Source organism: Phragmites australis, chromosome 23, assembly GCF_958298935.1.
Source record: "Phragmites australis chromosome 23, lpPhrAust1.1, whole genome shotgun sequence".
Lineage (NCBI taxonomy): Eukaryota > Viridiplantae > Streptophyta > Magnoliopsida > Poales > Poaceae > Phragmites > Phragmites australis.
In genome coordinates, this window is record NC_084943.1 from 10,971,683 (window position 1) to 11,042,976 (window position 71,294).

The following is a 71,294-nucleotide window of genomic DNA, read 5'->3' on the forward strand; positions in this document are numbered from 1 at the left end:
CGCCTCTTAAAGGAATCTGGCCCTCAAGATTCGGAAAGAGCAGAGAAGAGACAAGGGAACTTGGTCTTAAAAAATTTCTTCTCGCTTTCCAAATTGCTTTTTCTTCTGGATGGTGACCCAATTGTGCTGACATGCTCTGATCACTTTTGCTGGCATTCTCATCCGTTAGATGACCTTGGCGGACCTTGTTATTCTTGGAGATTTACATGAGGCCTACTTTAATTCTGAGGAAAAGGGTACTTGTTCTTGATGGTCACTTCTGGGATCGAAGTGTAGCTTCTGAGTATTGTCCTACCTTATTACTCCATTAAACTTGCCGGCTAGCCATTTTCAATGTCTGTTTTTGGGTTCCAGAACCAAGAGATTGGCTAGAAAGTCTACCCCCTTAAAAAGAGCGGACTTCTTTGACATGCATTTCCAGTTCTTGAGATATAAACAAACTAGAGATGGAGCAAAGAAACATTAACTTTTCTTGAGCAGAACAAGGGGAAACAAAACTTCTATTCAAGTCTTAAACATATTGTACTTAAGCAACATGGTTTGATGATGCGAAGAGATGACATCAGATCCACATAATCACAAGGCTCCACTCTCAACTTTTTGGTTCCTACTGAGCTTCTTTGGGCTTGACATTATCTTGTTGAGTTTGACTATCTTGAGTTGCTTGTGGGTAAGGCTGGTGTAGGTGTAACCCATAAAAACCAAAAACTCCAAAATGACCTACACAACACTACTGATCGAACTCTTCTAACTTAATTGGTGATTCCTATTAGGTACAAATGGTGGGGTTGCAGGTTCTCCGTCTGAGTCACTGTTCTGGTAGTTGGATCCTGAATCTGAAAGAGGCTCAGAGCGAGATCTCTTGCTTGTGGGTAAGGCTGGTGTAGGTGTAGCACCATCACGTAGGCAACGGTGAAGTCCCATGTTCTCTTCTTCAGCATCTTCCAAGCGTTGGCGAATGGCCTTCAACTCATAGAGTCTATCGAAGGCAACGATGAGCTAAACTTGCAACTGGAGTGTGGTGATTTCTTCATTGTAGTAGCATTGAGCGGCTGTCTCCGGGCTTGAGGGGCGACCCATGGGTATGTAGTGACACAACGAGTCCTGGATGATTGATCCATAGTCCAGGCACACACGATAGAGAGCTTGGTGTGCAGTGTCCTGTATGCCTTCTTCAAAGCTAGCCCTTCTTGTCTCCATTGAGTAGGTGTGAGCGACTCTGAATTCTCCCTTGTGAGCGTGGCTTCCATAGACGAAGATGGTGACGCTCCACTCCGTACTGCTTGGTTGCCTTGTCCCATCATATATTGGCTTCTTTTGGTGTCCCATATCCGAGAGAACAGACCAAAGCATCCTTGGTAAAATCCCATAGCGCAATCTGTTGGAGTGGCGCACTTTATTGAGATCCGAGGCCATCTATAGGTTTAAGCATAGGGAGGGATAAGTAACCGTAAAAAAAAGAGGAAGATGAGAAGTCTTTGAGAATAGCTTTTAGGTTTTCAAGTTTTACCTTTTTAGGGCTGACCATGCTATCTAAGGTTGTGTTATAGGTTAATATGGCTTGACACCACCTCTATCAAGTCTAGTCTAAGAAAAAGACCAATCTCATCTATGTGTTGAATCCAGGAATCAATCCCAACATATAGTGACTTCATAGATGAATATTATTACAATATCACACTTAATTGTCATTAAATGTCTTACAAAAGTGACCTTCAAGGGCCAAAATCCAAATTAAACTACTACGAAACTACATAGACTCTAATCCTTCATGACAACTCCACAGGCTAAACCGACATAGAAAGCATCTTAGAACGATTCGTCCTCAGTGAACTCCTCAATAGCTTCTCCAACGGAGTGTTTGGTGATAGCAAGAGTGAGCACATGTCGTACTCAGTAAGTTGTGAGGAAATAATATGCATATGAAGGCTTGACAACAATACTGCAATATGGCTCTTTTGAAGAAAACAACATTTGTGTAAACAACATTTGAAAATGCAAGTAAATATTAAGCGAATAATAGTAAATAACCAACCACCTCAAGATTCCAACCATATTGACTTAACCAACCTTCCAACAACTCAATAAAGGTTCCCACCACCAAGGTTGAACAACATCTTGATCATATTTCCCGCCACCATGATTAACCCAAGCCATCAAGTTCTAATCATGTGACATTTTTCTTGCCACTCATAACCGTGAGTACGGTTGATTAACCAGTTTTACACTCCGCAGAGGTTGTCCACTTTACCCACAAGTCATGATTACTTGTTATGATCATGTTCTTGTAACACTTACATACTTTCGAGGTGTACAGCTAGGAAGTTACTATAAGCCTTTACAATGCCCCTCTCAACACGTGCATACCCACTAAGATTTCACCGCCTCATGAATACACCTCATCAACGGAAGCCTTGCGCCAATGGAACCTTTTGTTCCACACAAACGAATGGTCTACACAATGCTGAGAGTATGCAAATTAATTGGCTAAACCCATCTCATTCCAGGCTCGTGGTTGTATTGTTCACTCGGAAAGATCGCTCCACGAACCGGTCCTTAGATTTGAGCAAGACTACCATAACCCAACTGTAGAACCTGTACCGGTCTCATCAAATCACTTGCTCAAATCACTATACCATGTTGCTACAAAAATTATACCCTCATATTTTATCATTGTTGCATAGGATCATTATCATATTCATTTGAGCTATTATCATGATCACCATCCCAAAGCAAGGTTAAGCATCATCTACCCTTGCATAACTAAAACCATAACCATGGTGATATGGATGATAAGAGAAAACTAGGGTAAAACCTAACTCTTAGGATTCCTAACAACATCCTTAGCATGTATATTTCTAAAATAAAATATTTTAAAAACTAGGATAAATATGTTCATTAACACAACTTGCCTTCACTATACATAGTTGAATCTTCAAAATCTTGGTCCTGGAGTCCTTCTAGCTCCTCCAAAATGTTGGCGTCTACTTACGAACATAAGCAAAAGAGGCACACATAAACACCAAGATCCAAAATCACAAAACAAACATCATTACACACAAGATCACACTTTTCTGGATTTTCTGGCAAAAGAACGGGTCAAATCGAAGCTACAACTGACAAGATATGGATTCTGAAAGATTAAAAAAGGACAAAAAGATTAACTATAGCTGGAATTATGTGATTAGGAATTTTTCTAGAATTTTTCAAAATCATCTATGATTTTTGATTTTTTAGGATGTTTCTAAACTTTTCTAGCATTTTATTTGAATTATAAAACTACATAAACATTAAAATGAATTAAATAACATTATTAAAACATTATTAAAATTATTTTCCAATTTTACTCTATTTTTCCTATTACATTTATACTGGAAAATTAAATTATTGCGCATTATACACTTCATCATAACATTAAAGAATGCTGAATGGACATGCCACGCAAGCACTGGCGCTGATATGGGACAACTTGTGCTGAGGTCACTTGCACACGTGGTCATCTGATGTGGACTGACAGCGTTCGTTAGCTCTTAACGGTCAGCATTAAGTCACATTGAATCTACGTTGTCGATCGGTGATCGGATGATCTCAATCCATCTAACCAAACTGGTATGCCTTATCTAATCCTAGCCACATACGAGAGATTCCACGGTGGATGGCTCACATTACTGTGATCCGACGCAATGGATGGCAGTGCAACACTATCCCGCAGCGGTGCGCAGCGGGGAGCTCATCGGAATCACGCTGTCGTGGACGGATTTCTCCGGTGAGCGTCAGAAAGTGATCGTCATCTCCTTGTGATTCCGTTTAAGGTAGAAGTTAGTGTCGCTGACTTGCGTAGAGGGCTAACGACGGTGGCGAGTGACGGAGGCTATCGATGCTCGATGCTAGAGGGTTTCGACCTGTGGCTCAAAAGGTGGGGAAAATGATCAAGATATCTCAACCAAGGTCGGGGTCCCTCCAATTTATACCTAGGACCACCTAGAGTCCATATTCGAGATGATTTAGGGTTATGATCAAATACGGCGGTGAAAACCCTAATTCGAGCTCTATCTCCTCAATTCAAATGCCAACTAGCTATAGATAGAAGGGGATTCCGAGGAGACGTCCTTGATCCATCTGAGTCAAGCTTCTAAAAGCCCCATCCTTTCGTGATTGTCTCAGATTCGAGCGTTTTCTTGTTGCCATGCCGGACTGTGTACATGGGAGAGGTGACAGGAGGAAGCCGAAGGCGGCACAATGTCTCATGCGGGAGTGGGCTGAAAGGAGAAGACGGCGCGTGGCCCAGAGAGAAAGGGAAGGAGAGGAGGGAGAGGGTGGCCGGGCTGGGCTGGGCTGTCGGGCCAGAAGGGAAAAAGAGAGAAGGGGAAGGTGAGGGTGGGTCGCTGGTCAGATTTTGGCCCGAGGTGGTTTTCTCATTTCTATTTGTATTTCCCTCTTCTTTTTCCTTCTTTTCTCTCTTTAATCCTACACTTGTGTATATATACACACAACATATATACTCTTAACATATATGAGCACACATGAGCAGTCAAACCATCAACATTTATTATAGACATTTATATAACTTTATAAAAAATAGCCCTTTCATATATATATATATATATATATATATATATATATATATATATATATATATATATATATATATATAGAGAGAGAGAGAGAGAGAGAGAGAGAGAGAGAGAGAGATGTACATATATACACTCTCTCTTGTATATGCATATGTATGTATGTATATATTTAGGTTTTCGGTTCTAATTTTGCCAAAGTTTTATTTTTCTTATAAAATAATTTATTTCTTTTTGCTTCAAGATTTTGGGCTGTTACATGTTTGGATGTCGAAGTAATTACAGACCACGGTATCTGAAAACTACGGTTTCTAAAATATCATTTGCGAAATACTATAGTATATGAATACCATAGTTTATCACAGTATCAGTAGAACCTACGGCTCGTTTAGCAGTTGTAGTATTTTGTTTGGAGAAGTAGGCTAATCATTATATATTGCGCATTTTTTATGAAAGACATGAATCCATATTATAGTACTCAATCATGTTATGTTATCTTACATGAATAATGCTAAATGATAATGTTAAATGATAAATATGCTAGACGTGCATGTACCTATATATATTTCAGCGAAAAAGTTTCATGTGGTTTAAGTACATAGGGTCCTCCAATAAAAGTAACAACAATAAACCATGAGCAGTACCATAGAAAGAAAGTAATGAAAAGAGTGTACAAAAGAAATTGGTACGGTATAACATGAGTATACGTGTCTGTAGAATGATGCATACAAGTATGCATATTAGGGGAACATCAGACACAAGCATGCTTGTGCAATGGATACGCTGGGTGTGAGTGGATTTTTAAAAACTCTAAAAATACCACAGTATTTGATGTACTACAGTTTACAAAACACCGGGTTTTGTTGCACCCAAACACCTGAGTTTTCAGTACTATGGTATTTTTCAAAAACCATGGTATTCCTCCAAAACTCGAATAATACTTTGCATCCAAATAGGGCCTTAGTTTTTCCCTCGTACTTATATTCTTAACACAACCAGACACCAACCCAACCAACAAGGTTTGCTTTATCGCCAAACTCTTATAAGACCATGGTGAGCAGAATTATCTCCCATGTCATGGTATGCATGTCATGGTATGCTCTCAATTATTATTCTCTAATCATACCATTAACAATTTCATAAAAATGAAACGATCCAATAGCACACCAGCACAAAGGGCGACACGCGACACTAAACAGAGCAATTATGTGCTAACTCCAGTTAAACAAAATTCAGACACCACGATTCATGCCACAGCAATCGGGTTTCAGGAGCGTCAATGTTTCCCAACAGGAAAAAAGATTTGCACCAATCTCGCAATTTAATCCTTGTACTTCATGTCAGACACCCTGAAGCCAGGCATCTCAAATGAAGTGGCAAACTTCTCAACCTCCACCTTCAGGTTTCCAATGTCCTTGTTGTTCACTAAGCCCTTATCGAAGTTCTTGAGAAGCTTGCCATGTTTGTCCTGGACGTTCAGGCAGATGGTCACCGCGTGATGAAGGTACTCGGCGACCTGCACAAAGTCCTCCTCGACCAAACCCCTCGAGGTCATTGCAGGTGTACCTGGAACCAACGTTTTGAAAAAAATAATGAACTAGTTGGTAAGATATTGGTACATTGACAAATATCAGTTCAGACTCCACAATTAGAAGAACCTTTCCTACCGAATTATCATGAGTTGGAACATACATTTCTCTGACTATTGTATCCCAGATCTTTTCTACCAAAAGCTTTCGTAATGCAAATGCATGCACTAAGCCTGGCTCTCAGGATGCAAATGCATGCACTAAGCCTGGCTCTGGAAATATGTAAAGTTTGGGCGTTTTTGCAGAGCTAGGCTCGTTGGATGCAGCTTGGTGCCCAGCTAATGATGTTATTAGTATGTGATTAGTGCATATTAAGTGATATTAATGTATTTCAAAAAATATTAAAGCTTAATAAGATAAACTAAGGACTATAATAATACGATGATATAAAATAAATATCATGGTAACACTTGTTTGTGTATTTTTATCTCATGCAATATGTCTTTGTGTGAGCAACCAATCACCATCTTTTCTCAACCAGACTGAATAGATACAAGCAACCAAACAAATTGCTACTGCATGCACTCAGCCTGGCTGAAGTGAGCCCAGCTCACAGATACGGACCAGGCTCAAGCATGCGAGCAACCAAACACATCCTTAGTGTATTCAATTTTTTTTTTCTTCAGCTCGATTATGCTGACCCTTAAGAAATATTCTGACCCTTTAGGAACTGGCAGTGTTCTAGATGTTAAACATGCAAGAGATATTCTGACCCTTAAGAAATCATTATAAATATAAACATATCAACAATGGAATGCAAACCCAACCCGCAAGTTCGATACATACTACTAAAGCAAATTCACAAATCATCGCAATCACATGTCACTGTTTTATTGTGCAGAGATAAACTAGTAACAAACTTTAAGCCATCTCTGGGAGAAATATTAGAGAATGATAATGGCCATCCAAGTGCAATGTAAGTTCTTTTACCGTTAATATTATTACTGCTGAGAATTATATGTAGAACAAAAAATGGGGGTAGTTTTAATTGTCAACCATCACAAGTACCAGTTTATTCAAATTAACAAGTACCAGTGTTGTAGACCTATTCAAATTAATAAAAAATAAGAATGAAAGAGCTGCGTAGTGAACTGGAAGATTAGTAATGGTTCATCAGTCTAGCGGAAAGAGCAGTAATGACTCAACTTGTTCTGTTTGGACCAAGTGTCAATAACTAGAATGTGACCCAAATTAGACTTAAAGAAGGCCCTTTCTTGGATGATAAGAGGAATCGTCATTATAAGGGAGCAGAAGCAAAACCCTGCAAGAAAATTTTCTGCAATAGGTCTACAACACTCTTTTATGTGTTGGCCCATCTCAGACTCACATGGGTTAAATTGACTGACTCATGACCTATTTCCTGTGCAGTGACCATTAACAACCTCGAAAGCATGAGGTCAAAAAGAGCAGAATCCTATTTGTTCAGGCCCAACTATGTATCACATGACAAACATTGTTATGTTGTAAATCTATTAAAGCTGGAGAGAGATACTGACCAATGCGGACACCACCAGGTGACAACGCACTGCTGTCACCGAAGACAGCATTTTTGTTCAGTGTGATGCTGCATAGGTCACAGAGCTTTTCAACTTTGTTACCTACAATATCAATAAACAAACTTTAGATCATGTTCATACAGCCTGCTACGAAAAAAGCAAAAGATGCCAATGAAACCAGCTGTGCATACCAGTCAAGCCAAGAGGACGGAGATCCCAGAGAACAAGGTGGTTCTCTGTTCCATCAGTAACCAGCTTGTAGCCCTTACTCATCAAATGGTTTCCAAGGGCAACAGCGTTTGCCTTGACCTGCTGGATATAGGCCTTGAATCCAGGTGACATGGCCTGCTTCAGGGCTACGGCCAGCGCAGCAATCTGGTGATTGTGAGGCCCCCCCTGGAGTGATGGGAACACTGCAAAGTTGATCTTATCCTCATAGTCATACAGAGCACCCTCAGGCTGGCCTTTTTTAGGAGGCTTCAGGCCCTTCCTGTAGAAGATCATACCAGACCTTGGCCCTCGAAGACTCTTGTGGGTGGTAGTGGTAACCACATCAGAGTACTCAAAAGGATTTGAAGCCTCCTGCAGAAGAGTGAAGGAATAATATGTATATCACCATGGATGGATGAAAAGAAAAAGAATAGGCTCCGTATGGAATATGAGAGTTCCATTGGAATCCTACGGAAATTACAAGGTTTTCTGTCAAATTCCTGGAAAAGTCCTTTGAAAATTCTGCATTCCAAAACACCACATTGTTGCAAAAACATGCATTTGCTACTCCATTTGTATGTTCATAGGTTAATGATTAATTACAAATGGAATAAACTCGATAAATTACTGTACTTCAATACTTGTGAGGGACCAGAGATCATAGGATCTCAGGATGATACATGAGAAATATATAGTTTCTAACATGTGAAACATACAGTCAGTAGTGAGCAGACTCAGGGCAGAACATATAAGGATGCTAACCATACCATTCAAAACACATAATCATACCCAACCATAAGATATACCGAAAACAATTGAAGCAAAACAAATGAAATTGTAACAGCTGACCCATCAATGAACAGACCCATACAACAGGAAGCATCCTTTGTTGCAACTTGCATAAATGGGTCAGGTCCACACCAATAAAGGCATGTCACATTCAAATAGTGTTAGTATCTATGTACAAGTCAAGCCCATATGAGGATGCAAGAATGTACACACAAGGGGGCATATATTTAACTCTGGACAAGATGCAGAACAGGGGAGGAACAAGGAACCATTAAGCGGGGGCCTCACACAATTTCACAGAAACGAAATAGTGACTAAGCACACAAAAATATCTTTTGGATGGCTGAAAAGTAAGTTCTGGCAGCCAAAGGCGCAAGCCTGGTTCGGTCCTGGCTTAGAACCAACCATCGTTCATATGTCTGGACGGCAACAAATCAAGTGAACCGCCATACTCAGAAAAGATCCAACCTTCATATCAATTACTCAGGTAATCTCAACAAAACTAGCATTTTGATCCGGGGCGGGCACATGTAGGGACATGGGTGTACAGATGTACACCCAAATTTTTTTGCAAAAACATTTCTACATGTATTCTCTAGGTATCAGGTATTCAAGCATGTCTAGTGGCTCGTGATACGTCCAAGCCCAAGCCAACGCAGCCACGACCAACATTGATGCGGCCCAAGCCCACGCCCAAGCCCACACCATGGTGTTGATTAGACCGCGTGAGTAACGAGTGACGACCCAGAACCCACGACCTTACAACCTAAGTCACCCGAATAGGCGCGTGAGATGGAAGGGGCGGCGGCAGCAGCGCGGGCGCGAGCCAGACAGAGGCGGGGCACGGCGCCAACGCGAGCGTGAGACACGCAGTCGACGGCAGCTGCGGCACGGGTGTGAGCCAAGTGGAGGCGAGGCGCAGCACCGGCGCGAGCCAAACCCAGGCAGGGTGCAGCGGCGGCGGCTGCACCGCGGGCACGAGCGAGGCGATGGCCGCAGGGCACGACCATGGTGGCGCTGGCGCGAGAGCTGCGACAGAAAGAGCGTGGCTACAGGCTGCAGTGACACGAGCCCGGCTGGGCAGGGTAAATCACTGATTCACTGTTGTTCAATGTTCTGAACTTCTGATTCAAAATTGTCTATGTGCAATAGAGCATACATGATACTTCTGAGTTCTGAATTCTGACTCAAAAGTTGCTCAATGCAAGGATGGTCGTATGATTTGGCTGTTATTAATTTATAACTAAACATTTCTGAAATGAGCATGGACAAGTCAATAGTTTCCTCCTTGTTTTGAAGGATGGAAGGAAATGGCAAGTTTTTGTGAACCATTTACTTACCATGTTATGCACAAACATCAACACATCCCTTAACAGGAAGTAGCTCACAGTCACACCAGTAAGTTTCATACCAGCCATTGGATAGCCCAACTAGAACCTCCAACTCATGGTTGAGTGATCAAATGATTGAAATAACTGAAATTGAAATGAAGCTTAGAAAATTCCAGGAAGGTAACTACTTCGCTTGTGGATTTGAAGTTTTGAACCCCACATCACTAATCTAAAGGCGTGTAAACAGTGTGCCCTGAATATCATCAGTATTTATTCATATGTTTAATATTACCTAATTACCATCATAGCTACGTTTTAAAAGATGAAGAACCGTAAAGTTGTATTGTAATTTCATTTTTTTTTTTTGGTAGTTCCTTTATAATACCTGCGATGTTGTCATTATTATGAATAATTTTTAATTTGGATCTTGTCATTGTTTAATATTTATGGTTATCGAAAAAAAATTAACTATATATAATGTAGTATGTACACCCAAATTCAAAAACCTGGGCCCGCCACTGATTTTGATAAATAAATCATGAATGTAAGCAGAGTAGCAAATGCAATCGATAATTTAAATGCCCAGGAACACAGAGAAGTCCATACCTGTGCAGCGACGAGACCACTTATATGAGCCATGTCGCAGAGCAACATGGCACCACACTTGTCCGCGATGGCCCTGAGCCTGGCGTAATCCCAATCCCGCGGGTACGCACTTCCGCCGCAGATGATGAGCTTGGGGCGGAAATCCATTGCCTTCTCCTCCAGCCTGCCGTAGTCGACGTACCCGGTGTCGGAGCTCACCTTGTACGGCAGGCTCTCGAAGTAGATGGACGTGGCGGAGATCTTCTTGCCGCCCGCCGTGTAGTACCCGTGGGTGAGGTGTCCCCCGGACGGCAGGTCGAGCCCCATGATCCTGTCGTGGGGCTCGAGCAGGCCGGTGTAGGCCGCAAAGTTCGCCGGCGAGCCCGAGTACGGCTGCACGTTGACGCCCCATGCCGCGGGGTCGAGGTGGAACGCGGCGAGAGCGCGCCCGCGGCAGACGTCCTCGACCTCGTCGATGACCTCGTTGCCGCCGTAGTAGCGCGCCCCCGGCATGCCCTCCGAGTACTTGTTGGTGAGCGGGGAGCCGAGCGCCTCCATGACGGCGAGCGAGGTGAAGTTCTCGGAGGCGATGAGCTCGATGCCCGCGCGCTGCCGCCGCTTTTCGCGCTCGATGAGGTCGTACACCTCCGGGTCCGCCTCGGACAGGGGAGTGAGCCCCCACTCCGCCACGGCGTCCATCGCGGCGGCGGCGGCGGTGGTGGGGATGGCCGTGGAAATCGCAGCGGCAGCGGAGAGGCGGACGGGCCGGGTTGCTGCAGCTGCGGCGGAGCGGAGGAGTGGAAAGCGGAGAGGGGAGGAGGTGGTGGACGGATGCTTAGTGAGAGCCCTGGTGGCAGCGGTGGGGTGGGAGCAAAGGGCGGCGCGCGCCGGTGGCTGGGAAAGGCGGTGCGGGGCCATGGCGGCCATGCGCGCCAGGTGCTCGGTGGAATGCCGTTTGCCGAGGATGGCGGCTGCGGCAGGGGTGGGGAAAGAGCGAAGAGTGGGTACTTGGGTTGGGGCTGGGCTGGGCCGCGGGGGCTTATATAGCGCTCCGTTTCTAAGGGTTGGTGTCGCAGTTACTCGTGCACCGCTCGCTTTTTTCAGCCCGTTGATTCCGCGGCTGTGTGTGGACGTATCGAAAGCTTCTTGTTGTTTTTTTCTTCTCTCAAAGAGAAAGAAAAAAGAAGATTTTGTTTCTCTTTTAGGTTTTTCTTTCTTTTTGAATTGAAAAGGTTTCATGTATTTATCTCTAGCTGACGATTGTACTATCTCATGTTAGTAGAGACGTATAGAAGAAACCTTATCTTTTTTATGTTTTATCTCTAACAGATCCCTCCTTTCTGTTTCGTTTCCTTGCGGGCTTCTGTTGTACCCACGGTCTTTGATGAATGACGATATGTCTACCGAGCGTGGGCAGTTGCAAAGTCCCACCGATAAGAGCATTAGACGGTGTCCCTCTCCCTTTTCTCTATTTTATTTTTTTTATTTTATTTTCTTTTGTTCGATCCAAACCTGGCAGCGTTACTTTTTTAGCAATACATGACATTATATGTTTTGTTTCCGCAATCAATTGTTACTGCAGTATCATTTGCCAGTAAAGAAACAAGATACCTGTTGGCGATGATATTTATCTAATTTCATTCAACTAGTATGTGTGCACACGTAACACGTGAAATCATCAATGTTGATGACTGAAGTTGAAAATTTATATTAAGCTCAATATATAACAATTGAATGCCCATTGAGCCAAAAAGGAAAATAATTTCTATCACATTTTTTTTATTGACAATTGGTTTATCTATAACTTCCGTTTATATTTTTTGATCATTTTCATTCCCAATTCCCATTAAAAAGAGGTAAATAAGAGAGGTTCCATGTGATAGGTGACTGACTAGTTTTCTTCTTTTTTTTACAATCAACCATCCTTTTTTTCGTTCCCTATTCCCACGACTGGATGAGATCCAACGTCCCACCGATCAGCTCCCACCTTTGCCCATCTCTTCCTTGCGGCTCTCTTTCTTCTTTCTCGCACAAACGCAACACAATTCCCTGACCTACCAGCCTCCACTGAATCCGTGTCCACTGCTCCTGTCGCACTAAGGCCGTCTGCAGCATGTTCGATTTCTATTGCTACAGTACCTCACAAAGTACTGTAGATCTCGAATTTGGGTACGCAAAGTACTGTTCATAAAGGTTGACCGTGAGTCCAGAGAGAGAAGAAAAGTAATAAAAAGTTGAAAATAGGATAGCTGCTGGAGATAGAAAAAATAAAGAGTATTGTAATAATGTAAAAAAATACTATAATATTATTATAGAAGGTGAATTTTTAAAGTATCTGCTGGAGATGACCTAAACTGACATCATCATCGCACCAGCCCCAAGCTTTCCAAAGAGGTTCCTCCACTGCCTGCGGCCGACAGGCTCCCGACTGCCTCACCGCCTGCATCCATGAAAACCGCCAGGCTACCTTACTGTCCCGAGCATCCTATATAGCAAATGTGAATAAAAAAGGTTTTCAAAATAAAGTTGGAATTGCTTCTAAAGATAATATTGCAAGACATGAAAAAAAAGCCCATTTAAAATTACAAAAAGCAACTGGCTAATATATTTGTCCATGTCTATGCATATGTCTTCCATGAATTTTCATAAAGTAATACATAGCCAAAACTTGAAATTTTGCTTGTGTGCATTCTAGAACACCATACATTTCTTACTGCTGGTAGTAGTAGTAGCAGCAGCTCCCGCTCTTCTACGGGCACTTATTCTAAGTGAGTGACGAAACCACATTGACAAGTGCCATTGCATTAACAAAGGTAAACCATTGAATTTGATAGCTGTAATGATGGATGATGGAACAAAATTAACCCTGAGATAGGGGACATCAATACATGCATGATGGATAAAAAAAATTGAAAACCAAAAGCACAGGAGTATGGCCAAGCAAAGTAGCAGAAATTGACAATCTGTGGGATTATAAAACAAGTCAAAAATAAAGGTCATTAACAAATAACGATCAGTCTTAAATTGCAGGACAATTAACTAATTTGCATGATAGTGATAAAAACATATAAATTATCTAAAAGCATAACTAACTAAAGAAAATCAGTCTAACAAATTACCAGGCTGCAACAAATCGTCCATCCAAAGAATCTTAGAGGAAACAAATTAAAGAAAAATTATGTGACAGTAAAAATATGAGTAAATAAGGGGAATTTGCATTTTCAGTGTAACATGAAATTTGCATGGTCGATATACAGGCAGTGATAAACTGAATGATTATAGCAGGTTCGTGCATTTCATTTTTGGAATAAGCTGCAAATGAACTCCATATATATAGAAATAACACCAGATAGTAAGCATGCAAGTGGTGCTATGCATGTGAAGCAAACAAATTTGTGTTTCATGACATTACTTTTTGATGTCTTATATAATTTTTGATTGGTCCGAAGGAATTTCTTTCCTGCAATTGCTTGAAAGGAATAAATTATAGTACTTCCATTACTATAGCCTCTCCCCATGAAGATATATGTTTACAGATTTTTGTCGTGAAGAGGTCATTTGCATCCAAATTGATTGCTGCTAGGCTGCTACCTAATGAACCACCCATAAACTCAAGCAAACGAAAGCATCCACATAACGTACAGAACTGAAGAAATTAGCAGTTGTACATGTTTGCAAGTCCTCTTGTCCACGCAAAGATTGAGGCAATTCTTACATTAATGATTTCACCTCCTTTCTGGTGAACACGATAAGGACTGGTAACAGTACCATGGGTAGCTTCAGCTTCGATTGTCTTTCCATCAGGGCATACCTGGGACATGGTTACTTTGAATTACAAAAGTTATAGTGTTCTTCTCAAACCATAAATACGTGCTTAATCAAGCAGCATCCAGGTAAAATGGACTTATTTTGTTCGTATTTGACCAAATCAGAAACAGCATGGCTGATTAGACATTTATCATGACTAAGTAGTGAAACAAACTTAGTCACGTACCAATACTGATATCATCAAACTCAATGATCCAAAACCTGCAATTCAAAAAATCAAACAATTAACACAACACCTGTTAACCAAGAGCAAGCAAGTAGCAAACATTACTCATAACTTGAGTACAGATTCTAAAAGCTAGCATCAGGCAGATTAAAACCTTGCGCTAAGAAATCACTTTCCACCAAACCCAATGATCCAAAACCTGCAATTCAAAAAATCAAACAATTAACACAACACCTGTTAACCAAGAGCAAGCAAGTAGCAAACATTACTCATAACTTGAGTACAGATTGTAAAAGCTAGCATCAGGCAGATTATAACCTTGAGCTAAGAAATCACTTTCCATGTCTCCATCATAATTGTTGCAAGCCCATAGATACCATCCTTCACTCTTAAGTGTGTACGCTACCATGTCATCAATAAGGCAGTGCTCATCCGAATAGGGCTCAAGACAAAAATATACACTGATGAGAAAAAAGGCCACAGGGCTCAAGACCATGTTAATCGCGTACGCTACCATGTCATCAGTGTTGTACATGGACAGGGCGAGACCTCCAGCACCAGTGAAGTTGAACACCTCCAGCTCAACTTGTTCTTCTTTTCCCTCTATCAGTACCCAAAGACAATGAACAAAGGAGAAGAGGTCAACTTCTTCATGTGAAATGCTCAACAGAATACAAAAAAAGGTGACATAGGAACACCACAAACACCACAAATAACTGCTTTAGTAATCCTAGTTCTATGCGTGTTTAGGCCATTTATCCCTCACAAACACCACAAAGAACTGCTGTAATAATCCTCATCATTATGATCTCTTGCTTGATCTCATCCTTCATGTTTTATTGAAGAGCACATTGGATCATCCTATTTGCTATCCTAATTAATGACAGCACCAGAAATGATTAGAATAACCTGGGATAGGCATTTCATGTTGTGTATTTTGGAAATTTCAATGTGTGTTCAAGCCGTGGGCCGACGCAGAGATGCTAGACCGGGCTGTTTCCTTTGCTTTCGGCCCAGGCCCGTGAAGGGTTGCTTATAGTTGGCTGCTAGGGTTGGATGAGGCGGAGTTTTCGGTGCTGGGGATTTCATTCTCCTCCTGGGTGCTGGCGGCGGCTCAACGGCTGAGGCCGCATCCTCCGCACCTCGTGGGCGGATTGAGCTCCTGGTAGCCTTGGCCGGCTGCTTCGGTTCTTGGAGCCGTCGGATGGAAGGTGGCTGCGGGAGATTCGGAGGTATGGCTTAGGCCAAGTGCCTGCCATGGGGCCGAACTCACATCTTTATATTCTCTCCTCTCCCTCACATGGTTTTAGATGAGTTTTGATTCCTTTTGCTTGTCTCCCCTGTGATTTCCTCTCTGGTGCATTGGTGAGATTGAGTCCTAGTTCAACTAGTGCTTGTGGGCCGGTGCTCAGTTCTGAGGAAGCTCGGTTGGTGCCCCGGAGCTGCACTGTCGAGGCTCGCCCGTACTGCAGTGGCCGTGCGGTTGAGGTCTTGTATCTCTGTCATCCCTCACACCGGCAGAAAAGGCAGGTTGTTGGATTTCTGGGTCAGCGGCATTTGAGCCGTGCCTTACCTCGATTATCAGTTCTCTTCAACAAGTTGCACTGTGAGCCTTCCTTTTTCCCTTTCTGTTCTGACTGTTTGGATCCCTGATATATATGCTATGTGATGATCAATTGTATTGAAATTGAACTAGAATAGTGAGTACAATAGAATCGATCTTGGTGCTCTGATTATTAACTATAGGCAGTGCTCTGTTTTTGTGTTCTGTTGAGTGGATTTCAGTGTGCTATTTAGCTGAGGCTGAATCCATCTTTTCAGTCACTGCCAATTATATGCAATACCTGGACATGAGACTTGATTATTGATCTCAGTACATTCAGTTATCTTGGTTTGATATTCTGTCAGCCTTACTTGAGGTTCAGTTGTTCTGTTGTTCTCTATGCAGAGGACTCTAGCTGTACTGAGTCTCTTTTCAGTATAATTTTAATCTATAGCTCTGTCCAGGTATTTATAGTCTTCAGAGCATTGTATATCAAGATCTTTTTCTAGGTGTGATCTCATATTCTAGTTTAATTAGTGATATGTCTAAATGATCAGTTTGAGAGCAAATCTTCATAGATTTGGGGCCAACTGTTGTGAATGATCTGAGAGCCATTTTCTTGTATCATCCTGGTCAGTACTGTTTCAGATACTTGTTAAATAATTTCTGTGGTTATTTTCCGGCAGCCACCTAAATTATGATCATGTTTTTAATATATGTTTCATGCTGCTTTTGTTATGTTGGGATATGTATATATATGCTCATATTATCGCACATACTACAACATTTCATCCTTCACTTCTTGCCTTGAGTTTTAGGCCTATCTTTGGCTCAAGACGTTGCATGATGGAGGTTGACTTGAGCTTTGCTGAACAGGCAGACACCACCACCACGATCTAAACCCTTCGCATATATTCTCCACGAAACAAAAGCTTTTTTTGGGCCCAAAACACACCTAACACACAAAAGACACTCCGAGCCACACACCGAGAAGACACTTAGCAGCACTTTTATCATAACAAAGGTTGTAGGGACAGCTCCAAGCTTAGCACCAACATGTAGAGCTCACGAGGTTATCTACAGGAACAACCACGACATACGCATAATATCCACACAAAAACTAAAAGCTCAATTCACCCCTAGAAATCATCTCATAACAGTTACAGATCCAGATCAGTGTACCAATTTGGGCAAAGCAAACGAAACGACACAGATCGAACGAGATTTCAACAGAAATTACATGGGAAATGCACGGCGTGTTGCAGAGGAGAGATCGAAGAGCACTCACCTTGCCGGTGACCTCGTAGTAGTCGTTGAGCGCCCACTGGTACTTGGCTTGATCCAAGCCAAACCATTTCGCCACGTACTCGTCCAGGCTTGCGTGAGTTGCGACCAAATAGAGAAATCCCCAAGCATCAGAACCCCCAAATCCTAGAGAGCAAAACAAAGCCCCCGAAACCACGAAATGTGGCTAACTCACCTTCCTGCACCCGAGCGACGGCGTCCCAGAAGAACCCGAACGCTGATCCGTCATGCTTGCCCCCCGAGGACGCCTTCTCGTACTGTGGCCGAGGCATCTGCACCGGCGGCGGCGTGGCCTTCACTGGCGGCGGGGCCGGAGTCAACACCACCGGCGTCGCGGGTTGGCTCGCGAGCTTCTTCGGCGAGGGCAAAGCCACCGACCGAGGCGCCCTAATTGGGGGGGGGGGGGGGGGGTCGGGGTCCAGAAATCCGACCCCGGGGACTCGGCGGTGGTGAGAAGGACCCTATCGCGGCGGGTGCGGCGCGGGAGCTGGAGCACTAGGGTTGGGAACGGCGATATCTACCGCCCCGCCCTCATGCTGTCTGGCTCCGCGGCTGTCGCATTCTCCCCCTCCGCCCTTCGACGGCAAGTAGCGGCTGGTGCCCGCACCGCAGTATGAACTATGGAAGTGGCCGAGCGGCAGAACGGCACCGAGGGACCACCGGCCAACGGCCAGGCTCAGCCCTCCGTAGCGGCGCAGTCCGCCCCTCCACAGCTGGCGGGCTCCCTGCGGACCCCTCTTGCTCGAGTCACGTGTCGCCGATCGCCGTATCCGCCGGCCGCACGCGTTGCTCCACTTGGATGTCGTGCGTAATTGGGGAGGGGAAAGATGAGCGAGAGGGTCACAGAGAGAAGGAAGGCAGCGTGATTGGGAGGGGCGACGGGACGGGACCGGGTCAACTTTGATTGACCGAAAACCGGCCGTCAGCTGTTATCAGAAAATCGTAGCCTCACCTACTTAAAAAATGAATAATCTATATATTATCAGTGTTTTTCTGTCTCCGTTCAGCTCTTCATCCGCCCGTTTGTCCGCCCATCGCGCTTCAGCTCTTTGTCTGCCCGCTTGTCCGCCTGTCGCGCCTCCAGGATCCCTCGTCGCCATCACTTCGCTCTTCGTCCGCCCGCTCATTCGTCCGTCGCACCCCTAAGATCCCTCGCCACCGCCACTCCGCGCACACCCTCCCGTGCCCATCCCTCGCCACCACCACTACGCGCACGGCATCACCCGTCCAACAGACGAGGTCTCGAACAGATCCCGCCCGGCACTCACACGCTGCCCTTCCCTATCACGCCCGTCGCGCACACCCTCCCTTGCCCGTCCCTCACTGCCGCCACTCTTCTCCCCGCTCTCGTTCCGTTCGCACGCGACGGTGGCTTTCATGACCTCCCCGACCACGCGTCTGCAGCTTCCCCAGCCTACCGGGCCACGCGGCGATGGTTTTTGTGACCTCATGAAGCCTCCTTGACACCACCGCCAACCACAGTTTCTCGATCCGCCTCCCCCGCACGATGCCCATTCTTCGGCGCCGCGTGACCGGGGTTACGACAGGATCGCGTCTTGATCGATGAGTCCCAGCCAACCTCTCTCTCCTCTCCTGAACCTCTAATCTCTTCCTGATCGTTGCCACTCCATATGTTGGTCCTGGTCTCTGGGATCGTGGAGAAGGGGGTCTCATTGGTTGGGGCAGAGCGTGGTGTTAGGATGTAAATGGTGCGGGATCTATGATGGTTTCGTGTGCTGTGGTTTTCGGATCAAGGGTTTCGGCGCGGTCGTGGTGTGTGACTTGGAGATCTGTTGTTCAATTTACGGGCTGTTTTGTGCTTTCTTGAGGAGGACGGAAGAACGAATTTGTTTGGTGTCTTAACTTTTCCTTGATTTGAATCACTGTTTGTTAAATTCGATGGTTGGGCTGGCTGATTGATTTCGCTTCACAGACGGATCGTCCTAAAAAAAATGGTTAGACTACAAGCAACAACAGGATTTTATTCGGAGTAAAGGCACTTCTGTTGTGCCTTTTTATAGAATTTTCGTATGGTATATGATCTCTCCTAAGTTGAACAGTTATAAAATTACCTGGCTGGCAGAATTATTATTGGAGGCGGCCGATATACTTTTTGTCTTAGCATTTTTTTAATTACTGTCTTGGCAAATTAATAGCGCAAGTGGTATGCACTGAAAATTATAATAATGTAGCCAAGAGAATTGCTCAGTAGTTGGGACTTGGGATGCTCTCCTTAGTCCAAGAAGGAATCAGGAACTTGTATTTTGATTGGGTTGGCTATCTTTTACACCAATCTCTGAATAAAATTCAGGCCAGGCCTGAAAAAAGATATTTGAATTGTGACAGTGAATTGAGTTCACAAAGGTTGTGCCTCAAACAAAATACAGCTGAACAGTGTTTATGTGTGCTTATATCTGATTTAAACATTCCAATTGTTAGCCCGCCCTATGTTCTAAACGTTCTAACAAATGGTCAGAGTGGACTACTGGCAGGTGTTCCTCATAGAATCATAATATAGCTTATAAAGTTCAATATTCTCATACTGTTACTTCTGCTAAATACAAGATCATGGTGTTGTATATGTGTTGCAGTGTTCTTAGGATCATACTTGATTTCAATCTCAGACTTTGTAGCTGGCTGCTTGCAGCAGTGGGTTGCCGAAGCTAAACATGATGCTATTTGGCTTGGCTGGAGTTTGCTGGGAGCTTTGGGTTGTTAGGAACAAGATACATAGAGTGATACTAATCTCAAGCTCACTGGATGCCATTATTAACTTTCGGTAAGGAGTTTGTGATGTATAATTATTTAAAACTTCAGGAAGATAGACATGCTATACTCATACTTCTAATTTTGTCAAAGGAACTAAGCAAGATTAAAATAGTTTTGAACCCACCTTGGTTCTGGTACTGTGGTCGAAATGAAGCAGACAGGCTCTCCCAGTCCTCAGCCCTCTCCCTCTGCACTGATTTATTACCACCATCTGGTTCCTGTTTCCTTGCACCAGCAGGATGGAAAGTTCCATAAACAAAGCCACTCTTGTTACCCTGCCCAAGCCGACTCTGCACAGCTAATTTGCAGTTTTTCAAGACGTCACCACCACTCTGTGCCAGTTTTGCTTTCTTCTGGATTGTTGAATCCAGGTTGCTTCTGTGCATGTCAATGTTTGTTAGTTCAGTCCCAAATGTTCTTTTGTTCGATACAGCCTTCCCTGGTGGGTGTCCATCAACTGTGACACCATTTCCTGCTTTTGGTTTCCCTTGCTTGCCCAACCAACGGAAAGCAGGCTTTCTTGTGTCCGCTTGATGTATCTGGAAGCCATAATTCAAGAGTGGGTGTTAAAAAACAGCCCCTATCATTGGATTTCGATTTAATCGTCAGTGAGGATCGAAAGCCTACCTTCTCAATTTGATTCAAAGAAGACAGCACATTGGCAATATCTCCGAACGTTAGCTGCATTATCAATAAGATATCAAGATTATTATGTTAAAAAAATTACTTTGGATCATCCATTTGCCACAAACACCTCTTACTATTCGGTTTCCCTTTACAAAATTATACTATCCAATTGCAGGGGCTCTTCATGTCCATATTTAGCGTTTATTTAGCGTTTTCCTCGCAGATGACGTCTTAGAAACGAACCGGGGGTTGCACTCCATTCGGAGATCTGTCCAACACCACCAACACAGGTAAATCTTGGGAACTTCTATCCTAAGGTCTCATTTCATACTCCACGACTAAATACATGTTGTACTTTTCCAGATGGGGTCAGCAATCTCGACGTTGGTGTACCCATGACATCCGCTACACAGCCACCCCTCGCAAATCTTAAAGAACGTAAGAGGCAAAGGGTAAGGGATCGGTATGCGCAAATGTCTGGCCAAGAAAAAGATGAATTTTTGAAAAAGAAATGTGAAGCATATCATCGAATAAAGCTGAAGCCACCCTTGTAATTGCCGAACAACATCAAACATCCACACCCCTCCCAACTACATCCATTAAGGAGTACATGGCTCCGTACGATAGTAGTGATTGGTTGCGCAGAAGTGATACGTACCAGAGGCAAAACGTTCCTTTACCATATCGGGTACAAGAGAGAATTATGACCAGTACTGAAACAACAAAGACCCCTATTCAATTGCCAGGTACTATGAATAATTATCAGATGATGCCATTTAGATTTCAAGATTTCAATATGACATCTGTTTCAATATAACTGATTTTATATTAAAAAAGTGGATTGCATTGTAGGTGACTGCACACCTACGTATGAAGACATTGTTGAAAACGGAAGCATCATTGACGTCACTAATACCCCACGTTGCCCTATTCCAGGTACTTTGAACAGTTATTTGATGTTGCTACTATCTCAGTAATTTGAACAGTTATTTGATGCTGCTACTATCTCAGTAATTTGAACAGTTATTTGATGCTATTATATTGAAATTATTGGGTCCGGTGTAAGCGTATTTAGAGAAACTTGAACCTATCCGTTGTAAGCATGATACAAATTTGACACACTTACCATATAACTGAACGTTATTACCTGTATTGGGACACATTAGCTTACATGTTATTACATTTCTAATGATGGCATGTGATTCCATTTTAGGAAAGAAGTGTGCTTGCGATTCTTCGCATCGTACTATCATGTTAGATGACCAAAGGCAATCACGATGTACCCCTGATTCAATCGAGACTATAACCAATGATGATTGTGCTACCCCTACTTCCCCGGCTAAGAACCCACGTAAGCAAAAGTTAAGAAATGAGCAAATTGAAGCTAAGCACATGAGGAATAGGGCACGTCATGCAAATTTGACACCCGAGCAAAGGCAAGCGAGACGCGATCGTCAAAATGTGCAAAACGTATTACGACGCAACACCCTAAGTCAGGAGCACATTGAAGCAAGGCGTGAACGTCAAAGGGTGCATAATATGACACCTGAGGAGAAGCAGTCAAAGAGAGATCAAGACAAAGCACGTTATGTGGCACGATTCCGAGCCAAGATTCCATTGCCATGGAGAACCCTATGTATATCCCATCGGATATGCCCCTTACTGTGGATGCATCTAGTCCGGTTAGATCCATAGTCACTGGTGATTGGGTCATTCCTTCAGTCAAAGGTACACCTATTTACATCTAGTCAGCTTCGGAGAAGATGTCGGATAGGGAGATCCATGAGATAAATGTTAGTTAAAGATCATGTAAACAACGTGTAACACCCAGAGAAAGGCAAGCATTGCTAGCCCATCGTAACGAAAGCTTTGCAACTAGACAGGACAAGAAAGCTTCTACCTCGTCAGAAGAAAACCCAACTGTAAGTTCACAAGACATCAATGGTTTAGAGCCTCTAACACAATCAGTTGTCATTAACAACGGTAATGTTCTCACCTGTATTCAGGTTCCCCAATTTCCAATTCAAAATAGACCCTGATGTAATGTGCTCGTGTTGTATTGGCCGAAAATATCGCTCTAACACCTCAAACTGCGAACGTGCAGCGCCTCCAACACTAACACCAATTATCAATAACTAATTTTCTTGATTGTATTCATTTTATATATTGCAAAAAATACATCCAGGACCATCATATACTTATACAAATCTATATGAGGTAACAGGTGATGACGATGTCATATTCGAAGAGGACTCCGAAGAGGAGGAGGGCTACATGTTTGCTGGTCAAGTTACTTTTGACATGTTTTCTCCCTCCTGTCCATATCTTATAGAGTCTTATCTAATTCCTTGATGCTACAAATCACTACAGACGGGGACACTGATGAGGATGTCAAATTCGATGAAACTGACGACGCCTCTGCTACTATCTCTAGCATACCTGATCTGTACGACCACATGTATAGCAATATACCCTCAACCACGCACATGCTGAAGTAGTATAGATTGTCAATATTAGTAAGTTCAGGATATGCAAGCTGGTGGATAGGGGAAGATGATTTGTACCGAAGTTTAAGTTATGATACTAGACGCTGAAATCTTTAGTCATTCTTTTTTATTGAGAAAGCATATGGAACTTCGTGTCAATGAACAGAAATCTTTTCTACTACTGGATCATATATATATTAAGTTTTAAATAGTCTTGCTGCTTAAGAAATTCTTTATTTGTATCTTGTAGCATTTCAACCTTTGTACCATTAATATTTCGTAAAGAAAATATTCTTCCTCCCACTTATATTTTGGAGAATATTCACTGCAACAATATTTAATGGCAGCATTTTGAGTACCTTCACTATCTATGCCTATTTATATTTTACACCTGCACATCCTTAACTTACAAATACTCATGTAGGAACAAACTACGGTGATGATCAGAGTCAAGATTTTGTCAACAGCACCGGTAATCCTTACCATCAATTTGTCGTGATAGACTAAATATGATTCCAGTGAAGTATTGGTCCATACTTCTATGTTCCGGGAGCCTAGAATGATATGGAATTTTTAGGTAACACTTTCCTAACGAAATGCCTTGTACATGTTCTGTATGTTAATGTTAATTTCAAATTAATTTGGCAGCACTTTTGCACCTATGGCGTTCCAAATAATTCCGAATACTTGCTAATAATAATCATTATTCAGTATTGCAACTTTATATCGAGATCTCATGTTACGATCTCTCTGTTGGGATGCTGAATTGGGGAATTTCAGGGCAAGATCTCATGTTGGTAGGGAATGTAACTGTGGAAGTGTTCGGTAGAATATTTGTATTCCCATCAGTCTACATGTGAGTACCATGTACATCTCTTTGGCACCTTGATGTTGTTTTCAGTCCGACAATACCTCAATGTTTTTTTATCAGGGTTGTGTCACGCTTAATATGATGTCACGTCACTTTTGTTTAACAAATTTTTGACGCCCGTTGCAACGCACGAGTAGAAAACTAGTTATTGTAAAAACTGGATAAAATTTGACGAGAATTTAGACAAATTTATTTGATTAAATTTGTAAATTTAACGAGAGTTCGGACCGAATCAACGAACGCAATTGACGATTTATCAGCTGAGTCGACAGACCGATGTTACCGAACTGACATAAATTTGAACGAATTGATCGAAAATCGATCGCGTTACAGCGGTAACCGGCTGCATTATTCGAATTTCGACAAAGTTGAAGGAAAACCAAAAAAATCATAAAAACTCACAAAAAAATTTAGAAAAAATAGGAAAAACAATATGGCATGAGATTTGCTATTTTTGTTTATTCTGAAAATTTTTGGCATGACCTTTGCTATATTTGGATATTTCCAACGAAACAAATAGATACTAATATCAATACGAGCATGACCATATAATTGTTTCATCGAATATATATACACATTACATAAGTAGAACCTTAAATTAATAAATATGTCAAATTATTCAAACAAAAGCTAGAAACACAATCACATACATCTATTAATACTTACCAAAGTGATGATCAATACTTAAAATGTAGTTTGAATAGTATCCATGCCACTAGCAACCTACGAGATGCAAAAATTAGTACAAACTATAGTATGCAAATAAAGTAGTTGCAGAAAGTAAATTATCATCACCTTCAGTACCACCACCTTTTAACGGGGAGTGATTAAAGTATTGTACTCCTCGGTGGATATGAGTATTATCCGTCATGTAGATAGCAACTCTACCTTAAACTCTACCCAAGTTTGCCCCGTCCATGCAGAAGTGATTGATCATTGTCCTTGCAATATGGCATAAAACTCAGGGTCTTGCCACTCATAGACCCATTGAATAGGCAGCTCTGACTGAGCATCAGGGACAGGATAGTAATACAGATATGATCAAAAACTACTCTCTATGCTATAGTTGCTGGAATAGCTCCCACTATCTTATGATTCATCATGGCTCCCCTGTATGACATGCCTTTGTGAGGATGGAACACCATGGTCCTGGTCATGTGTGGTATACGAAAACTGACTCTCACCAGTGAATTGCCCGGGAGCAACGACAGAGGATGGGCATGAAGGAGCACCGCCTCCCTGATCGTCATCGTCATCGCTATATGTCTTTGAGCTGCTATCATTAGACTATTGGTAAGTTAGTCTCTTTGAGATACTGTTTGTGCTTTCATCGCTTTGCACTTCTCTTTTGCTTGTACCCTTAATCTTCTTGCTCTTCTTTGGATGCGCAATTTGCTTCTTCCATTTTCCCATGTGGGTGTCACCTACCACTTTAGCAGCCCACTGTGACAATGTATGTTCCCCGATCTGTCGTTGCAAATCTTGTGGGTTCACTATGTCTGTCACTAGGTGAGTTGGCAGGGGTATGTCACTATCTGTGTCCTCCTCATCAAGCTCTAGGGCAGCATTTGATCTATCGGTCTCCATCCAGTTCTAGAACGGATTGTTCTCCTCATTCAATGTGAGCTTTATAAGCCACTGAAATGGATCATCATCAACAATCAACCTAATGTCTGCATCTAAATTATTCTGTATTCTCAGGTTGTAGTTTGCATATACCAACTTATGGAGCTTCTTATAGGTTAATTGGTTGCGAACTTTTGTGTGGATAAATGCAAATGTACTTCAGTTCCTCTCACACTTACTAGATGAAGCGCACTAAGATACTAGGCGCCTGGTAAGCATCGTTAGTGTAGGTGTAGACGAACCGAACATAGACCACCATTACGCTGCAAGTAGGTAAAGTGATATAACGTGTAGAAAAGTAACAATTAGATTTATCAACGCAATTCGTACTAGGTGAAGTCCTATCGTCACAAGCCATCCGTGAAGCGAGCAGACCAGTGAATGATCGAGACTTTATCCGATATATTTCAACCTCATTAAATGGCTCTGCAGCATTACTACGATCAGTCATCCTCTCGAATGCCTTCTGGAGATCTTCGAACAAGTTTGGACATGTACCATATGCGTAGTGTATGTGGGGATTCAATGCGGCCGCTGCAAGTTGATGATCAAAGCTTTAGTACCATAAGCATTAGTACAATAAGAATGCAAGTGGTAAGAATGTATAACCGACATTCACGTAGGTCTCATTCGTTAGATCATACATTCTACGATCGACAATTGTCATGTACTTTTCAAAGTTATCCCTATAATTATGATACAATGAATCGTACTCCTGCTTGACAACGGTGTATCTCAAGAGCACCTCACTTAATTTTTCCACCTTGTCTTGATCAGCAAATCGGAGGAAGGTATACAATGGCTGAATAGAGTCGACAACCATTTTAAGATTGTCCCACAATGGTAGACTGTATAGCCAACCATGTGCATATCTTCCAATGTTAGAAATAATGTAGCGAGACTGCTGCAGCTCACTAGATGTCATCCATTGCATGAACCTACCCTTTCGGCGTAGAAAGCTTTCAAGAAATAGATAGTGTGTGCTAAACCTTGTGGTATTCCACCTCACCAACTCTCTACCAATCGTGGTATTCATCATTTCATGGAGCTTAGAATGATTTTGAAGCCATTGCGATATGGACCTTGCACTTTGAAGGACAATGTCGTGATATCTAAATTCACCAATCGATTTCAACATTAAATTTATCGTATGCGCCAAAAAAGATTGCCATACGATAGCAGGATACTCCCTTTTGAGAACCTGATATGCCCTCTTATAGTTGGACTTGCTATCAGTCACGATCTGTATAATATTTTGTGGTCTCACATCATGGACCACTGATCTTATCTCCTGCTGTCGGTGGATGAACACCGCAAGCGGGGATCCTGAGGGACCCCCTTTGAGATTAGGTCGGGGAGCTGATTCTGGATCTACCTCGTACGTGGGGTTAATGCGAATGTATGGGACTTAGGTGGGACAAACGATCATCGGCTAGCAGGAGTAAATGCACAAGAGATTTAGACAGGTTCGGGCCGTACGGAAGCGTAATACCCTACTCTTATATGTCTGGTGTGTTATTAATGCTCTTGGAATGCCTTTCTCTGGATCTCTGTGTTACAAGGTTTTTGGTCTCTTGTTGGCTTGTCTTCGCTTTAGCTTAGTCTCTCTCGCTCAACTTGTCTTTCTACGAAGTGCTCCCCCCCCTTTCATCTACCAGGGGGGAGGCCCTCCGGGGTGTGCCCAGAACGGGGGCACAAGTTCCTGTAAACCATAAATAGAAAACAACCATCATGGGTCTACAGTTTGATGTTACAGGGGGTTGAAAATGCACCACTCGGACTATCCCGTCGGTCTTTATGCCCCAACTTTAGCAGGCATAGGGGGCCCACTGGCCAGCCACTGAGTATCCCCTCATGCCTGTCCGGTCAGAGTAGATCTGATACGGTCTGAAGCAGCAGGGCGACAGGCGATACGTCTCGAGCCCATCCACAATATCTTCAAGCCGTCTTTCTTTATGGGTCCCGCAGAGGGACATGCAATGGGACTCGTCACATTAACTGTGCCCACGCCTCCTTGCCAGGTGGTGGTAGGAACTGACGTACTCAGTATGACAGACGTGGGGGGAGTGGTTGGATGTGACCGGCCACGCTCTCCCTTAAATGCAGCATCGGGCCTCCCACCGATCGACACCTCATCGTGGAGCCCTTGCGGGGTCCACCGGCAAGGGGCTTCTCAGGTCCTCGGGGAACTCTGGGTACTCGGGGACCAATTGTCCTTGGCCCCGAGCACCCCCTCCCAGATCTAGCTCTTCTCGGGTCCTCGGGGAACTCTGGGTACTCGGGGACCAACTATTCTTGGCCCCGAGCATCCCCTCCCGGACTTGGCTCTTCTCGGGTTCTCGAGGAACTCTGGGTACTCGGGGACCAACTGTTCTTGGCCCCGAGCACCCCCTCGCGGGTCTGGCTTTTCTTGGGCCCTCGGGGAGACGGTCCCCGAGGGATGGCGCCATATGGCACTGCGTTGTCCTGGCCTCAGGACTCGGGAACCCTCGGTTCTTGTATCACCGACACCTGCATAAATGAATCAACCATATAAATATGCAACAATTGCAATACTAAATTACGAACTCAGCAAAACAATATACCTTGCTCAAATACTTGGCATCTTGGCTGTAGCCAGTCGCATTTACGGACTTGTAAAAAAGCATACGACCATTGTAATATAAAAGGAAATTAATAATACTCATGTGTGTCAATCTAGTCCACGAATCACACATGACGATTACACCATACTCTGGCCATTCTAGCTTCTACTTGCCAAGTATCTTCTTCACTGCACTCTCGTTCTCGTCTAGGTACTTACCATCTATATCCTGGTCAGTTGGAGATAGGACACCCCCTCCTGTTATAGAACAAATGGTCATAAGTCAAAAAGAAGGAAATATGATAACAACAAAATTCATTACAAACTTTATCACTACCCCATTTATGTGTTTTTTTACTGCAGCAACAAAGAATATGTCATCCGCCCTTCTACCAGGAATACCTGAAGTGTAAAAAAATTTGGACCACGCCAACCCAATAGCTGCCTTAGCATTCTTTCCCTTCACACTCCATGACCCAGTGTCAATTCTCTGTTGCACGGGGGCTTTTGCTACAGCAACATTGTAATCCTTGATACTTAGTGGTGACTCCCTGGTTGAACATGCCCTCTTAAACATCGTCTTTAACACATTGCATTCTCTGATACTTCCACTACCACCACCATGCTCGTAGCACTCACCTGCCCTCCTCTTGAACTCTTCATCCTCCCTAGACCGAACCATGGCACGTTGCACCTGTTCCTCTTTTGTCTTCTCATTATCGCTTGTCAAATCTATTTGAAATCTTGCTGACTCTTGCCTCCGAAGCCTCTCCTCAGACCTTCCTTATCTCTTATCTCTTGCCCTACCTAGCTTACGTCTGAAGTAATCATGCACATTTGGAGGCACCTATCACAATGTATAACATTCGATTCGTGCCCTGCCAAATGTTCTTTCAACCTTGTGGTACCACCACATTTCTTTTCTTTATTGCAGGAACTGCACTTAAACTCCGTGACCAAATTGTCCCCGTGCTGCCACATCACATCTCTATCTAGCATCGATTACTGCAAAACAACATATATCATCCTATTAGCACTCCACAAATTTTAATAGCGAGTAAACATTGAGCCAAACTAATTACTAGGCACTAACCAATGCTATCGGACACTAACCAACCCTAACAACCTAAAAACGAACCCTAACCAATACTAACTAGTTTGTATATGTTGCTAATCATGCATAAATATCTAAAGAAACAATTAACTTCATCAAAATTAACTATCCTTGCCACTACAACGTATTAACAGAATTGAGGACCTTCTAAGCACAATATCGACCGAATTGAGCGAAAAATTGCTAGAGTTTTAACGGTTACCGATCGAATCGGGCGAAAAATAGCTCGACCGTTAGCGCTTCCTCTGTGGTCGGTAATTGCTTCTTCTCAGTTGGTAACCGACCCTTATCGCTCGGTAACTTCTTCTTCTCGCACGAGATTTATGCTGTCTCCGCCAGATTTGCACGGCAGTGTAGTGGATCTAGACGGCCGGGCGAGGAGGGTGGAGGTTTTTGCTGTGGAACGAAACATAGGAACTGAGCGTGGAGGAGGAGACCTCCTACGCCCTTATCCCATTAAGGTGGGCCAAAATGGGCCATTTGTACGGTGCATTTGGCCCGTTTCGGCCTTTTCTAATTTTTTAGCCTTTTTTCTAATTCTCAATGTTTGAGCACATATTTCATGATGCCAATGACTTTTTTTTTTGAATTTTTTTCACACATAGTCTTAGAATTGCTTCTAGTTTTTTATGGAATTGTTTCCTGAATTTTTTATTTTTTAAGATCCGATTTGAATTTTTTTAATTCAAATTTGGTAACCGTTCGCATTATGGAACCGGAGCGGAGCGGTAAGGACGATTATCATGTTTTTTTAGCGGTAATCATCCTATTTTTAAACCCTGATTGGATCAAGTATAATCAACGGTGGAGACTATCTAAATTAATTATAATTTGTGAATTATATAAGAGGATAGAAGTATAGATGCGTCATACTGATCTATTTCTCTGAACATTTGTTAACCAAGGCTATTTATCAAAATGAATTTGGTAGGCCTAGAAACCAGTAAGATGTACCACGGACACCGAACTTTTCAGTTAACTAAGCTGAAATGACACAACAATAGAACCAAATAACAAAAAAAGAACTCTAACCTGACAGAGAAACACTCTCTCTGACAGTTTTTCTCCTCGTAATGGAGCTGTAAACAGTGAAGTAGAGTTTTATCAAACAAACAAGGCAGAGATCATCTCTAGTAGATACTTAAAAATCCATCCCTATAATATTATTACAGTATCCCTAATACTATTACAGATCCTCTATTTTTTTCCTCCAGCAGCTACCTATTTCCTAACTTCTATTATTCTCATCTTCTCCTCAGATCCACAGACATACTCTGTAAACAGTATTACGGGATCCTGTTTTTATTCGCAAATTTGCCTCTACGCTGTCAAGAAAAAGGCATCCGGTATCTCTGTAGAAACAGATGGAGCACCTGTTGAAGCAGTGATACGGATTGAGACGATCGACAAACATACCGTTGCGCTCGATACAGGATTTATTGAAGATGGTCTAAGAAAACACAATCATGCTGCTGCAGCTTGCAGGAATCAGTCTAGCAATAATGGACGCTATGTGCCTTGCAAAGATGTTTGTGCCAGGTAGACCCGAGCCCCGCTTCTTCAACGCAGGGATTCACATTCCGGTTTGCAATTTTTCATTCACCGACCGAATTACTGAAATTTGCGAAGTCCAAAAATTTCGTTCGGAATTCCAGTCAAAATGATTTGAGCAAGTTTCATTTTTCAAAAAAAATATTTTTATTTTGAAACCATGAGCAGGAGCACCGTTCTTTGCATTTAAGAAGGGAGTAAAAACCAAATGATTACAATAGTCGTATTCATAGGAAAGTTAGAACAACTCATTTGCAAAACGTAACATCTAGACCTGTCTGCTCTGTTGGTTCGTCCGAACAAGCTCTGTTCTTTTGCGTTACAGCATGAATTCAAACCTTCGATCTACTGGACACACGGGAGATGCTTTACCATCAAGCCAAATGCTTGACCCTGCTAAGGTAAAGGGTTTCAACCTATTTAACAACTGTAAAAATAAAAAAATAAAAAACAACAATTTTTTACCAAAAATACAATTTTTGTTCAGCACTGGAATTCGCAAAATTTCGGCAAAATTCCACCGAGATAAAAATTGGCCAAGACTGGCACAATTTGTTCAAGGAGGAGCTTAGGTCTTATGCATAGCAAATAAGGTTTGCAAACAATTTTATAAATTACTATAATCAGCTCTTGAATTATGATGAATTTTCCTAGATTTTAGAAAATTTATTTGAACCCATAAAAATTCACACGATGTTTAAAAGCTGCTAAATTTGGAGAATTTTATATTCAAATATACAGGATCTATGGCATTGAAACTTGTGAATGGAATCCTGGTGAATTGTCCTATCAGCCAAAAAGGTGGTGTGAATTTTAAAGTCTTTTAAGTGGTATAATTAGAAAGCCAAAGAGAACGGATGAATTCTGACCGTGGTCAACTATACATCAGATTCCACCTGTCATCTTCTCTCTTTGCCTCCTTCCTATCGACTGGCCAATGCAGACGGTGAGATCAAGTTGCTAGGGCTGTTTAGGAAAGCTCTTTTTAATTTAAATTTTTTGTAGAGTATAATTTTTTTAAGTGATTCTATGATTGAAAGTGATTTCTAGAATAAACTATATGGAGGAAGTGATTCTGTGCGAGAAGTGAATCAGATGAAGCTATTTTTTCAGCTCTCCAGCTTCTAGTTCATTTCAGAGAACACTCCTACGGATTTCACTCAGGGAGCTAAAAGTTAAAAGCTGCTGTTTGACAGAGCTCGCTCTGATTCCAGCCAGAAAGTTACTCTAGAACCTCTGTCAAACAGACCCTTAGTTGCTACTTGTGGCTAGCCGCCAAGTGCGCCCACGTGAAATGGCAGCCCTGCCCTTGCCTTGGCCTCCGTATTAAGCCCTCCAGTAGTGAAGGACTTCACTGACAACTTGCTGCTCCAGAGCATCTCCAAGCTAACTCCTCGGTGAGCACCTTTGGGACGTGCTGATGCTCCCTCTCTCTCTGCACCGCCGACCGAGCTCTACCGCCACCATTCGTCGCTGTCGGCCTCCATCCGGTCATCACCATCGAGCCAATGACCCCTCAACATGTTCACAAGGGCACGCTGGAGCTGTTGGTGGCACCCTTGTCTAGCCAAGCCGCTACGCAGTTCACCGCCGGCAAGGTTGACCCGCTAATGTGATCATGCTACAGATGGGAGTGAGTTTCTGATCTTTCGAAAGGTAATATGATAAGTCAATTTGATGGAGTTTCGATGTTGATAATCCAAATGCTCTTACTAGAACAGATTGAGAATCCTCGCAACCACTACTTTGTAGTTATCAACCGTGTCAAGACGCGATTGATCTTGTCAAAAAGACTTTTCCTGCAAGCGAATCGAGAACACAAGTAAAAATAATTAGATGTAATCTGAATATTGCTGATTACCAATGAAGTATTCGAGTTGAGGTTATACAAACCGATATATGTGCCTATGCGTTGCAACGGGAGCAAATTTTTTTCACAAGATACTATAGTTGACTGAGTGCATACGACGAGCTACAACAGATATCTATCTTGCACCACACAATATTCATGTTCTGTGAGGCAAAAATGACAGGCCACTCAGGTAAAGTGTTATTTTTGACTGAGCGTTTTCGTTACATTTGTCAAGTCCTTTTAGTGCTATATCATGGTACTGATGATAATAGCCGTATGTTGCAATGGAGCTAAAAGTGTTTACGAGATATTATAGTTAATTGAGTGAAGCTAATACAAAATAGCATGACACAACCAATCAACAGCAAATTTCTTTTGTTAGAAACTTTGGACAACCACAATTCTGTTAGAAATTTGAACAATATGCTACCTATTTTAGAGGTTTCACGAGGACGAATATCACAAAACTCTCTACATCTTCTTAGGATTTGTGAACGCATTCTACTGTCAAAATCGCCTTCATTCTCGTCTTCAGGAGAATCATCAGTTTCTGAGCATGCTCTGGCCCTCTTGAGTCAACTTTCTATGAGATCAAAACCTCCGTGACAGACGGAACATCTCCTCTTGCTCCTTGGGCTGCAAGGTCAGATAAAATCTGCTGGGCGTGGCAGATGGATGCAACTGGCTTTCCTTTATCCATGAAGCCCTTCACCAAGCTAATGATTTCATCATTCAGTGCCAGATACTCGGGAGCCTGTCCGCCAGGAATTCAAGTGCATCATAGCTTGATGCATCCACACTATATTAACCATGTGAGTAAGCAAAAAATGTTCAGAAAAGTGGTAGTTATTTGTGACAGATGAGGGAAATAGTGATCCAGAATATGAATTAAATTGACTGTGGAAGCCTGTTTGATTGTAGACTATTCATCATGTATTTTAGGGTAAGCACAAGTTCCATGAGTTTCTGCCAAAAGAAAGAAAAGAGAGTAGAACTTTAGATGTAGATCTGCAATTGAACTATGTCATCTGCTACATAGTGACAAATAAAAAAGTTATAAAACAGAACAATTTTGTGCCAACAAGTTCGGAAATTTCATACCCTACTGATGAAGATCCAGTATTCGGAAATTTCATACCCTACTGATGAAGATCCAGTATTCGGAAATTTCATACCCTACTGATGAAGATCCAGTAAACCACCAGCACATGCACACAAAAGAATAAACCTTGTTGTCAGACATCTCGCTCCAAAGGAAATTTGCGAAGCCAGTACCTTGATGTTGAATGTGGTGGGTCTGCAGCATGATGGCCATCCCCCATGGTTGTACTGTGGCCAGGGCCGGCTCTACAGTTTCGAGGGCCCTAAGGTGACCGCGGCACTATAGGCCCTTAAAGCTAAATATTATTTTCATTTGTATAATTTATAAATTATTTATTTTTAAGATGATATAAATGAACATTGCTAATATGATAAACCGAGAAGTAATTAGTAAAAATTAACTTCTAACATATTCTTAAATCTCGATGAATAATGTCGATACTACAATAGAAAAATTAAAAGAACAGCAAAATAAAACTAGTAAGATTACCTAAAATAAGAACGAGAACCAAACTCAAATGACTCCATTGACAATGTTTCATAAAAGAGGAGACGATGAATACCCAATGTCTCTCATAAAAAACAATTCCTTCGGGCATTTCTTGACGCAAAATCATTAAGGACAATATCGAGATCAATGCTGTCCAAGACATTCTTCTCAATGTAGCACATAACCAAACCATTCAATCTTTCCTGTGACATAGTTGACCTCAAATAGTTTTTCAGTAATTTTAATTTTGAGAAACTTCTTTCAGCTGAAGCTACAGTCACATGTACAGTTAAGAGGATCCGATAGGCAACAGAGACATTTGGATAGCAATCTGCAGCTATAACGAACTGAAGAATCTCAGGTGCTGACATCAAAACATCTGGCAAAATTACTTGCAGCACTTTTAATTCAGAGAAAAAATCATTTAACTCAACATCAGATGAGTTATCATGAGAAAAAGCTTCTACAAAAGTAGTGCAATGTTTCCGTAGATCAGTATCATCCAAGGACTTTAGATTTTTTGAGTTGAATAAGAAACCAAACACATTTTCAAATACCTTCAACTGCTCAAATCGATTAGTCAATGAAGCAATTGCAACATCAATCATGACTAGAAAGTAATTAACTCTGAAGGATTCTATAGCTGACTGTGTTTCTTCATTTAGGTCATTTTCTTCATCAAAATGCTTCTTTCTTTTACCTTGACGTTTTGTAGGAAATTTTGGCTCTACATCCAATTCAGATGCAATGGCTTCTGCAATATCAATACTAGAAGTGAAGCCTTCATTTCTGTACCTCTTAAAAAAATGAGATGACCCCATCGATTTGTTTGAGAGTAGCATCCATACACACAATTTTGGACTGCAACTTCTTGCTCACCATATTTATAGAAAATAAAATGTCATGCCAAATAACCATACCAACTAAAAATTCAAAATTCTCAAGTGCAGTTATCAAAGATTGAGCATCACTCACTGCTTTTGGGTCATCAGTAGAAGATGTCTCCAGTTCCAACAAAGCTGACCTTATTTGGGGAGTTTGGTACCTGATAGCTTGTACACTGTTTATTCGACTCTCCCAATGAGTATTAGACAAATATTTGACAGTTAGTTCTGGAACATTGTCAAGCAAAATCTTCCACCTTTTAGTAGAACATGAAAACAATGCATATATCCGTTGTATAACACCGAAGAATGAAATAGCTTTGCTGCAAGATTTCGCCATATCACAAAGAGTGAGATTTAGACTATGACATGCACATGGCATATATAATGCTCTTGGATTAATTTCAAGCAAACGCTTCTGAACACCTTGGTGTTTTCCCTTCATATTAGAACCATTGTCATAACCTTGACCTCTCACATCAGCGACATTCAAATCAAGAGAGTCCAATGCATTCATCAATTCGTTAAAAAGCCCCAATACTGATGTGTCATCCACCTTTAAGAATTCTAGAAAGAACTCCTCCACTCTCGGAATGTTACTTGACATATTAACACACCGCACAATTAGAGTCATTTGTTCTTCATGGCTCACATCTGGGGTACAATCCAAGATAATAGAGAAATACTTGGCATCCTTGATGATCCTTAAAATAAAACTTTTCACGGCATGAGCAAGAATAGAAATTAACTCATTCTGAATATTGTGGCCAAGATAATGATGATGAATTTCATTATTTTGAATGCGCCTAATATGTTCTTGCATCACAGAATCAAATTCAGCAATCATTTCAATTGTGCCCAGAAAATTACCATTGTTATCCTGATAAAGTTTCTCATTGGATCCTCGAAACGCCAAATTATGTTTAGCAAGAAACTTCACAGCAGAAACTATTCTTACCAAAATTTGTCTCCAACGCTCTTTTTCCTTTGCAATTTCCCGTTGCAAATCATCATCAATTGTCTGATTTTTCCTTAACCTCAACCTAAGTTCATTCCACGTATTCATGTTTGTTATATGCTCAACGCTGTTCTCATGTTGTTTGAGTCTCCCACTGAGATGCTTCCAGTCCCTCAATCCATCATATGCCAACAAAGTTTTGGTCTGATTTGATTTGAACAATCGGCAGCAAAAACAGTAAACTTTGTCCACATGCTTAGAGTAAACCAACCACTTTCTATCAACAACCTCACCATTACTTAACTTCTTGGAGTAGTAAGCATATGAAAAATGTCTACCACTACTATCCGAAGGAAACTGCAAATTCAATTCTCTCACAGGTCCTTTTTCAATTAAGATATCTCTTCCCCTATTGTCAAGATTGTCCCATATTCTAGGATCATAGATAGCTAACAAAGAATCTTTTTGTTCATCAGTATTTGAATTTTCAGTATCAGATGAAGGTGGTAAATTTTGTTCCCCTGTACCATCCTCATTGACATCAACTTCTGCATTTAAATTATGATTAGGTTCCTGCCCTTGATCTTCTGTACTACAATCATCTATATCTTCAGGATTATCACCGAAAACAACATTACTTGAAACTGAAAAAAACTTATGTATAGCACCCTTTTGCGATTCAATAAACTGATCTTCTCGTTTTCTTTTTTTCCTTTTCTCAGCACCCGACAAATGCTTCTTAGGCAATATTCTAAGTTTCTAACACCTGAAATTAGAAAGGAAAATAAGCAACAAGAACCCTAACGACCTAACCAATGTGCACTGTTTCATCTACGAATAACCGTACAAATTAAATCAGCGAATTGCAATTTGCACAATTAAATTAGCCATCCAGTCAAACAAAATAGGTAAATAGAAAAAAGGAATAAGGGATCTAATCATCTAACCAGTGTCTGCGTGAGGCGTGCTGCACTGCTGCGTCTGCGTCACTGCGTGCACCGGCGGCAGGACAAGAACAAGACTCGTCGACTTCGACTTGGCGTCTCACGGTCTCAGCGAGACAGCGACAGCTTCTGCCGTACGCCCGTATTTGGCCGCTGGTTCTTGGCGGCTGGCCCGCTCCGCTCACGGCTCACCGCCTCACCCGCGCGACTGCGCCGTCCGGCCGTCGGTCTGGCACTCTAGCGTCTGCGGACTGCGCTGCCGTCTGCGTCTGGCCGTCTCCCGTCTGCGACGTCTGGCCGCTGGGGCGCTAGGGCCTGGGCGACGGGCGCTGGTGTCTGCCCGTCTGCCCGTCTGCGGACTGCGGGAGCCAGAGCCCAGAGCAGGCACCAGGCAGGCTGCAGGCCACGTCCCGAGACTGCTGCCGTGAGGCCCTCTTCCGGCTTGGGCCCTAGGCGGTCGCACCTCCCGCCCTGGTCCAGAGCCGGCCCTGACTGTGGCCAGAGCTTATCTGTTCAAACAAAATAAAGCTAACGAAATGACCATCAGCACTACTTGGATGTAAGCTCCAAAGAATTTTTGAAGCAAGTACCTTGTTGATGTTGAATGTGGTGGGTCTGCTGCAATGTGGTCATCCCCCATGGTTCTACTGTGGCAAGAGCTCATCTGTTCAAACAAAATAAAGCTAATGAAATGACCCTCAGCACTACTTGGATGTAATTGTCTTAGCCTAAATACTTTGGTGCCAATGTGCAACCCTATTGCATACACCTGATTTACAGGTTCAATGGAAGCTATCACCTATGCATTTGAGTGTGTCTGATTGGAACCAATGGTTGATCAAAACAACAAATCAGACAGGTAGACGATTTGGAGGCTGTTCCCTGTTTCTGCTAAACAATTCGCAGCATCTACCACTTGAAGAACTAACAAAGCAACCGATCAATAATGCAGTGTATACTCTTTAGTCCTGACTCATAACATGTGAATTAATAAGTTTGGAAAATTATAGATCGTACAAGTATATAAAATCAGCTTATGGGCTATTCTGACAAGGAGGATCTAATCGCTGGTGCTTTTTCTTTAGTGTCTCAAATCGAACAACAAACAATGCATGCTGTGCAGTATCATAAAAAAATCACAAGCAAGTGATTTGCGTGGACTTACTAATTGTGAACCATTTGAGAGCATTTGATATGTAGAAAATGTAAATGGAAATCAAATGAGCTTGCTCAAACAAGTTCCAGCCACAATGTGAAGAAATAGGATGAGAAATGCTACCGGCATAACGATCTACAGAGATAGGTCGAGAAGGCTGATCGAATTAAGCCAGAGTACATACATCGGTAAGGTATTGAAAATATTCGATATACAGGATTCTAAATGGGGTTTCTTGCCGATGTCACATGGCATCACTCTCAACAAGAGTCAGTGTCCTTCGACCACTGATGAGCTTGAGAAAATGAGTGCGATCCTGTATGCTTCTGCTATCAGATCCATCATGTATGCCATGCTCTGTACACACCTAGATGCCTCCTATACTCTAAGTGTTGCGAGTAGATACCAATCAAACCTGGGTGAAACTCACTAGGTAACAGTAAATAATATCCTCAAGTATTTGAGAAGAACTACGGATATGTTCCTAGTCTACGGTGGTGAGGAGGAGCTCGTTGTAAATGGTTGCACTGATGCTAGCTTCCAAACTGACAAGGACGATTCGAGATTGCAATATGGTTTTGTATTTTGCCTCAATGGAGGAGTAGTGAGTTGGAAGAGTTACAAGCAAAAAACGGTGGCCGATTCCACGAGGAAGACTGAGTATATCGTAGCTTCTGAAGCTACAAATGAGTCTATTTAGATTAGAAAGTTTGTTTCTGAGTTAGGTGTGGTGCCTAGTGCTTCTAGTCTAGTGGATCTCTATTGTGATAACAGTGAAGCCATTGCGCAAGCTAAAGAACCTAGGTCACATCAGAAGTCCAAGCACATACTGCAGCGCTATCACCTTATTCGAGATATTTTAGATCGGGATGACATGATATAGGGTGCACATGAATTTGAATATTTCTGATCCGTTGACAAAACCACTCCCGTGACCAAAGCATGAGGCACATATGTGTATATTAGATACTTACATGATGGACTCTACTGCAAGTGGGAGATTGAAGGTGATATGCCCCAGAGGCAATCATAAAGATGATTATATCACAAGTCTATGTTAATGTACTTCTGAATAATATGTTATTCCAAGAATGACTACCTTTTACATTGATTGGTAAGTATGTGACTTGTTCATGAAACTCTTTGTTTATATCATGATATTATTCTTAGTCGATCCTTAGTAGCATATCATTGTGATGATACATAAGACAACAACATGTATTGATTGATGATCACGTTTCATGGATCATAGGTATAGAAATACCAAATCAATAATATGGATATTTATGTTAGAGAATATGATGTTGGATAGACCCACCTTGAGGTACTTCTGGGATTGTTATTTATGATGTGTCATCAGTTGTTATCTCAAATAGTGTACCTGTAGGATCCTTAGACCTGAGATCGTTATTGATTCCCAGAATATGTAGTGGCATACTTTGAGGTTGCCAAACGCTATTCCATAACTAGGTAGTCATAAAGGTAATTTTTGGGCTTGTCATGAAACATGTCGTGGGGTGTAAGCGATTAAGATGGAATTTGCCCCTCCTTGATAACGAGAGAGATATCTTTGGACCTCTCGAGATAGTTGGATCGAGAAAGTGCATAGCCATGCCAATATGATTAAAGAGTTAGTCATGATGAATTCACTACTTGATCGAGTGAATGGTCGAGCTATCACAAGGGTGGCACGTATCTCGCCTTGAGCTTGATTGGTATCATGAGGTGAAGGGATCGGTGCATGTGTATATCAAGGTTCAGCTGATATGATCTTTTATGAATACACTCGGAAGTCAACATGTCCTGCTAGGGATCGCTATTAATTTCGGTTTGGAAAGGGTTTCTGAGTCGTAGCCATTTGTATATGAACCTAATGGGTCACATACTTAATGGGTTAGAACAAAACAAGCGAATTGGATTCACATATGGTTTTGATTGGATTGTGATCCATGAGAAGTTAGAGTCCTAAAGGGTTTCCAACGTGGGAGCCCATTAGCGAACTCTATATAATGAGAGACGTGGGTAGGGCAAGTGAAGGTTGAGCCACTCCAAAACCCTAGCCGCAGCCTAGCACATCGGTGCTCAGCGTTTCTGCCTAGTACGTGTGGATACCATAGAGGCGCTACTACTATTGCGATGGTGATCTTCTCAGTGAATTGATTGCGACGTGTTCAGGATTGGTCACTGGCCATGATGAATTGGTCGACATACCTGCTCGTCTGATTGCGAAGCACAACGCAACCACTTGGATCTGGTCAGACAACACGACACGACCACTCAGAACTAGTCGAGGACACGACAGACCTGATCGTGAGCAGGTCGAGTAGCACGACCACCTGCTCAGAGTTGGTTGGGGAGCGTGACCACCTGCGCTGGGTTGGTCGTGGATCTGATTGAGAAACTACTCGAGGAGTTTGACGCACACGACGTTTGATTGGTCTACTCCAACTCTTCTTCCACTGCACTATACGTCTAGCGGTAACGATCTATGGTCTCTTACTAGCATGGTTTCCTAGGTGAATGTGATAGAAAAATTCTGTTTTAGGTAACGTAGCTTGCTCGTTACCCAACACTATGAATTGACTTTGAGTAGAAATAAATGAGTCCATAGAAATAGATTTATTTCTACAACTATCTCTTTCAAATTGTCTTGCCCATGATGTAGCTAAAATATTCTCGTACACCTGCAGGTATTACATATCGATGCGAATTCCCATCGTATGTCAATAGGCTGATCAAAAAGTGCCTCCTCAGTGCTTGGCCATCCTGCATATGCATCATATATATGTAAATATATCTCATGTGTAAAGTATAGTATTTTAACTTGAAAAGTACATATGACGGTGTGACAAAGTAATATGCTCATCGTATAGATTGGCGTGTGTAGCTTTTTACCATTCCATGCACACATGAATTGCAAAAAAAAAAAAACCAGATAATAAATACCTATGGTAGAATGAATTGTAAACTCTGTGTTAGGTAACCATACTTATTACTTATTGCTTCTAGTGACATTCAAAGCAAGTTACCCATATATGTCTGTTAGAGTACCAGCTGGGAGTATATGCTGAAGGTGATATGCCCAGAGGCAATCATAAAGATGATTATATCACATGTCTATGCTAATGTACTTTTGAATAGGGATTTTTGTCCCAGGGACACTGATAAAGGGTGATTTGGTCCACACCATACTGCCCTCCTCGTTTTTGTCTCAGTCGCACGGCAAAAACATGGCTTGGTCCACAACACACCGCCTGGATTAAAATAATCTTTCTAGCCTGAGAGGAGAGAGAGAGGGTGGTGAAAGGACGCTTCTGCTCTTGGCCTCCTGCCTCATCCATTTCCCCTCTCTCATCAGCATGTTCAGAGGGGAGAAGGGTGCCAGAGAGGGGTGAAGCCAGAGGGAGTGAGCCGGGGAAGGTGGTTGGTGGAGATGGGGCTTACCGGAAGCGCGAGAGGGCGTGGAAAGCAAGTCGGGATGGAGGGATCTTTGGTGGCGGCATGAGGTGCGAGCTGCGGGCCGGGGGCTCGCACGGCGGCGGAAGGACACACGGGCATGGCCAGGATGATGCGCGCACGGACGGCGGAGGGCGTGGCGGAGTGGGCCAATGGCGCGAAGAGTACGGCAATGGCGCGATGCATGAGGCATGCTCGTCGGCAGCACGCACACGAGTGGCAGCTGCACGCGGGAACGGCGCATGCGAGTGGCGGCCTGACGCTGTGGTGGGTTCGGCTCACCAACATCACGGTGTCTATGCTGCTCGCGCCCAGGGAGATCCATGAGGGCCAACGCCGCCACACACGCACGATGTATGGGCGTGGGCAAGTGGTGGAGGAGCTCGTCGTGATGCTCCTCGGCTAAGCCGGAGGGATTGAGCTCTGGCAAGAAGAAAGACAAGGGCAACAAAGTCTTTTCACTCACCCTCTCTCTCCTAAATGATTATTTTATACGGTGCGATGTCCTGCAGACCAAACCACAAAATTGTAGTGTCCATCAGGCAAAATCGACGAGTGAAGTGTCCCAAGGACCAAACCACACTTTATCAGTGTCCCAGACACAAAATTTTTGAACAATATGTTATTCCAGGAATGACTACCTTTTATATTGATTGGCAAGTATATGACTTATTAATGAAACTCTTTGTTTATATCATGATATTATTCTTAGTTGATCCCTGATCGCATATTATTGTGATGATACATAAGACAAGAACATGTATTGATTGATGATCACGTTTTATGAATCATAGGTATAGAGATACCAAGTCAGTAATGTGGATATTTGTGTTAGATAATATGATGTTGGATAGACCCACCTTGAGATACTACTAGGTATGCTAGCTGGAAATGTTAGTACCTTGATAGGTGAATATGCGAATATGCGAAGCCAGCCTATGGCGGTGAGAAAGAAGCCTTTCTAAGAAAAGTTATTACTCCCATTTACCATACCATAGCAAAGGTGCAACTTTCTCTCAGTTGTCCTTCAATTATCTCACTTGTGCTTTATGCTTCTTCATGTGCTAAATTTTAGAATTTTACGACAACTCTTCAGGAAGCTGAAAGGAGCAAAAGAGAAAAAGGGAATCATTCCGAGTGGAGAAACTATGATGATCTTAATGATTACTTCTGGTATTAGTTATTTTTAGCTTTGCTCTCTATATTTTATGTATGTTAACTTGTAGGTATGTTGACTGCTTTCGGCTAGGTTGGCCTATGCGAGTTGATGCTGATTTCTTTTATCAACCCTTAAATTTATTGGATGAAAGAAATGAAGTGAGCTGGCCTATGTTCCCATTTTAGCATGTATCTTTATGTTATGCCCATTTTTTTGGTTAGGCATTGCAACAGCTAATGTAATAGGTTGTTTACAGAACATAAGAAACAACAGACAGAAAGGAAAGGTCAACTTTGTTGACCTATGTTCATTTTGGCACATATTCAGATGGAAAGAATATATTCTATATTGGCCAATTTATTCTACATATCAGCACCTCCAAGAATATAGATTGTAAATCCTACAAAGAATCACAAGTAAGAAATACTACAACTCCTATAACGGCGACCTAGGACACAAATCAGTAATGAAGGGCACCAAGCAGTCTAAACTAATCAGAGAACTACAAAAGTTTAACCCCTAAATATGCTGATCATGAATTGTTCTCCTTCAAAATTTGCAAAGCATTTTTACATGATTACAATGTCATAGGGAGATTTAAGTTACCATTTGATCCATTAGAATGGTCCTTAGTAGTGGACGACCATCAAAACCCTCCTGTATCGGTGCTTTCTAGATGATTTTTGCGCACACGATCCAGCATCGCTGGTATATGTGATCCATCTGCACCTCATGGAACTGTAGAGATCTATATGTGAAAAGAGAAAAGCTGTTAGCTTCGGAACAGAATCAAACTAATCACAAAATGCTATGCATGTGTATAGATATGGAGGATTCTACTTGCCTACTCATGGCATAGCTTCTAGGAAATGGAGGCATTGCCTGTACCCTCCTGCTTGCATGCAGATGATGGGGCACCACCATCTTGCTGCTTGGTTGGACGCGTGGAGATGAAGAAATGAGCTACATCAGCCATATGTAGACACCCCTGGTGCCAAAAGACAATTTTTTTGCGGGCTAACAGGCGCCAAAATGTTGTTATAGCAATCGTATCTTAGTCTGTTAGGGTAATTATGGCTGATGAATCAAAAAGGATAAAAAGAAGATAAATATGGATTCCTTACGTTTGGGAACGCATCGGTTTTGCTCCTTTTTATGCGAATTCTATTACCACAACTTGTGTTTATTTTCCTATCCAACAAAGATAGCATCAATTATTCCTAAGAAGGAGATGAGTTCCAAAAATTGCAAAACCCTAAGAAAAATTCTCAATTCCTGAAACCCTAATCCCCATTAGCACCAAATCCCCAAACCTAGAAGTGGATTGGTGGGCACAAAAACAGATTTTCTTTTGCTTCTTACCATTCTGGCAGTGCACGTCGCCATGCACCTCAGCTCTCAACGCTCCTCAGCTCCCGCATACACTCCGCTCCACCGCTTGAGTTGCCATGCTTTTGATCGCGCACGTTTTGAGCCACGGCGGATCACCTCGATGGAGTCGCGCGTAGCATCTCTGCTGCACATGCACGCTGGCGAGGAGGTCCACAGCGCCGCCGCGCAACTTTAGTTGCGTGTTTTTTGGGAGCAAATAGTGGTGAATGGATTAGGGTTTCACGATGGCTTGTTTTTGTTCTGTGAACCAACAGCTCTCATGCGCTGACCTGAGCCTTTGGGCTTCGTGGGCCGCAAACGGAAGCAAATGGGGTCGTGGATTGCTCATATTGGGCCTGGGAAACTTGTGTTAGCACTTGTAAAATATAGTTGAATGCCCGTGCGTTGTAACAAGCGCAAAAAAATTTCTATAAGGTAATACAATTGACTTGCACCACACAAATTCATGTCCTGTAAAGTACAAATGACACACATGCACTCATGCAAAGTATGCAATTTTCAACCGAGCATTTTCGTTACATCCGTCAAGTGCTTTTGGTACTATGGCATGGTGCGATGATAATAGCATAATGCTCGTGTGTTGCAACGTAGCTAAAAGTTTTCATGAGATAATAAAGTTGTTCGATCAATGCTAATACAAAATAACACAGACACAACCAATCAGCAACAAGCTCAACTCTATCACGAAGGGCATCTACTTCAGCAAAAAATGCATCTGTGGTGGCACCGGCATTAAAATTTGCTAAGAAAACCAAGATTTCATAACTGAAAATATATCCAAATGCAATTAAAATTCACATACTCACAAGCACAATTGAGTCATCGAGATAATCAACCCAAGAGATAAATTGAAAATTCACAAGAAAAATGACCTTCCTGCATTAACCTGAATATCATGATTACTGAATTCATTCTCATTTATGTTTGCTTTCTTACAAAAAATAAAATAAAATGAGATATATCTTGGGTAAACCCAAATAAAGGTAGCATAGGAGTTTCCTTTTTCAAGCTCAGGTGTAAATAAAATGATTATACTAATTTTCATTTCCAAGAAAATGATTATGCTATTTTTCATTTCCACAACTGCCATCTCAGCAACAAGAGCTCACCATTCTGGCTTCCGTGCAATGGGTGGATGCATGCCATGCTCCAAAGTAGCAGCCGTGAAACATTGCAGTGTTCTTCACCAAAGGACTGCTCAATGACTTCACCTTGGACAGTGATCCGGAGTGATCCGTGGATTGTAACTGGTGGCTGACACAAGATGGCAAGGTGAGTGGGACCACCAGCCCCATGGAACATTGTCAACTTCACACCAAAGTCCTTAGCAACCTTGACAAGCTCCTCCTGTGCTTTGTACATCTGCCAAGCTGCTGACAGACGGCCAACATCTTTGTACATTTGCCTGAGTCCGTAAGGGAGTTGAAAAGATAGGTATGTAAAGTATTTCCCACGAGGAAACATCAACAAATACCACCAGGAAATCACATCCAGTTCTTGCGCGTGCCCTCATTTGTCTTCCTATGTGAGTACAAAGTAGTTCTTCGGCCAATCCTACTCAATTACTCTGTATACCATTTACCGGATAACAAAATTGTTTCCACTTGTGTAGTGATCGGTGACGTCCTAAGAAGAGGTAAATTAGTACACTTAAAATTATTTTAGCTCTAAAAACAACACAAGATAAATCTATATCAATTTCTATCTAAATGTGCTCTAGGTTTATCTAGTATGTCTACTCCATCTATCAAAAGAGCTTGCAACCTATCTAGGAAGGTAAATTGCAAAAATATAAATACGAAAACGTAAATAAGGTAGATAGAGCAAACTTGGCATAAGGATTTTTTATCCTATCGTATCGTTGGCATGAATGTCACCCTTAGTCCATGTTGGAGCTTCATAAAGGATACGCACCCGGTCGGCACCTGGTCACGGCTTTTGAGCCACCAAGTCACAAAGACAAGATCTCTATCCAGATGAGCCACCAGGCCACCAAGGCAAGGTCTCACCACTAGCTTCTCTTCCGGTTCCTCGCCGCTCTGATCACTCGGAGCTTGAACCACAAAGGCAAGAGTCTTCGCGTCCCCGCACAATCGCCTTGCTGCCGCTTTGCACCAAGTCGGAGGGTCAACAAGTTTGCCGGTGAGTCACCAAGACTCTAAAGTGCCAACGTACCAAGAGGTACACTGTTGGTTCAGTCCTTAATCCACTCTCTAGGCAGCAATCACCTAGCAACTCACATTCTAGACGTATAAGAACTAATGACTCACTAATCTTGTGCTTAATCACTCACTTTAAGCACTTTGGTAACTTAGATATCTTCTCTAGTGTACATGAACTTCTCAGGACTCCAGCACTCTCAAATGACTGAGTGGAGGGGTATTTATAGCTTTAAACTCCCGCACTAGCCGTTAACTCAACGTCTCTGAAATGTTGTTAACACCGGATGATCCTGTTAGAACAATAGTACTAACACTGAATCATTCGGTGAGTATAGTCTCACAAACTAGTGGTTGGAACCCCACTCAAGCTTTTGTGAACACCGGACACTCCGGTGTACACTACATCTTCATCACCGGACTTTCTGGTGAGTATACCTTAGCCATCCGAGCCAACATCTTTTCTGTAAAAATTGCTCTGGTGTATTCTCCAGTGCATATCACTTCATCACCGGACCATCCGGTGCGTTGTCTTTAGCTAGCTAAGCCAATGCAACACTCTCTAGAAAATATGCTCCGGTTTACATATCTTCAGAGCACCGGACCTTTTGGTGAGGTCATTGCATTCTCCCCTTTGTCAACAATGCTCTGGTACTTTCCTCCAGTGTGTTTAAATCAATCACCGGACTATCTAATAAGGCTTTCATGCATCTGTCCCCCTTTGACAGAGATGCTCTGGTGAGTGCAAGTATCTGGAGCACCGGATCATCCGGTGTAGTCATTTCTCTTGAGACTTTTTCCAATTCAACCAAACTTTGTTCTGACTTTGGTGGCTTCTTCATGTATTGCATCTATGAGACCTACTAACATATATTTTTGACAAACATGTTAGTCTCAATGACTATATTATCATTAATCACTAAAATCATAATTATAATTTAATAAGATCATTTTCACTACAACCTGAAAATCGTTCATACAAACCGACTCCTTAAAGAGACCAAGTTCGATACAAACAAAAGTCAATAGATCAAACTTCTGATACATAAGCAACAGCTACTATTATGTTCAACATGCCGTGTTGTCCTATTATGCACGGTTCCAGCAGTTATGATCTTCAGCTATGACCAAGAGACGGACACAAGTGAACTCTGAAGCAGCTACGATCTTCAGCTTCAGCAGCTCGTCTCCTCATATCATGCACAGTTCGACTGAAACAGGCGTAGAGGATGATTAGATTTCAAACGAGTGATTGTTGCATTTGGTAAAAAAATGAGTAAAAGGCAAATTCGAACTTTGAATAATATGACTGCTTGCAATTTTCCCTATTCTTATATAGGGATTAGGGAATTCCCGTAGAGAAATTTAAGGAACGATAGAAGTATGAGTTTGCTAAAAGAAGAGTCAAATATATAGCACTTACATCAGATACGTTTTCTATTCAAATCAGCTTACTTTGTCTCTTCGTCGGCTGCATCTTATACCAATCTGAACATGAGTGTCTATAAACTTTTAATGTAAAATTTTTAGGTTCTTACCTGTTAGAAAAGGATGCCTGCCTCTCTTCTGCCTTTAAGTCTTTACCAATGAACCTCACTCTTCTATTGATAATTCTGTCTTCAAATTTAGTAGATATTTCTATATCACTCATAGAAATTGATTCTTCTGAACTGTTGTCTGGACTGTCAACAGCTTCTATGGATAAATGAAAAGTGTGTTAGCATTTCTAATGGACTACTATATATTTCGAACAATTTGAACAAGCTACTGTACTTACTAATACAATATCTAAACTGAACTGTTGGCAAAGGGCTCATTTCAGATACTCTTACGACTTCTTATGGCAAAGGGCTCATTACAAATTGAACGCGCTCTGTTATACAGATTCGCAATTAAATATTGCCAGTTACAAGAAGAAGCCATCGTCATCGTAAATAAGGCAACCAAAAACACCAAAGGAAGGTGAATAGAACGTACCTTATCTCAATTGATTGTTTTGAACCTCTTCTGTCATCCTTCAAGATATATCACCCCTCCAAACTGGTGGCTTAATTATCCATTCTCTAGCTGGAGATCAAAATTAAGGAACTTTCATGTTACAGCCAGCAGAAGGTACTTCAGGTGGAGCAATTCATCAAATACATGCCAACTGAAAAACAGCAGTACTATTTGATACTAATAAATTTGATTGAATTCACTGTAGCAGGGTAACCATATATAAGGCAAATCAATTGTATGAATGTGCTTGACTTTCTTGAAGTTCTTGTAGTATAACTGTCTACAAGTGTTCTTCTATGTTCAAACTAAAATCTAGAAATCAGTTGTGCTGGATCATATATGTCCACTTTGCGCAACCAAGAAAGTCGGTTTAAACCAAGAAATAAAACTTTTTTGTCATTAAGGCAAAACAAATTGTCTCATGAGCTAATTCGGTGAATATTGATAGTGTTTTCTTACCTCCTTGAATTTTACAACAACATATGGCTTGATAAAGTATGGGATCTGGCTAGCTTCCTATCAAGGCGAGGAAATTAATCAGCGTAGAGGTGAAAATGTATTCAGCGTAGAGGTCAAAACTGAAGTTTTGCAAGACCTCATACAGCCCTTCGCATGGGAGGAAATTCAGACTTGCAAGATCTCATACAGCCCTTCACGTGGGACTCCCAGCCCTTCGTTGAAAAAAAAAAGAGATCTACAACCACAGAGTTTTATGGCACAAAAAATGAAGCCAGCATGAAGGATTTATGCAGAGACCAGCATGAAGGATTGATGCAGAGAAAAATAATCAGGCCAAGTGAAAATGGAGTTTTCAAAAATTGTAGCAGCAGAGTGAATTCAAATGTGGTGGGCTATATAATTTCTATTTACTTTCAGAGCTGTACCTCCTTATGAACCTATTTGGTGATCTTCATTGTGCTTTCACTCATATGTGATGCAACAACAGTTTCACTGAAATGTTATCCTTTCCACTTGCTCATGTACTATCATCACCATCAAATGCTCCTCGAGCATAATCTGAAGTATCAATCTCACATCCAGCCAATTGGAATAAACAAATAGTTATGCAGGTAGCAGGTTACAAATAGAGCAGGCAAAGTAGCAGTGACAAAGTGACAAATTGGATTCGACTTCAACCTGAGGAGATTGTTGTATAATAGATAGTTGAGTGCAAGTGCATTGCAACGGAAACAAAAATTGCATAAGATGATATCAAGCAAATGCAAAAGCTATGAACTTGAGAGTTAGGAATTACATTGAAGATGCCAAAAAAAGAAAACAATGCAATGTCTAGAATATGAGGCTCGGCAGAAATCTTGTAAGCAGCCAATTTTAAGAATAAAAAATATTCCTGATAAAAAAGAAAATGTACACTACATGAGATTCTAGACCTCGCCTATGCCGTAAGGACCTCTCTATAGACGATGTTCCTCGTGTATATCCCACTTTGCTTTGAGCACTTCTTTTATTTTTGTTATTAGCCAGAACGGAGAGAATCCTGATGTTCACTCTGGTGGTGGCTCTAGATAGCGCAACGTATAACTGACCGTGAGAGAACATTGGCTCAGGCAGGTAAATACTGACGTTGGGGATAGTCTACCCTTGTGCCTTGTTGATTGTCATGGTGAAGCTGAGCCTGACAGGAAACTGCTTCCTTTTAAACAGGAAAGGGAACATCTCATCATCAGAGAGACACAGGGGGATCCGAGGCAGAAAAACCCTCTTTGCAGTATGCTGCCCCAGCACAAGCTCTATATCGATGGCATTTCTCTGGAACCCCCGGACCACCAGCCTCGTCCCATTGCAAAGTCCGTTCACGTGGTCAATGTTCCTAAGTAATATAATAGGACAATTCATCTTGAGCTTTAGAACATGTGGAGGCAGCTCGTTAGGTGTCAATGAGTTAAGAAACTCAGGGGGGGGGGGGGTAGTAGTTATTGGGATCGTCTTCTGCATGATCAAAGCTATGATACACCACCTCCTCCCCTTTGAAGCGATGGATCATCTTCATATTCATCTGGTCCACACAATCGTTCCGTGTGGACAAGATGGCTTGCGAGGTGATGTAGTTTGGATCTGACATATTATCATCAAGCATTGGAGAAACGTTATCTATCAGTTTATCAAGGTATGTGTCCCCCATGTATACGACACACATATATCGTCAGGAAGACATATGTTGCCATCACCATTGGCCTCCTCAGTGCCACCACCGATGCGCAGTAGGTATTTCGCAAACCATGGGTTGCTCTATGCCCTCATGTTGCGTACAAGATTTAGGTGACGCATGCAATCCCATAGGTACGACCTACGCAGCCACTTATCACTTATCTGAGCCCTTGACCCCTTCTGGACAATAGAGAGGACCTGCCTGAAATCTCCACCAAACACAACCGTCTTCCCACCAAATGGCAATCCTAGTCAGCTCATTTTGTCACGCATGCTGTTGTCCAATGCCTTCACTGCCTGTCTCTTAGTAATGGAGGCATCGTCCCAAATAATGAGTGAAGCCATCCGCAGAAGCTTGGCAGTCCCACTCTGTTTAGTGAAGCTACAGAACGCACCGTCATTAACACTCAGTGGTATCTTGAAGTGCGAGTGCGTGGTTCTTCAACCAGGTATTATGGAAGCTGTAGCACCAGACGTAGCTGTTGCCACAGTAATCTTCTCTTGCACGCGTATCATTGCGAGCAACGCCTTGTACAGAAAAGTCTTCCTTGTCCCTCCTGGTCCATCCACGAAAAACAAGCTGCCCTCGTCACTATCAAAAGCATATAGAATCTCATTGTAGGCGACCCTCTGCTCGGCGTTGAGGGAGTCCAATAGAGTTGTGTCCTCATGGTTAAGCTTGATCATGGACTCCTCAACGAGGCACATGACCTTTCCAACTTCTCATCTCCTTCGTTGCCAGAATTTTTTATTTTTGCCTTTTTGCAAAGTATACCACTCAGGAAAATCCCGGTACAAGATACCTCAGGCATGGTCATGTACTCTGTTCGCCTCGAAATACTCTGTCAGTATTGACTTCTCAGCATCTTCCCGATTGAGCGCTCCTTGGATATCTTGGCCCTCTTGAAATGAAACCATGTTCATATTCGGGAGATGAAGTTGTAGTTGCATCACAGGTGGTGAGTTCTTATTCAGGTCAAAGCCGTATATCCTCCATAAGGCTTCCGGGGGGGGGGGGGGGGTTCACCCATTTTGCGTCCCTATACTGCTTGATCTCATCGATGATGCCATTGCTGTAGCCAACACGGTCTGTTTCGAACCGCATCCACTCTACCCTCCTCGGCACAGATGCTGTCCACCAAGCCTTGGTACAAGTTTTCCCTTAACTCCTTCTGATGAGCCCAAATATAGTCCAGCCGCGAGCTCTCGATCTTGATGTATGTATCGATAGCAAACTACTAAAAAAGATGCTTGCCAAATAATGTTGGGTTGAATATCCCTGGCCATATCTAGAACTTGTAGCATTAGTAATCCCTCATAGACACGCATAGACTTCCATTTGAATCTGCACTCGGCATATGATGTTAAAAGTTAGTGCCGGAACTAAGCGAATACAATGACAACAATTGACTTTGCAAACATCATTTAAATTAAACACTAACCTGAGTCCCCCTGATTATCACCACGAGCCACACGAGTTTGACGATCCTGACGAGCCGCCCTCACCGCATCCATGGGCACACCAACCTTTGGGATATCGGGATGCCAACCGAGTTCACCTCTAGGGAAGAAGAGAGGGTATGACAGAGCATCATAACATCCATGATACGACCGGATGCCATATATTTGCTTATTCTTCCCTTGTAGTATAACACTATTCTTGAAGTTCCTTCACCGTTCGCTCCCCTCAACCCACACAGCAGCCACCTCTGAAGTGGTTGGCACGTTATATGTTGTTTGGTCCAACCTATGGTCAAGGTTCAGTATCACACGGTAGTCCTCGAGATCCTCAACCTGTCCTATACTCCCGAGATGTTCAGAGTACGGGTTGCCATGAAGTATGCCAACCAGCATTGCAAGGACTTCGTTGTCATGATGGTACTACTCTCGGCGACAGTGGTGATACCGGTGCTCTAGACTGGGATCATCATCATAGAAGTAAAGTTCCAGATGCTTGGGTTCCGAACCATATCTACCAAACGACCATATGTTGTGGTACATTTGGCTGTGGGCACGAAACGTATAAATATCACTTTTTTCATGTCAGTGGCCTTACTATCAAGGTTACAGTAAAGTGAGGTGAATGAGAAATGGCCATTGAGAAATAGCCATTGAGAAATAGCCATGAAATAGTCTAATCTTCCCATTCTAGTAGCAGAACCCATTAGTCTCATACTCGAACTTCTTCGCACCGCAATATTTGTAGTTTTCAGCAGGCTTCAGCATGTGAGTGGTTTGGGTATGTTGCTATACACGTGGTCGTATGCATCGAGTATGCTAGAGATAGTGGCAGAGGTGTCGTTAGCTTCATCAAATTCGACATCCTTGTCGGTGTCCCCATCTGAAGTGATATTTATAATGATAAAGCTCCACAATATATTGATAGGAGAGGAACCAATGGCGAAAGTACCTTGACCAGCGAACATATAGCCTTCCTCCTCTTCGGTGTCCTCTTCAAAAATGATGTCATCATCATCACCTATTGAGTCATATAGATTCGTATAACTATATGATGGGCCTAAGTGTATTTTGCAATATAAAATAAATACAATGAAGAAAATTACCATCATCGATAACTAGTGACTATGTTGGAGAAGTTGTGGCGTTGGCAATTTGAGGGATTGGAGAGGTATTTTCTATCAATACAATGCAAGTACTGTGCATTAGGATCTATATTTTATATTAGAATTTGGGGAAAGCTGAATACAGGTACAAACATTACCGTTGTTAATGACGATTGATTGTGTTGCTAGCTCTTGATTTTCTTCCTCTGAGGTAGAAGATTTCTTGTCCCGTCTAGTTGCAAAGCTTTCGTTACGATAGGCTAGCAATGCTTGTCTTTCTCCGGGTGTTACACGTTGTCTACGTGGTCTTTGATTGGCATTCATCTCTTAGATCTCCATGTCCGACATCTACTCCAAACCAAACTGGATGTGCACAGGGGAGCCTTTGACTGCAGGAATGGCCCAATTACCAGTGATTATAGATCCAACCGGACTAGATGCATCCACAGTACGGGGCACATCCGACATGATATATATAGGGTTCTCCATGGCGATTGAATCTTGACTCAGAGTGTTGTGTCACAATGCATTGTGGGTATCTACGCATTTTTTCTTTGCCCGCTTTTGCTTAGGTGTCATATTTGCATAACGCACCCTTTGATATGCGTGTCTTGCTTCTATTTCCTTTGGGGTATTACGTCGCAATGCGGATAGAGAATTATCACGATCACGTTTTGCTTGCCTTTGCTCGAGCGTCATATTTGCATAATGTGCCCTAGCACTTGCACACCTTGCGTCGATTTGCTTAGTTGTTAGTTCATGAGTACGTTGTAATTACATCGCATTAGAAGCATGCTTCTTTCCTAGAATGGAATCACAATGCATTTATGATAAATGTAAGAACCTAGAAGTTGGCATATGTCTGAATAGGTAAGAGTGCTGGTATGTGTTGTGTGCGTTCGTCCAACAAATGTTTACAGTACAAGCTCATATTTTCAGCTTTTTCACTACATGACACCATTTTCATATTTTGAATGGGAATATGAAAATATAGTAGCAAATTAACGTTCCATGCACATGGAATAGAGCAACCTGGAGAAAGAGTAGAATCCATGTTCTCTAGGCCATGAATATCACCACATGGCAGTGTGAAGTCACCTGCACCATATTTAACAAAACTTTAGAAAATTGTACATGAGTTCATATCTCTCCTTTTAATATAGTAACTAGGTGAGCTAGCTATTCCCATTTTTTATCCCTAAACATGGATTGCTTCAATACACCTGGAATAGAGCAATCTGGAGAAAGAGTCAAGTCCATCATGCTATCTAGGCCATGAATATGACCAGACGGCGGTGTGATGTCACCTGCAACGTGATCAACAAAACTTTAGATAGCTGTACTTGGGTGACCTAAGGATTCCCATTTCTATCTCTAATCATGGATTGCACACAACTTCTATATGACAACAGATAATAATTCATTGTACCTGGCCGCTGAATAAGGGAATTTGTTGCCAGAATACTGGTCATGATGCTTTCTTGGCTTTGATATGGTATAGGAACTTCTTGCATATGGTAAGTATCATTTCTCCGCAGCCAATTAGTACTCTTGCCAGGAGGCCTATTTTCCTTGTTGCATGTTGCGGGTCGCTCTGAAATTGTTGAATTCACGCCAACATTGGGGATGCCTACAAACATAGTGAACAACCAAAAGTTTGAGGCCTACAAACACAACATGTAATATGGTGATTTGTGAGGATGTGACACCTTTTGCACTTGGCGTGTATCCTTGTTTGGGGAGCGCGGATTGCCCTGATCTTATTTGATCATTCGAAAGAGTATCTGATTGATAGTGTTCGACATTTACAAGGGCTGATGCAGCTTTCTTTTGCTGACGGGCTTCACGACGCTTTTTTAGTATTTCATCTTTATGGTGTGCATACCAGTCCCTCTCCTTTTGCCTCTTACGTTCTCTAGGATCTAGGAGTGGTGGTTGTGCACTGGATGTCATGGATCCACCAACATTGCTATTGTGTAGCCCATCTAAAAAGGTACAACATGTATTTAGTTATAGAGTATAAGACGGCACCATAATTTAGACAATAGTTGATCAACATTACTTGTGTTCGTGGTGTTAGTTAGGTCTTTGAATGGAGCACGACCCCCGTCTCATTTCGAAGACGCCATCTGCGAGAAAGACAGGCAATGTCTGGACAACTTTATATTATAACTAACAAACATGGTATGCAAACTGAACGGTATATCAACGATATCAAGAAAAGCATCAAGTTTTTAAAATGGTAATAAGCAGGAAGTACTAACACATTGATAAGAAAATCAAATGAACACAAATTCAACTTATGGTTCATTGTTACTCTTTTCAGTTTCCTATAATGCTAGGTGTCCATGCGCTGCCAATGCTGCTAATACAGAGATTGAAATCCTGGCATTTTCTGAGGCAGAAGATAACAGAATGCAAAGCCAGGTTAACAAGAAAGATCTAAGATAATAGGTTAGCAACAAGGTGAGATAGTAAAATCATGTCCCACAACAGTTATCAAAGCAGCCAAGTGTCCCGAGTTACCTGGCCACCACCTGGAAATGGATATGGGTGCCTAGCTGACCAATGACAGTAGCATATATGCATCACATATTATACAGTCATGAAAAAAAAGGAAAGGGACAAAAGATGTTTGGTGGGCCAGCTCGGGTGCTTAGCCTATCTCTACCTCGCTTAGCAGGCCAATCTCTCTCTCATCCTCACCAGGCCAATCAACATGACCCCCCATCTCATCGTCAATCCTAGCCAGCAACGCTTCCTAAGACTCAAGCAAAGCATGCCACCTCCTTGAGCAGTAGCAGTTGAAGCTCAATGGGAACGACAAAGATATGGATCCCTTATCAAATATGCCACGCTTGATCCATCTCTTTTGGGGCATCAATGCACCATATTTCCCTCCCAGGATACCATCGCAACTGCATACTCAATGTAATTAGTTCTTGAAAGTTCCTTTGGAGCATCCTAGAACCAAGGGGCACTAATGTCTTGACTCTTGAGCTCGTTTCAACTATGTATCACAAGTAGTGTGACTAAGGAAGAAGTTAAATTGTGACTGGCTATGGGCTAGGTGGTTACCATATGAACGAATGCACATATAAGTGATTACAATTCGAATGGACCTTGTACAACCATGTAATGAAAAATATGATAACTTTGTTCTTAATGAATAATAAATTGGAATGTACTGCCGAACGAAGTAAAATATCCAATATCAAAATGCCATTCCAAAACAAGCTAGAAGATATCAGCTCTACCAGAAAATTGTTTAAAGAATGTTAGATATTGTGACTTAAGAAAATTGTTTAAAGAATCCTAGCTTTCACTGTTACTGGAAGACAGAGATAATTCAGTGCTTCAGCCTTGATTTTAAGTTTTTCAAAAGAACATCACCTTTTTAGAGAGAAATGAAAGAAAGTAATTAAGCAGTACACAAATACAATTTCGACACAAGCCAAATGAAAGCACAGTAACTACCGAGATATTAAAAATAATGGTAAATCTCATTAAACACATGTTGAAGTGATTTGCTCAAAATTACATAATGTTTCTTTTTTAGAAATCAGATATGTGGGTCAACAGATTAAGTGGCCGCTTTGCTGATCCAACCATCAGTTCAAACAGTCAGACAGAAGTTCAAATAAATTATATTTTATTATATTTTAGTTGAATTTAATTCCATGTCATAGTTTGCAGTTTTTTTGTTCCATTCGTATTTCCTTTCTGTTTCTTACAATGCTTCTTATGATTCAAATATATTATAATCTGTAGGGGCTTGCACTGAAACAAGGTGTTTGGTCTTTCAGAATGGCTATGATAAGAAACCTTTCATTTCATTCAAAAAAATGATAAGAAATTCTTTCAGATGGGCTATGCCGAGATCTTGGTAAGCACAAAAGGAGTTGCGTTCAGGATAGCGATTGTCTAACATCTTACCATGGACAACCCAACCGCCAAATCAGCAATGAATGTATCCTAGGAGGAAGAAGAATCATTAGGAATAAAGGTTATCTTCTACTAATCACCAAATCAACCCAACCGCCAACACACCCGAAAGGAAAGCTATTAGGCATATGAAGTTGCATACTCTTCTAAATTGTGCTTTCTTAAAATGTCCCAGTGACAATCATGTACAGTAAATGTAACAATTTCATTTCAAGATTGAATACGCAGCATGTAGGATCAAGGTTAACTTCTGGAACCATCAAGTTAGCTTAAATCACTAAGTATCTACTCCAATGCCAAATTGCAAAGCTGCGGCTAACAGTTTCTTTTGCCCATTGGAGCCCCCAAATTATCAAATCATCTTTATGAGTGATTGTCTAATTACCCATTTATAAATAGTCAATAGATCCCCACTGCTGCTGCTGTTCAGAATGAAAGGCTCTTTCACTTCCATAGGCAATTTTGCTAGCGCTCTCAACTAAAGAATTTTATAAGAAACCAAATGGCATCTCTGCATACAAGTACGTAGTAATCCAAAGCAGATTTCTCATTCTTTTTTCTTTGATCTTCCTTGATGAGTGGCGTTTGTGTTCTCCTGCAAATCAGGTTCTCCAGACTCCTTGCTATTTACCAATGCTGCAAAGAAATAAGGAATTCACATCAATGGCAGGCATCTAAATGACATACATGATCTTTAACGTCAGTACCATTATAGCATATCATTTAGTCATAAGGGAATATGGAGATATATTTACAGGAACCAATTCGCACAAACACCCCCGCGAAACACGATTCTTGGTAGTCCCAACCAATTCGTGGTTCCCTCACAATCGGAACCGCCATCGGCTCGCAGTACAACTCGCTGTGAGCAGCAAGCGAACCCTAACAACAAATGAATAACTGAAAACAAAAGGAAGAGCAATGGGAGAGAAAAAGGGAGGAAGGAGCTTGCTAGATCCCTTGGTCTCTTTGTCATCGCGTCGTCGTGCCGCCTTCTTCATCTTCTTCGATGAGGTGGGGGTCGTTAGCATGGAGGGAGGATGGCGGCGCTGGTGGTGTGGTGCATGGGTCGGCAGGGGCGCGTGCGGGTGGCGGCGTGGGGGCAAGGCACGGAGGAGCGGAGGCAACGGACGTAGGGTTGATGGGCACGTGCAGCTAAGGAAGGCGTGTGGCAGCGGCGGTTTCCAGGAGCAATGGTGCGGTGACTCTAATTAACCAAGTATATATATGCATAATGTAAGAAGAACAACCAACAATTAGGTTTCAACGGTGCGCACCTTGATGAGGATGCTGAGGAAGAAGAATCGTAGGTAGCCCTCGACCGTGACGACGATGTCGAAGGGTACAGATCCCCGCGCGAGGTCCTCAAGTAGGTAGATCGTGTCCTCTACCACACTAATGCTGTTGAGGAGGAGATCGGTGTTGATGTAGGATACGATGCGCGTGTAGATGTGGCCACCACCAGAGCTGACCCAGCTGAGCGTGAAGAGGTCCGGGTTGCAGACGCGGACCTTGAGTGCCGCGAATGTGATGGCGATGGTGAGGCGGGCCACGACGAAGACGTGCACGCGGTGGAGGTGGGAGAGTCTGACGTCTGGGTCGGTGGGCCAGACGAGGAAGGCCGCAAGCACGAGGAGCATGAGGGAGGAGAGGAGGGGATGAGACAGCCGTGGCGCAGGTGGCGGCGGAGGAGGATGGGGATGGGGGAGATGCGGAGGAGCGGAAGAGATGCGAGGGAACAGCGAAATTGGAAGGTGAGACTAGACTGGAGGGAGGGGAGGGGGAGGAGAATGGAGCACGGGGCGGCGAGGCGAGGGGGATGGTGCTAGGATGGGAGGGGAAGGAAGAGGAGATGGGGGTTTGCAGCGCGGTGCGGGCAGAACGGAAAGGACCAGTTTTTTTTTTGTTTGGGAGAGGGAGGAGACCAATTTTCTGGTTTGAGAGAAAGGGGAGACCAGTTTTTTATTAGATGGGGTGGGAGGTGGGAGGGCAGACCATGCACAACGATAGGAAAATTGCAAACGTTTTAAGTAGGAGAGACTAGGACTCAATTTGAAGTTCGAGTAGACTTGGCACTCGAGTGATGACGTACAGTGAGTTTGTGAGGACTTCAGATAAGGTTATGGTGCTTCTCCCATGTTTCTAAGTAACAAAATAACACAAAATCTTAGTAATATCCTATTTTTTTACTAAGAAAAGTATGAATAATGAGGAACGAGTTCACCTTGTGTATATCCGAAGGAGTCATATCCTTATCATACACCCCTTCTTTACAACAAACCATTATCGGTTTGTGTATAGCATTATCTTGACCGTAAATTTCTACACAAAGCAAAACACACAAGGAACTCTCGTTATGTAATATCATAAGTTCTTTATCAAACAATTGTGATTCTCTCTGAAACGTTTGTACTTGATCATAATTGGCCATAGTGGACAACATTGGTACAATATTTGCATGTGTCACTTCTTGCTCCCCTTCTTTAAAATAAGTGATATTGCATCGTAACTTGGTATAACTTTGCATCTCTGTACAAAGCAAGTTGAAGAAATTGTGTGGTGTATGATAGTAGCCAATAATGCTTTCATTCTTGTGAACTATTCGGTGGGTTGCAAATATAACTTGAAAAACTTGACATGACATTAGTGGTGCTACTAAAGTCCTCTAAATGATCACTTTGTGGTACAAAAATAGAAGGTTTCATATCTAAACAAATATAAACTCAATGCACCATATACTCTAATTTATCATTGTATTTGCCAATAACATGAAAAATATTATGTGACAAGCATGGCATGTCAGACTTAAGTTTTAAATCCTCCTCTAAACTATTCAGATTAAAAAAATATCAAATTCAATATAACCTAAATTATGTAGAGAATATAGCAATTTTAGCTCTTCTTGCTCACTAGTAATGCATTGAACATGTTTAATTTCAGAACAACTATTCATTTGTAAATCAGAATTAACACATTCATGCATAAGTTGTGGTTGTGATATAAATGAAGTATTACCACATAACTCTTCTTTATCACAAGGAATAACAAGTAAATCATCTTGTGACAAAGGTAAAACAGTAATATGGCTCACTAATGGTTGCTCTACAATAACATGGGTAGTGGGTAATTTCAGCACATCAAAATAATCCTCATCTTGTGTGAGTGTAGCACCTTTTTCATTACCTTTGTTCTCTTTTTCAGCTAATATAGGTGCATTAGCATCTGCATCTTTTTGAAACATGCATGGAGTAGCAAATGTCTCCTCTTTCTCCTTGTTCTTATTCTCTTCATCCACTATTTTGTTGATTTTGTTATCCTACAAAAGGTTAGCAACAACATGAGACAAAGAGCTAGATATATTCTCTATTGAAACTAAGGAATCTTTGCATTTTAAAGTATAGCATGACAGTTCATTATAAAAAATTTCAGCAAGGTCAGATTTAGTGATAAACATAACACATACTTGCTAATTTTTAGATTCAGGTTCATACTCTTTTTTCTCATTTTTAGCTATCTCTTTTTCACATTTTACAATTTCAGTAGGGGTTATAGGTAGAAAAATTATTTTCTTTCTTTTATGCATAAGGGTGTACTTATTACTTCTACCATTATGTGTTGCATCAATATCAAACTCCTATGGTTGTCCTAACAAAAGTGAACATGCTTGCATGGACACTACATCGAAATCAGCACAATCATGGTATGAACTAATAGAAAAATATACCCTAGCAGTTTGCAGTACTTTCACTTTATCACTGTTGTTGAACCACTATATGTGGTATGGATGATGATGATGTGTTCTTCTATGGATCTATCATCTTGGTTTAAGCGCTGTAATTTCTCATGCAAATCATGTTGAAAAGAGGGTGGAACAAATCCGTCTCGTGCGGGTGTCCTGAAGCTCGTCCAAAGCTTCATCCAAGTTCTCGTGCAGTGTGGTGGCCAGCAGCACCTGCTCTCGAGCCACACTGCTGTGCTCGTGGGTGGTTGCCTTCACCTTGATGTCCCGGCTTCCACGCTCTCGAGCCAGTGCCTGCCTCGCCGCGTCTCGGACCCCGCTTCGAAGCTTGCTCGGACGGCCATTGCTTTGTGGATGCCCACGATCTCATAATTGTCGTTGCCTTCTAGAGAGCCGTAGATGCACACCTCCACTGTCCACTCCTCACGTCCTGGACGAATCTGGCGAAGACTGTGGTAGACAGGCGCCTTGGTGTACCCTAGACGCTGCTGCATTTCCACCAGTATCATTATTGCCTTCCCTGCTTCGAATCCCTTGGAATGGTACAGCTTCTTGCTTCCGTTCTTAGGGATGGTGACTCCACGGCTGGGTCCAGCAGAGGCGTTGGGTGCAAAGGTGGTCGGGGCACGGGGAGGAACATAGCCGTCGATGGTCTTGCGGGCAGTCTTCTTGATGCGGGCCATCTACAGTTTGGAAACAAGAGAGAATCAGTAAAACATTTTTAATAAGGCGGTAAAATGAACCACAAGGGTAAATGAGGATTTTGCAAATATAGTTTTTTTTATAAATTAATCCTTATTACGTGACCATTTCTAGCTAGGCTTGTGACCTACGGTCAACACGGCTCTGATACCACTTCTGTCACACCCGGTTTTAAGACCAAAACCAGATGTAAACTATATGTATGCCAGGATCAGTTATTCATACATATATCGACTTCATTAGTGTAACAGACATAATGTTTCTTATTACATCGCTAAATTATTACAAAATGACCACACATGGGTCTAAAGAAAAGAACACCACGGCGGAAAAAGGAACGGCGCAGCTCCAAACCAACAGGCAGCCGATCGAGAGGTCCACAAGCCTAGAACTCGGCATCATCCTCGGGGAAGTCATCCTCAGGAAATTCTTCAAAGGTTTCACCTTCTGAAACAGCAAGCGTGAGTATTTCCAATACTCAACAAGTGGGGGAAAAATGAATTTAATATGGTGGCTTGAAACAAGGTTTCCTAATCTAGGGTTTCATTTGCATAAAAGTCGGTTTTTAGCCCTGAACTATGGAAAATGAATTTTTATTTTAACCGAGAAAAGATGTACCAAAGATTTTCTTTAACCTCCGAGAATTCAACCCAATTCCCAAAGATCTTCTTTAACCTCCGGGAATTCAACCCAATTCCCAAACCAAGAAAAACACCCACCCCGACTAATTATGCGAGGGTTCATGCTGCTCATAACCGTGAGCACGGCTGAATATTCAGTTTAACACTCTGTAGAGTTTGTGCACTTTACCCACGAGTCGTGATCTTCTCTGTTGCCGGCATCTGATGGTACCTTACATACTTCCGGGGTGTGCGCCAAGAGATCACTACGAGGCTTTTCCAGAGAGTCTCCCAGTATGCACTCGTCCACTGAGGTTTCACCGCCGTATATTAGTGGAGTAACCCTCCACCCCAGAAGCCCCCTCTTGTGCCGGGTAGAATCGGGAAGTAACCTTTCCTTATATACACATCCGATTGGCTCATACGACACTGGGAGAACATCTAGTTACTAGGCCAAGTCGTACCATATTGGTCTCGTGGTTGCTTTGTTTGCCATGGATGTTCGCTCCACGAACCGGTCCTTAAAATGGTCTGGGCAAGACTGCCAATAACCCCATAAGGGTATACTACCAAACAACCAATCATGCTGGGAAAAGTAGCCCTTTCTTGCCCAAAACCCCAATTATCTTTGTTGTTAACTCCCTTAACAACATCAGTTTCCATGATTTTCTTCCTATATCAATTTTTAGTTCATAACTCAAGATTCATCACCTACACGCTACATGTTCATCTAAAGCATGGCTAAGCATAAACATGATGATCTTGCATGGATAAAGCCCCTGTATCTAACACTAGTATTTGCTATACTACCCATTTGTAAAACAGTGTGCATATTTGTCAAAGACTCGCTTTATGTAAAAAAAACTAGGTTTGCAACATGGTCAAGACACTTGCCTTCGTCGAAGTGTTGCACAGGTCCTTCAAAATCTTCCTCTTGAAAGTTCCCGAACTCCTGGACTGAACCGTCTATATGAGCACACAATCTAACATAAGAACAGTACACCAAACATTCCTAAAACTAGATGAAAACCCTATAAACAGATTCTACGCGACGCTACGATCGTTTGTGCATGAAAATCGCCTAAATCGGAGCTACGAACAAAAAGTTATGATTATTTGAAGTTCCAGGGGTGTTTCTGCAAAATTTCCTTAATATCAGAGAAAATCCGAATTGTTTTTATACTGGAAAATTGGATTTATGATGTCATAAAGCAAAAAAGATTTAATTCTTAAAAGGAAAAGGCGTGGAAAAGGTTCACAGGGCTTGTGGACCACGGAGGACACACTGGTCCACCGGTCCATGGTGGACCGAAGGGGTATGCCCCCTGCCGGTCTAATCCGAGCCGTAGATCGGAGATCCGATGGCCGGGGTTTGAAACAGCGGTGCCGGCGGCTTCCAACGGAGGGGGCGACGGCCGGCAGCGGCAGGGATGGCGGCAAGCTCGCCAGCGATGCGCCAAACGGCGCATCCGGCCATGAGACTCAACGGTGAGCGGCGGAAAAGAGAAAGGGGGAGAAAGGGAAGCTCACCACGGGTTCGACGGCGGCAGAGGAGAACCAGAGATGGCTGGCGACTGTGAGGGAGACTTGCGGTGCTTCGGTCTTCGACGGAAGTGGAGTCCGGCCACGAGAGACACTCCAAAGAGCGCCGAGGGACGAAGACCGAGACCCTACGGAACCATTTGAGCGAAGAACAAGGTTAAATGAGGCTCAGTCATGAAGGAAACGAGCGGCGGCCAAGCTTCTTACCGTCAACAATGGTGTCTCGGCGGAGGGCTTAAACTCGAGTGCAAACCGAGGGGAAAACGGATGGTTCGGGTGGGGAATGATGCAACGATGCCGATAGAGGGCTTAAATAGCCGAAAGGGGAAGGGAGGCGGCCGGATTCGAGAGGTTTGGCCGGCGGCCCCAAATTTTATTCTAACTACGGTTTCCATGCAAGGAGAAGGGGAAACGAAGGGGAAAAGGTCGGAATCAAGAGTGGGGAGGGGGAGGATCACGGCCATGCGATTAATTTCGCGATTCAATGCGCGGGACGGCTTTGATTTGAAACGATGGCGGCAACGATAGTTCGGGCGTCGGGTGTCGGGAGGAGGAAGAAGGTGAGCCGACGGCTTCGAGGCTCGGCTCTGGCTTCGGCTCGGGCTCGACGGGTCCACATGTCAGCGAGAGCGTGGCGACGGGGCCGGCTGCAGTGGGAGGCGGGTCGGCTCGGCACTGGCTTAGGCCGGCGCTGAGAGGGACTTGGGCTGGCGCGGGGAGAGTGGCCGGCCCACGCGGGAGGGCAAAGGAGGGAGGGGAGGAAGGTAAAATGGGCCGGAAGAAAGAAATCGGCCCAAGCGCATTTTCTTAATTTCCAAAACCTTTTCCAATTGAATTTCAGCATATTTTTTTCCAATGAAGTTTTAAAGCGACGAAACCTAGCAAAATTTTGCAAACTTTTTCCACTCAATAAAACCTTATTGCATCTACAATGGCATGAATGCATTCAACCAATTATCCTTGGCCAAATTAATTTTAGAAATTAATTTCCTATTGAGCTAAGTTGCAGCACCTGAGTTAATTTCTAGGAAAGTTTTAAATTATTGCAAAAAATTGAATTTTGGGTGTTACAAACCTACCCCCCTTAGGATGAATCTCGCCCTCGAGATTCGGGTTGATCTTCAAACAACTGCGGGAATTCTGCCTTCAGATCATCTTCTCGTTCCCAGGTTGCCTCATCTTCCGAGTGATGACTCCATTGAACTTTGCACATTCTAATAGCCTTTCTTCTCGTTGTTCGCTCTGCAGTGTCCAGAATTCTGATAGGATATTCTGCATAGGTCAGATCTTCTTTTGGGTCTACTTCTTCCAGGGGCAACTGTTCTTCTGGCATTCTTAAACATTTCTTTAATTGAGATACATGAAATACATCATGCACGTCAGCCAGTGTAGATGGCAGTTCCAGCTGATAGGCTACCTCTCCACGTCTAGCGATTATCCTGAATGGTCCAATGTACCTGGGTGCCAATTTTCCTTTAACCTTGAACCTGCGGAGACCTCTGATAGGTGAGACTTTCAAATACACCATATCCCCCACTTCAAAGGTCAATCCTCTCCGTCGTTTATCCGCATAACTCTTTTGTCGGGACTGTGCGGCCTTCAAGTTTTCCCGTATGGCCTGAACCTGTTCTTCTGCTCTTCTAAGAATTTCTGGTCCAAACACTTGGCTTTCTCCAGTTTCGTTCCAATACAGTGGAGTTCTGCACTTTCTACCATACAAAGCTTCATATGGAGACATTTTGAGGCTGGCTTGGTAGCTGTTATTGTAAGAAAACTCTGCATATGGTAAGCTTTTATCCCAACTCTGCTTGTACTTCAAGGTGCAGGCTCTTAACATGTCTTCCAACACTTGGTTGGTCCTCTCTGTCTGTCCATCGGTTTGGGGGTGATATGCGGAACTGAAGTTCAGTTTAGTGTCCAAGGATTCGTGTAGTTTCTGCCAGAAGCGAGAGGTAAATTGGGTACCTCTGTCCGACACAATCTTTTTGGGTACCCCATGTAGACACACAATTATTGACATATACAACTCGGCAAGTTTCGCACTTGAATATGTTGTCTTGACTGGGATAAAATGCGCAACCTTTGTTAAGCGATCCACCACTACCCAGATAGAATTGTAGCTTGCTTGAGTGTGGGGTAACCCGACGATGAAATCCATACCAATTTCTTCCCACTTCCACTCTGGAACTTTCAAGGGTTGCAATAATCCCACTGGCCTTTGATGTTCTGCCTTTACTCTCTGACAGGTGTCGCACAAAGCCACATATTCTGCAACATCTCTCTTCATACCATACCACCAATAATACTCTTTCAGATCCTGATACATCTTAGTGCTCCCGGGGTGAATGGAATGTGCAGAATCGTGTGCTTCTCGCAAAATCAAATCCTTCAAAACTTTCTGGTTGGGTACACAAATCCTTTTCCCAAACCACACTGTTCCTTGATTATCTTCCGAGAATCCCGGTGCCTTATCTATTTTTATGAGTTCTTTGATCTCCTTTATTTTCTCATCTTCCCATTGTCCTTTTTGGATGTCTTGTTCCAATTGTGACTTCATTTCTATTATTGTTGCATCCATGTCGGCAATAAAACCTTAATTTAATCTCTCAAATTCCTTGCATAATTCCGGCTGACTTCCTCGCAACATAGTCATATTGCAATATCCCTTCCTACATAGGGCATCTGCCACAACGTTTGCTTTCCCAGGGTGGTAATGTATTCCCACATCATAATCCTTGATTAGTTCCAACCATCTACGTTGCCGTAAATTAAGATCCGGTTGGGTGAAAATATATTTTAGGCTTTTATGATCCGTATATATTTCACATCGGTTGTCAATGAGGTAGTGCCTCCAAATCTTTAGGGCATGAACCACTGCAGCTAATTCCAAATCGTGGGTCGGATAATTTTCCTCATGTTTTCTTAACTGCCTAGATGCATATGCTACCACATGACCTTCCTGCATAAGCACACATCCCAACCCTTGTCGAGACGCCTCACAATACACCGAGAACGACGTCTGGGTGTCTGGCATGATAAGAACTGGCGCGGTGGTCAACTTTTTCTTCAATTCGTTGAAACTGGATTCTCGAGCGGCTGTCCATTTGAATTCTGCTCCTTTTCCTAGTAGTTCTGTCATTAGTTTCGCTATCTTGGAAAAACCTTCTATAAATCGGCGGTAATACCCTGCTAAACCCAACAAACTGCGGATCTCCGAAACATTCTGCGGGGTTTTCCAGTTTAGTACATCCCTTACTTTGGACGGATCTACGGACACACCTCCTTATGAAATAATATGACCAAGGAAGGGTACTTCTGTCAACCAGAACTCACACTTACTCAATTTGGCATAAAGCTGGTTCTCTCTGAGTTTCTGTAATACCATCCTTAAGTGTTCCTTGTGTTCTTCCTTGTCCTTGGAGAAGACCAGGATATCATCAATAAACATTACGACAAACTTGTCCAGAAACTCCATGAAGACCTTATTCATTAGGTACATGAAGTATGCTGGCGCATTTGTCAAGCCAAAAGACATTACCGTGAACTCATAAAGGCCATATCGGGTGACGAACGTGGTCTTTGGTATATCCGAAGCGCGAATCTTCAACTGGTGGTATCCGGACCGAAGGTCAATCTTGGAGAAAATACACGCTCCTTTCAACTGATCAAACAGACCATCAATGTGAGGCAGTGGGTATTTGTTCTTGATAGTTACTTCATTGAGAGTCTGATAGTCTATGCCCATCCTTTGCTATCCATCTTTCTTGGGTACAAAGATGACCGGAGCTCCCCAGGGTGAAGAACTAGGGCGGATAAACCCTTTGTCTAACAGCTCTTGGATTTGCTCCTTGAGCTCTGCCAGCTGATTGGCATCCATTCTATATGGTCTCTTATATATAGGTGCAGTTCCTGGCACTAATTCAATCACAAATTCTATTTCACGATCTGGCGGCATACCTGGAAGATCATCGGAGAAAACGTCCGGGAACTCGTTCACCACATTGATCTCTTCTATAGGAATACCCTTCATTTGATTTAGTGAGCTTTCCTCTGCCGAGGGTATAGCTGCAACAAACTCGACCTGCGTGCCTTCTCGTTTAGTCAATTGAACTGCTCTTCTGGTGTAGTCTATGATGCCCTTATATTTCGCCAGCCAGTCCATTCCGAATATGACATCAATTCCATGGGATTCCAGAACTACAAGGTTGGCTAAGAAATCTACCCCCCTTATATAAAGGCTTAGCTTTGAGCATATATACTTTTCCCTCATCTCTCCTCCAGGAGAGCTGATAATCATTTGCTGCTTCATATGTACAATTGGTAGATTAAACTTTGCAACATACCTTGTAGTGATGAATGAATGCGATGTTCCTGAATCAAATAAAACTGATGCTGGGTTTGAGTTGACAAGGAACATACCAAGCACCACATCTTGCTCCTCTTGGACTTCTTCAGCAGTGACATGGTTGATTCGTCCACGCGCGTAATTCTGTTGAGCCCGGTTGGTTGGAGCTGGTGCTGGGTTCCCATTGCGGCCCGGAGCTTGATGTTGTCCTTGCTTTGGAGCATTCCCATTGCCATACTGCACGGGAGAGTTGTTGGGTTTCTTCCTTGGGTATTTATTGGCATAGTGCCCTACTTCTCCACAGACGAAACATGCCTTTCCGGTGGAAGGTGCCTGATCACAAAACTTTTGTTGAGGCGTCGGGGGTTGGGTCTGACGAGGGGCTTGGAAGTTTGAGCGTTGAGCTTGCATCTGTAGCTTGTTCTGGTTCTGGTGCTGGTTCTGTTGGCGGAACATGGGTCCTTGTTGAGGTGGGTTATAGCGGGGTCGGGAGTGACTGCTTGAGCCTTGACCTTGAGAAGACATCTTTCTCTTATGATCCATCTGGCGGCGTTTGTGTTCCACCACCAGGACTTTATTTACCATAGCCTGGAAGCTTGCGAAATCTTGGGGAAGCAATGCATATTGGATACCATCATTCAGGCCCTCTAGGAAGTGCTCCTGCTTTTTCTCATCTGTATCGACATCCTCGGGGGCATACCTTGATAGTTGTGTGAACTTTGCCACATACTCACTTACAGACATAGCTCCCTGCTTAAGCTCATGAAATTCCTTCTTTTTGAGTTTCATTGCCCCAGCTGGTATATGGTGAGTGCGGAAACTGGTTTGAAACTCCGCCCATGTAATGGTTTGTGCGTCTTCATGGGCATTAACGTATGCATCCCACCAATCTACCGCGGGCCCGGAAAGCTGATGTGAAGCAAACAAGACCTTTTCCCTGTCGTTGCACTGAGCTATTCGGAGTTTCTTCTCCGTGGCGTTCAACCAGTCGTCAGCATCCTTTGGTTCCATAGCCTGTGAGAACACTGGGGGTTTGGTCCTCATAAACTCTCCCAACTTATTCTGCGGTGGAGGAGGAGGGGCTTGCATCCGCACGGGGGCCTGCTGCATATTTGCCATAGTTTGAGCTAGTCCCTGAAGGATTTGCGTTTGCATGGTCATCATTTGCTCCATGTTGAATTGAGGTGGTGGAGGAGGAGGAGGCAGTTGCTGGTTGTTGTTGACTTCGTTGTTGTCGGCGCGGGGGTTTCTCCTGGTGTTCACCATCTGCTGGTTGCCAAGGTATGAGCAGGGAACGGAGGAAAAAGCAAAGATGACAAGATATGACTGAGACAGGAGGAACAAGAGCAAAAAGACTCCCAACTATTTATTATATTATAAGATAACTGATGCAACGTGGAGAAAGAGCATCCACCTTACATCGACAATCACGCAAAGATCCAACTCATAACAGGATCACAAAACAGACATGACGACACCAGGACTAGACAACACAAACGGTCTAGACGACTTATTAAACTGGCTTCAGGTACTCTCCTAAGCTTGCGACCCGACAGATGGTTTGGCAGTTGATTGGTCGCCGTCCTCCGAAGACTCCTCACTAGAAGGATCACTGCGGCGCGGCCTCTTGGGAGAGGGCGAGCGAACGGACTGGTCCTCTGAGTCGGAAGAGCTGGACATCCCATTGAGGCTCTTCTGTAGCTCCCTGATCTGTGCTTCGGCATCACGAAGGCGCTTGCGGGTGTCCTGAAGCTCGTCCAAAGCTTCATCCAAGTTCTCGTGCAGTGTGGTGGCCAGCAGCACCTGCTCTCGAGCCACACCGCTGTGCTCGTGGGTGGTTGCCTTCACCTTGATGTCCCGGCTTCCATGCTCTCGATGAGGGAAGTAGTCGTAGGAGGTCCCCCTCAGAGTACTCCTGTGGCGCTCACAGACACGAGCCAGTGCTTGCCTCGCCGCGTCTCGAGTCCCTACTTTGAAGCTTGCTCGGACGGCCATTGCTTTGTGGATGCCCACGATCTCATAATTGTCGTTGCCTTCTAGAGAGCCGTAGATGCACACCTCCACTGTCCACTCCTCACGTCCTGGATGAATCTGGCGAAGACCATGGTAGACAGGCGCCTTGGTGTACCCTAGACGCTGCTGCATTTCCACCAGTATCATTGGTGCCTTCCCTGCTTCGAATCCCTTGGAATGGTACAGCTTCTTGCTTCCGTTCTTAGGGATGGTGACTCCACGGCTGGGTCCAGCAGAGGCATTGGGTGCAAAGGTGGTCGGGGCACGGGGAGGAACATAGCCGCCGGTGGTCTTGCGGGCAGTCTTCTTGATGCGGGCCATCTACAGTTTGGAAACAAGAGAGAATTAGTAAAACATTTTTAATAAGGCGGTAAAATGAACCTCGAGGGTAAATGAGGATTTTGCAAATGTAGTTTTTTATAAATTAATCCTTATTGCGCGACCATTTCTAGCTAGGCTTGCGACCTACAGTCAACACGGCTCTGATACCACTTCTGTCACACCCGGTTTTAAGACCAAAACCAGATGTAAACTATATGTATGTCAGGATCAGTTATTCATACATATAGCGACTTCATTAGTGTAACAGACACAGTGTTTCTTATTACATCGCTAAATTATTACAAAATGACCACACACGGGTCTAAAGAAAAGAGCACCACAGCGGAAAAAGGAACGGCGTAGCTCCAAGCCAACAGGCAGCCGACCGAGAGTTCCACAAGCCTAGAACTCGGCATCATCCTCGGGGAAGTCATCCTCAGAAAATTCTTCAAAGGTTTCACCTTCTGAAACAGCAAGCGTGAGTATTTCCAATACTCAACAAGTGGGGGAAAAATGAATTTAATATGGTGGCTTGAAACAAGGTTTCCTAATCTAGGGTTTCATTTGCATAAAAGCCAGTTTTTAGCCCTGAACTATGGAAAACAAATTTTTATTTTAACCGAGAAAAGATGTACCAAAGATTTTCTTTAACCTCCGGGAATTCAACCCAATTCCCAAAGATCTTCTTTAACCTCCGGGAATTCAACCCAATTCCCAAACCAAGAAAAACACCCACCCCGACTA

General features: G+C 42.8%; 5 protein-coding genes and 1 long non-coding RNA gene across 10 annotated transcripts; 1 reads left to right on the forward strand and 5 right to left on the reverse strand.

The window, feature by feature from the left end:
- Window positions 1-5,591: 5,591 nt before the first annotated feature.
- Window positions 5,592-11,595, reverse strand: LOC133906296 (serine hydroxymethyltransferase 4-like). Its single transcript, XM_062348160.1, has 4 exons — window positions 10,593-11,595; window positions 7,848-8,238; window positions 7,657-7,758; window positions 5,592-6,137 (listed from the first exon to the last, which is right to left on the reverse strand). Exons 1-4 carry the CDS (start codon window positions 11,496-11,498, stop codon window positions 5,893-5,895), a joined length of 1,644 nt encoding a protein of 547 aa, XP_062204144.1. The 5' UTR covers window positions 11,499-11,595; the 3' UTR covers window positions 5,592-5,892.
- Window positions 11,596-12,830: 1,235 nt separating this feature from the next.
- Window positions 12,831-18,354, reverse strand: LOC133906297 (isocitrate dehydrogenase [NADP]-like). 5 transcript variants are annotated; one of them, XR_009907754.1, is made up of 8 exons: window positions 17,589-18,354; window positions 17,397-17,484; window positions 14,884-15,168; window positions 14,720-14,764; window positions 14,566-14,600; window positions 14,240-14,382; window positions 13,277-13,405; window positions 12,831-13,011 (listed from the first exon to the last, which is right to left on the reverse strand). XR_009907754.1 is itself a non-coding variant. In XM_062348161.1 (7 exons), exons 1-7 carry the CDS (start codon window positions 17,640-17,642, stop codon window positions 12,898-12,900), a joined length of 762 nt encoding a protein of 253 aa, XP_062204145.1. In that variant the 5' UTR covers window positions 17,643-18,354; the 3' UTR covers window positions 12,831-12,897. The 5 variants fall into 5 exon arrangements, 1 of the variants encoding a protein (XP_062204145.1); XR_009907753.1 differs by having other exon boundaries at window positions 12,831-13,056; window positions 13,276-13,405; window positions 17,589-18,353; XR_009907756.1 differs by having other exon boundaries at window positions 14,287-14,382; window positions 17,589-18,344.
- Window positions 18,355-19,720: 1,366 nt separating this feature from the next.
- Window positions 19,721-21,001, reverse strand: LOC133905979 (E2F transcription factor-like E2FE). The gene is made up of 4 exons (XM_062347796.1): window positions 20,972-21,001; window positions 20,810-20,863; window positions 20,307-20,721; window positions 19,721-19,731 (listed from the first exon to the last, which is right to left on the reverse strand). Exons 1-4 carry the CDS (start codon window positions 20,999-21,001, stop codon window positions 19,721-19,723), a joined length of 510 nt encoding a protein of 169 aa, XP_062203780.1.
- LOC133905980 (uncharacterized) lies at window positions 20,308-23,307 on the forward strand. The gene is made up of 5 exons (XM_062347797.1): window positions 20,308-21,099; window positions 21,173-21,555; window positions 21,662-21,745; window positions 23,034-23,093; window positions 23,180-23,307. Exons 2-5 carry the CDS (start codon window positions 21,420-21,422, stop codon window positions 23,305-23,307), a joined length of 408 nt encoding a protein of 135 aa, XP_062203781.1. The 5' UTR covers window positions 20,308-21,099; window positions 21,173-21,419.
- An 11,260-nt stretch (window positions 23,308-34,567) lies between these two features.
- Window positions 34,568-37,157, reverse strand: LOC133905981 (uncharacterized). Its single transcript, XM_062347798.1, has 3 exons — window positions 37,091-37,157; window positions 35,405-36,970; window positions 34,568-35,238 (listed from the first exon to the last, which is right to left on the reverse strand). Exons 1-3 carry the CDS (start codon window positions 37,155-37,157, stop codon window positions 34,568-34,570), a joined length of 2,304 nt encoding a protein of 767 aa, XP_062203782.1.
- A 604-nt stretch (window positions 37,158-37,761) lies between these two features.
- Window positions 37,762-43,786, reverse strand: LOC133906138 (uncharacterized). Its single transcript, XR_009907735.1, has 3 exons — window positions 43,648-43,786; window positions 37,861-37,934; window positions 37,762-37,779 (listed from the first exon to the last, which is right to left on the reverse strand). It is a non-coding gene; the product is annotated as an uncharacterized LOC133906138 (long non-coding RNA).
- Between the last annotated feature and the right edge of the window lie 27,508 nt (window positions 43,787-71,294).

Coding starts and splice junctions, on each gene's coding strand:
- LOC133906296 (XM_062348160.1), bottom strand. CDS start 11,498: ATGGCCGCCATGGCCCCGCACCGCCTTTCCCAGCCACCGGCGCGCGCC. Junction 7,759..7,847: donor CCGTCCTCTTGGCTTGACTG/GTATGCACAGCT, acceptor TTGATATTGTAG/GTAACAAAGTTGAAAAGCTC. Junction 6,138..7,656: donor ACCTGGTGGTGTCCGCATTG/GTCAGTATCTCT, acceptor CGTTGGTTCCAG/GTACACCTGCAATGACCTCG.
- LOC133906297 (XM_062348161.1), bottom strand. CDS start 17,642: ATGACGGATCAGCGTTCGGGTTCTTCTGGGACGCCGTCGCTCGGGTGC. Junction 17,485..17,588: donor CGTCGCTCGGGTGCAGGAAG/GTGAGTTAGCCA, acceptor AACTCACGCAAG/CCTGGACGAGTACGTGGCGA. Junction 14,383..14,565: donor GTTTGATGATATCAGTATTG/GTACGTGACTAA, acceptor ACCATGTCCCAG/GTATGCCCTGATGGAAAGAC.
- LOC133905979 (XM_062347796.1), bottom strand. CDS start 21,001: ATGGACATGAAGAGCCCCTGCAATTGGATA. Junction 20,864..20,971: donor AGAGCCCCTGCAATTGGATA/GTATAATTTTGT, acceptor TTGATAATGCAG/CTAACGTTCGGAGATATTGC. Junction 20,722..20,809: donor CTTTGAATCAAATTGAGAAG/GTAGGCTTTCGA, acceptor TATGGCTTCCAG/ATACATCAAGCGGACACAAG.
- LOC133905980 (XM_062347797.1), top strand. CDS start 21,420: ATGGCTCCGTACGATAGTAGTGATTGGTTGCGCAGAAGTGATACGTAC. Junction 21,746..23,033: donor CCCACGTTGCCCTATTCCAG/GTACTTTGAACA, acceptor ATGAGGTAACAG/GTGATGACGATGTCATATTC. Junction 23,094..23,179: donor GGAGGGCTACATGTTTGCTG/GTCAAGTTACTT, acceptor AAATCACTACAG/ACGGGGACACTGATGAGGAT.
- LOC133905981 (XM_062347798.1), bottom strand. CDS start 37,157: ATGAAACAGTGCACATTGGTTAGGTCGTTAGGGTTCTTGTTGCTTATT. Junction 36,971..37,090: donor TTTCCTTTCTAATTTCAGGT/GTTAGAAACTTA, acceptor AGTTTTTTTCAG/TTTCAAGTAATGTTGTTTTC. Junction 35,239..35,404: donor GAATTTTGAATTTTTAGTTG/GTATGGTTATTT, acceptor TTGATATTGCAG/AAGCCATTGCATCTGAATTG.